The sequence below is a fragment of the Sinohyriopsis cumingii genome, chromosome 18 (genome assembly GCF_028554795.1).
Source record: "Sinohyriopsis cumingii isolate HCF-2022 chromosome 18, ASM2855479v2, whole genome shotgun sequence".
NCBI classification, from domain to species: Eukaryota; Metazoa; Mollusca; class Bivalvia; order Unionida; family Unionidae; genus Sinohyriopsis; species Sinohyriopsis cumingii.
In genome coordinates, this window is record NC_142978.1 from 33,202,200 (window position 1) to 33,274,288 (window position 72,089).

The 72,089-nt window shown below is 34.8% G+C and overlaps 1 protein-coding gene across 1 annotated transcript; it reads left to right on the forward strand.

The window, feature by feature from the left end:
* The first annotated feature begins 36,044 nt into the window (after positions 1-36,044).
* Positions 36,045-56,472, forward strand: LOC149776344 (cGMP-dependent protein kinase 1-like). Its single transcript, XM_089942337.1, has 10 exons — positions 36,045-36,232; positions 37,192-37,274; positions 40,108-40,195; positions 42,070-42,209; positions 43,715-43,804; positions 50,805-50,946; positions 52,825-52,988; positions 53,685-53,813; positions 55,050-55,164; positions 55,702-56,472. Exons 1-10 carry the CDS (start codon positions 36,101-36,103, stop codon positions 55,804-55,806), a joined length of 1,188 nt encoding a protein of 395 aa, XP_089798463.1. The 5' UTR covers positions 36,045-36,100; the 3' UTR covers positions 55,807-56,472.
* The last annotated feature ends 15,617 nt before the right edge of the window (positions 56,473-72,089 follow it).

Consider the following 72,089-nt stretch of genomic DNA (forward strand, 5'->3'; position numbering starts at 1 on the left):
TACACCTCTTACATGTTGTACTTTAAATAAGTCAACAGTAGCTACACAGGAATATAGAGTACACTTCTTACATGTTGTACTTTAAATAAGTCAACAGTAGCTACACAGGAATATAGAGTACACATATTACATGTTGTACTTTAAATAAGTCAACAGTAGCTACACATGAATTTATAGTACGCTTCTTACATGTTGTATTTTATATAAATCAACAGTAGCTACACAGGAATATAGAGTACACATATTACATGTTGTACTTTAAATAAGTCAACAGTAGCTACACAGGAATAGTGAGTACACTTCTTACATGTTGTACTTTAAATAAGTCAACAGTAGCTACACAGGAATATAGAGTACACCTCTTACATGTTGTAATTTAAATAAGTCAACAGTAGCTACACAGGAATATAGAGTACACCTCTTACATGTTGTACTTTAAATAAGTCAACAGAAGCTACACAGGAATATAGAGTACACCTCTTACATGTTGTATTTTAAATAAGTCAACAGTAGCTACACAGGAATAGTGAGTACACTTCTTACATGTTGTACTTTAAATAAGTCAACAGTAGCTACACAGGAATATAGAGTACACCTCTTACATGTTGTACTTTAAATAAGTCAACAGTAGCTACACAGGAATATAGAGTACACCTCTTACATGTTGTACTTTAAATAAGTCAACAGTAGCTACACAGGAATATAGAGTACACTTCTTACATGTTGTACTTTAAATAAGTCAACAGTAGCTACACAGGAATATAGAGTACACAAAATACATGTTGTACTTTAAATAAGTCAACAGTAGCTACACATGAATTTATAGCACACTTCTTACATGTTGTATTTTAAATAAGTCAACAGTAGCTACACAGGAATATAGAGTACACATATTACATGTTGTACTTTAAATAAGTCAACAGTAGCTACACAGGAATATAGAGTACACTTCTTACATGTTGTATTTTAAATAAGTCAACAGTAGCTACACAGGAATATAGAGTACACAAAATACATGTTGTACTTTAAATAAGTCAACAGTAGCTACACATGAATTTATACTACACTTCTTACATGTTGTATTTTAAATAAGTCAACAGTAGCTACACAGGAATATAGAGTACACATATTACATGTTGTACTTTAAATAAGTCAACAGTAGCTACACAGGAATATAGAGTACACTTCTTACATGTTGTATTTTAAATAAGTCAACAGTAGCTACACAGGAATATAGAGTACACAAAATACATGTTGTACTTTAAATAAGTCAACAGTAGCTTCACATGAATTTATAGTACACTTCTTACATGTTGTATTTTAAATAAGTCAACAGTAGCTACACAGGAATATAGAGTACACATATTACATGTTGTACCTTAAATAAGTCAACAGTAGCTACACAGGAATAGTGAGTACACTTCTTACATGTTCTACTTTAAATAAGTCAACAGTAGCTACACAGGAATATAGAGTACACCTCTTACATGTTGTACTTTAAATAAGTCAACAGTAGCTACACAGGAATATAGAGTACACCTCCTACATGTTGTACTTTAAATAAGTCAACAGTAGCTACACAGGAATATAGAGTACACTTCTTACATGTTGTACTTTAAATAAGTCAACAGTAGCTACACAGGAATATAGAGTACACAAAACACATGTTGTACTTTAAATAAGTCAACAGTAGCTACACATTAATTTATAGTACACTTCTTACATGTTGTATTTTAAATAAGTCAACAGTAGCTACACAGGAATATAGAGTACACAGATTACATGTTGTACTTTAAATAAGTCAACAGTAGCTACACAGGAATAGTGAGTACACTTCTTACATGTTGTATTTTAAATAAGTCAACAGTAGCTACACAGGAATATAGAGTACACATATTACATGTTGTACTTTAAATAAGTCAACAGTAGCTAGACAGGAATATAGAGTACACTTCTTACATGTTGTATTTTAAACAAGTCAACAGTAGCTACACAGGAATATAGAGTACACAAAATACATGTTGTACTTTAAATAAGTCAACAGTAGCTACACATGAATTTATAGTACACTTCTTACATGTTGTATTTTAAATAAGTCAACAGTAGCTACACAGGAATATAGAGTACACATATTACATGTTGTACTTTAAATAAGTCAACAGTAGCTACACAGGAATAGTGAGTACACTTCTTACATGTTGTATTTTAAATAAGTCAACAGTAGCTACACAGGAATATAGAGTACACATATTACATGTTGTACTTTAAATAAGTCAACAGTAGCTACACAGGAATATAGAGTACACGTGTTACATGTTGTACTTTAAATAAGTCAACAGTAGCTACACAGGAATAGTGAGTACACTTCTTACATGTTGTATTTTAAATAAGTCAACAGTAGCTACACAGGAATAGTGAGTACACTTCCTACATGTTGTACTTTAAATAAGTCAACAGTAGCTACACAGGAATATAGAGTACACCTCTTAAATGTCGTACTTTAAATAAGTCAACAGTAGCTACACAGGAATAGTGAGTACACTTCTTACATGTTGTACTTTCAATAAGTCAACAGTAGCTACACAGGAATATAGAGTACACCTCTTAAATGTCGTACTTTAAATAAGTCAACAGTAGCTACACAGGAATATAGAGTACACCTCTTAAATGTCGTACTTTAAATAAGTCAACAGTAGCTACACAGGAATATAGAGTACACCTCTTAAATGTCGTACTTTAAATAAGTCAACAGTAGCTACACATGAATTTATAGTACACTTCTTACATGTTGTACTTTAAATAAGTCAACAGTAACTACACAGGAATAAAGAGTACACATATTACATGTTGTACTTTAAATGAGTCAACAGTAGCTACACAGGAATATAGAGTACACCTCTTAAATGTCGTACTTTAAATAAGTCAACAGTAGCTACACAGGATTATAGAGTACACCTCTTAAATGTCGTACTTTAAATAAGTCAACAGTAGCTACACAGGAATATAGAATACACTTCTTACATGTTGTACTTTAAATAAGTCAACAGTAGCTACACAGGAATATAGAGTACACCTCTCAAATGTCGTACTTTAAATAAGTCAACAGTAGCTACACAGGAATAGTGAGTACACTTCTTACATGTTGTACTTTAAATAAGTCAACAGTAGCTACACAGGAATAGTGAGTACACTTCTTACATGTTGTACTTTAAATAAGTCAACAGTAGCTACACAGGAATATAGAGTACACCTCTTAAATGTCGTTCTTTAAATAAGTCAACAGTAGCTACACAGGAATATAGAGTACACCTCTTAAATGTCGTACTTTAAATAAGTCAACAGTAGCTACACAGGAATATAGAGTACACCTCTTAAATGTCGTACTTTAAATAAGTCAACAGTAGCTACACATGAATTTATAGTAGACTTCTTACATGTTGTACTTTAAATAAGTCAACAGTAGCTACACAGGAATAGTGAGTACACTTCTTACATGTTGTACTTTAAATAAGTCAACAGTAGCTACACAGGAATATAGAGTACACCTCTTAAATGTCGTACTTTAAATAAGTCAACAGTAGCTACACAGGAATAGTGAGTACACTTCTTACATGTTGTACTTTAAATAAGTCAACAGTAGCTACACAGGAATATAGAGTACACCTCTTAAATGTCGTACTTTAAATAAGTCAACAGTAGCTACACAGGAATATAGAGTACACCTCTTAAATGTCGTACTTTAAATAAGTCAACAGTAGCTACACAGGAATATAGAGTACACCTCTTACATGTTGTACTTTAAATAAGTCAACAGTAGCTACACAGGAATATAGAGTACACTTCTTACATGTTGTACTTTAAATAAGTCAACAGTAGCTACACAGGAATATAGAGCACACATATTACATGTTGTACTTTAAATAAGTCAACAGTAGCTACACATGAATTTATAGTACACTTCTTACATGTTGTATTTTAAATAAGTCAACAGTAGCTACACAGGAATATAGAGTACACAAAATACATGTTGTACTTTAAATAAGGCAACAGTAGCTACACATGAATTTATAGCACACTTCTTACATGTTGTATTTTAAATAAGTCAACAGTAGCTACACAGGAATGTAGAGTACACATATTACATGTTGTACTTTAAATAAGTCAACAGTAGCTACACAGGAATAGTGAGTACACTTCTTACATGTTGTATTTTAAATAAGTCAACAGGAGCTACACAGGAATATAGAGTACACCTCTTACATGTTGTACTTTAAATAAGTCAACAGTAGCTACACAGGAATATAGAGTACACCTCTTACATGTTGTACTTTAAATAAGTCAACAGTAGCTACACAGGAATATAGAGTACACGTCTTACATGTTGTACTTTAAATAAGTCAACAGTAGCTACACAGGAATAGTGAGCACACTTCTTACATGTTGTACTTTAAATAAGTCAACAGTAGCTACACAGGAATATAGAGTACACCTCTTACATGTTGTACTTTAAAGAAGTCAACCATAGCTACACAGGAATATAGAGTACACCTCTTACATGTTGTACTTTAAATAAGTCAACAGTAGCTACACAGGAATATAGAGTACACTTCTTACATGTTGTACTTTAAATAAGTCAACAGTAGCTACACAGGAATAGTGAGTACACTTCTTACATGTTGTATTTTAAATAAGTCAACAGTAGCTACACAGGAATATAGAGTACACATATTACATGTTGTACTTTAAATAAGTCAACAGTAGCGACACAGGAATATAGAGTACACTTCTTACATGTTGTATTTTAAATAAGTCAACAGTAGCTACACAGGAATATAGAGTACACAAAATACATGTTATACTTTAAATAAGGCAACAGTAGCTACACATGAATTTATAGCACACTTCTTACATGTTGTATTTTAAATAAGTCAACAGTAGCTACACAGGAATATAGAGTACACATATTACATGTTGTACTTTAAATAAGTCAACAGTAGCTACACATGAATTTATAGTACACTTCTTACATGTTGTATTTTAAATAAGTCAACAGTAGCTACACAGGAATATAGAGTACACATATTACATGTTGTACTTTAAATAAGTCAACAGTAGCTACAGAGGAATATAGAGTACACTTCTTACATGTTGTATTTTAAATAAGTCAACAGTAGCTACACAGGAATATAGAGTACACAAAATACATGTTGTACTTTAAATAAGTCAACAGTAGCTACACATGAATTTATAGTACACTTCTTACATGTTGTATTTTAAATAAGTCAACAGTAGCTACACAGGAATATAGAGTACACATATTACATGTTGTACCTTAAATAAGTCAACAGTAGCTACACAGGAATAGTGAGTACACTTCTTACATGTTGTACTTTAAATAAGTCAACAGTAGCTACACAGGAATATAGAGTACACCTCTTACATGTTGTACTTTAAATAAGTCAACAGTAGCTACACAGGAATATAGAGTACACCTCTTACATGTTGTACTTTAAATAAGTCAACAGTAGCTACACAGGAATATAGAGTACACTTCTTACATGTTGTAGTTTAAATAAGTCAACAGTAGCTACACAGGAATATAGAGTACACAAAATACATGTTGTACTTTAAATAAGTCAACAGTAGCTACACATGAATTTATAGTACACTTCTTACATGTTGTATTTTAAATAAGTCAACAGTAGCTACACAGGAATATAGAGTACACATATTACATGTTGTACTTTAAATAAGTCAACATTAGCTACACAGGAATAGTGAGTACACTTCTTACATGTTGTATTTTAAATAAGTCAACAGTAGCTACACAGGAATATAGAGTGCACATATTACATGTTGTACTTTAAATAAGTCAACAGTAGCTACACAGGAATATAGAGTACACATCTTACATGTTGTATTTTAAATAAGTCAACAGTAGCTACACAGGAATATAGAGTACACAAAATACATGTTGTACTTTAAATAAGTCAACAGTAGCTACACATGAATTTATAGTACACTTCTTACATGTTGTATTTTAAATAAGTCAACAGTAGCTACACAGGAATATAGAGTACACATATTACATGTTGTACTTTAAATAAGTCAACAGTAGCTACACAGGAATAGTGAGTACACTTCTTACATGTTGTATTTTAAATAAGTCAACAGTAGCTACACAGGAATATAGAGTACACATATTACATGTTGTACTTTAAATAAGTCAACAGTAGCTACACAGGAATATAGAGTACACTTCTTACATGTTGTATTTTGAATAAGTCAACAGTAGCTACACAGGAATATAGTGTACACAAAATACATGTTGTACTTTAAATAAGTCAACAGTAGCTACACATGAATTTATAGTACACTTCTTACATGTTGTATTTTAAATAAGTCAACAGTAGCTACACAGGAATAGTGAGTACACTTCTTACATGTTGTACTTTAAATAAGTCAACAGTAGCTACACAGGAATAGTGAGTACACTTCTTACATGTTGTATTTTAAATAAGTCAACAGTAGCTACACAGGAATATAGAGTACACATATTACATGTTGTACTTTAAATAAGTCAACAGTAGCTACACAGGAATATAGAGTACACTTCTTACATGTTGTATTTTAAATAAGTCAACAGTAGCTACACAGGAATATAGAGTACACATATTACATGTTGTACTTTAAATAAGTCAACAGTAGCTACACAGGAATAGTGAGTACACTTCTTACATGTTGTATTTTAAATAAGTCAACAGTAGCTACACAGGAATATAGAGTACACATATTACATGTTGTATTTTAAATAAGTCAACATTAGCTACACAGGAATAGTGAGTACACTTCTTACATGTTGTATTTTAAATAAGTCAACAGTAGCTACACAGGAATAGTGAGTACACTTCTTACATGTTGTACTTTAAATAAGTCAACAGTAGCTACACAGGAATATAGAGTACACCTCTTACATGTTGTACTTTAAATAAGTCAACAGTAGCTACACAGGAATAGTGAGTACACTTCTTACATGTTGTACTTTAAATAAGTCAACAGTAGCTACACAGGAATATAGAGTACACCTCTTAAATGTCGTACTTTAAATAAGTCAACAGTAGCTTCGTACTTTAAATAAGTCAACAGTAGCTACACAGGAATATAGGGTACACCTCTTAAATGTCGTACTTTAAATAAGTCAACAGTAGCTACACAGGAATATAGAGTACACCTCTTACATGTTGTACTTTAAATAAGTCAACAGTAGCTACACAGGAATATAGAGTACACCTCTTACATGTTGTACTTTAAATAAGTCAACAGTAGCTACACAGGAATATAGAGTACACTTCTTACATGTTGTACTTTAAATAAATCAACAGTAGCTACACAGGAATATAGAGTACACAAAATACATGTTGTACTTTAAATAAGTCAACAGTAGCTACACATGAATTTATAGTACACTTCTTACATGTTGTATTTTAAATAAGTCAACAGTAGCTACACAGGAATATAGAGTACACATATTACATGTTGTACTTTAAATAAGTCAACAGTAGCTACACAGGAATAGTGAGTACACTTCTTACATGTTGTATTTTAAATAAGTCAACAGTAGCTACACAAGAATATAGAGTACACCTCTTAAATGTCGTACTTTAAATAAGTCAACAGTAGCTACACAGGAATATAGAGTACACCTCTTAAATGTCGTACTTCAAATAAGTCAACAGTAGCTACACAGGAATATAGAGTACACCTCTTAAATGTCGTACTTTAAATAAGTCAACAGTAGCTACACAGGAATATAGAGTACACCTCTTACATGTTGTACTTTAAATAAGTCAACAGTAGCTATACAGGAATATAGAGTACACATATTACATGTTGTACTTTAAATAAGTCAACAGTAGCTACACATGAATTTATAGTACACTTCTTACATGTTGTATTTTAAATAAGTCAACAGTAGCTACACAGGAATGTAGAGTACACATATTACATGTTGTACTTTAAATAAGTCAACAGTAGCTACACAGGAATAGTGAGTACACTTCTTACATGTTGTACTTTAAATAAGTCAACAGGAGCTACACAGGAATATAGAGTACACCTCTTACATGTTGTACTTTAAATAAGTCAACAGTAGCTACACAGGAATATAGAGTACACAAAATACATGTTGTACTTTAAATAAGTCAACAGTAGCTACACAGGAATATAGAGTACACCTCTTACATGTTGTACTTTAAATAAGTCAACAGTAGCTACACAGGAATATAGAGTACACCTCTTACATGTTGTACTTTAAATAAGTCAACCGTAGCTACACAGGAATATAGAGTACACCTCTTACATGTTGTACCTTAAATAAGTCAACAGTAGCTACACAGGAATATAGAGTACACTTCTTACATGTTGTACTTTAAATAAGTCAACAGTAGCTACACAGGAATATAGAGTACACAAAATACATGTTGTACTTTAAATAAGTCAACAGTAGCTACACATGAATTTATAGCACACTTCTTACATGTTGTATTTTAAATAAGTCAACAGTAGCTACACAGGAATATAGAGTACACATATTACATGTTGTACTTTAAATAAGTCAACAGTAGCTACACAGGAATAGTGAGTACACTTCTTACATGTTGTATTTTAAATAAGTCAACAGGAGCTACACAGGAATATAGAGTACACATATTACATGTTGTACTTTAAATAAGTCAATAGTAGCGACACAGGAACATAGAGTACACTTCTTACGTGTTGTATTTTAAATAAGTCAACAGTAGCTACACAGGAATATAGAGTACACAAAATACACGTTGTACTTTAAACAAGGCAACAGTAGCTACACAGGAATTTATAGTACACTTCTTACATGTTGTATTTTAAATAAGTCAACAGTAGCTACACAGGAATATAGAGTACACATATTACATGTTGTACTTTAAATAAGTCAACAGTAGCTACACATGAATTTATAGTACACTTCTTACATGTTGTATTTTAAATAAGTCAACAGTAGCTACACAGGAATATAGAGTACACATATTACATGTTGTACCTTAAATAAGTCAACAGTAGCTACACAGGAATAGTGAGTACACTTCTTACATGTTGTACTTTAAATAAGTCAACAGTAGCTACACAGGAATATAGAGTACACCTCTTACATGTTGTACTTTAAATAAGTCAACAGTAGCTACACAGGAATATAGAGTACACCTCTTACATGTTGTACTTTAAATAAGTCAACAGTAGCTACACAGGAATATAGAGTACACTTCTTACATGTTGTACTTTAAATAAGTCAACAGTAGCTACACAGGAATATAGAGTACACAAAATACATGTTGTACTTTAAATAAGTCAACAGTAGCTACACATGAATTTATAGTACACTTCTTACATGTTGTATTTTAAATAAGTCAACAGGAGCTACACAGGAATATAGAGTACACATATTACATGTTGTACTTTAAATAAGTCAACAGTAGCTACACAGGAATAGTGAGTACACTTCTTACATGTTGTATTTTAAATAAGTCAACAGTAGCTACACAGGAATATAGAGTACACATATTACATGTTGTACTTTAAATAAGTCAACAGTAGCTACACAGGAATATAGAGTACACTTCTTACATGTTGTATTTTAAATAAGTCAACAGTAGCTACACAGGAATATAGAGTACACAAAATACATGTTGTACTTTAAATAAGTCAACAGCAGCTACACATGAATTTATAGTACACTTCTTACATGTTGTGTTTTAAATAAGTCAACAGTAGCTACACAGGAATATAGAGTACACATATTACATGTTGTACTTTAAATAAGTCAACAGTAGCTACACAGGAATATAGAGTACACATCTTACATATTGTATTTTAAATAAGTCAACAGTAGCTACACAGGAATATAGAGTACACTTCTTACATGTTGTACTTTAAATAAGTCAACAGTAGCTACACAGGAATATAGAGTACACAAAATACATGTTGTAATTTAAATAAGTCAACAGTAGCTACTCATGAATTTATAGCACACTTCTTACATGTTGTATTTTAAATAAGTCAACAGTAGCTACACAGGAATATAGAGTACACATATTACATGTTGTACTTTAAATAAGTCAACAGTAGCTACACAGGAATAGTTTGTACACTTCTTACATGTTGTATTTTAAATAAGTCAACGGGAGCTACACAGGAATATAGAGTACACATATTACATGTTGTACTTTAAATAAGTCAACAGTAGCGACACAGGAACATAGAGTACACTTCTTACATGTTGTATTTTAAATAAGTCAACAGTAGCTACACAGGAATATAGAGTACACATATTACATGTTGTACTTTAAATAAGTCAACAGTAGCTACACATGAATTTATAGTACACTTCTTACATGTTGTATTTTAAATAAGTCAACAGTAGCTACACAGGAATATAGAGTACACATATTACATGTTGTACCTTAAATAAGTCAACAGTAGCTACACAGGAATAGTGAGTACACTTTTTACATGTTGTACTTTAAATAAGTCAACAGTAGCTACACAGGAATATAGAGTACACCTCTTACATGTTGTACTTTAAATAAGTCAACAGTAGCTACACAGGAATATAGAGTACACTTCTTACATGTTGTACTTTAAATAAGTCAACAGTAGCTACACAGGAATATAGAGTACACTTCTTACATGTTGTACTTTAAATAAGTCAACAGTAGCTACACAGGAATATAGAGTACACAAAATACATGTTGTACTTTAAATAAGTCAACAGTAGCTACACATGAATTTATAGTACACTTCTTACATGTTGTATTTTAAATAAGTCAACAGTAGCTACACAGGAATATAGAGTACACATATTACATGTTGTACTTTAAATAAGTCAACAGTAGCTACACAGGAATAGTGAGTACACTTCTTACATGTTGTATTTTAAAGAAGTCAACAGTAGCTACACAGGAATATAGAGTACACATATTACATGTTGTACTTTAAATAAGTCAACAGTAGCTACACAGGAATATAGAGTACACTTCTTACATGTTGTATTTTAAATAAGTCAACAGTAGCTACACAGGAATATAGAGTACACAAAATACATGTTGTACTTTAAATAAGTCAACAATAGCTACACATGAATATATAGTACACTTCTTACATGTTGTATTTTAAATAAGTCAACAGTAGCTACACAGGAATATAGAGTACACATATTACATGTTGTACTTTAAATAAGTCAACAGTAGCTACACAGGAATAGTGAGTACACTTCTTACATGTTGTATTTTAAATAAGTCAACAGTAGCTACACAGGAATATAGAGTACACATATTACATGTTGTACTTTAAATAAGTCAACAGTAGCTACACAGGAATATAGAGTACACATCTTACATGTTGTATTTTAAATAAGTCAACAGTAGCTACACAGGAATGTAGAGTACACAAAATACATGTTGTACTTTAAATAAGTCAACAGTAGCTACACATGAATTTATAGTACACTTCTTACATGTTGTATTTTAAATAAGTCAACAGTAGCTACATAGGAATAGTGAGTACACTTCTTACATGTTGTATTTTACATAAGTCAACAGTAGCTACACAGGAATAGTGAGTACACTTCTTACATGTTGTATTTTAAATAAGTCAACAGTAGCTACACAGGAATATAGAGTACACATATTACATGTTGTACTTTAAATAAGTCAACAGTAGCTACACAGGAATAGTGAGTACACTTCTTACATGTTGTATTTTAAATAAGTCAACAGTAGCTACACAGGAATATAGAGTACACATATTACATGTTGTACTTTAAATAAGTCAACAGTAGCTACACAGGAATATAGAGTACACATCTTACATGTTGTATTTTAAATAAGTCAACAGTAGCTACACAGGAATGTAGAGTACACAAAATACATGTTGTACTTTAAATAAGTCAACAGTAGCTACACATGAATTTATAGTACACTTCTTACATGTTGTATTTTAAATAAGTCAACAGTAGCTACATAGGAATAGTGAGTACACTTCTTACATGTTGTACTTTAAATAAGTCAACAGTAGCTACACAGGAATAGTGAGTACACTTCTTACATGTTGTATTTTAAATAAGTCAACAGTAGCTACACAGGAATATAGAGTACACATATTACATGTTGTACTTTAAATAAGTCAACAGTAGCTACACAGGAATATAGAGTACACTTCTTACATGTTGTATTTTAAATAAGTCAACAGTAGCTACACAGGAATATAGAGTACACAAAATACATGTTGTACTTTAAATAAGTCAACAGTAGCTACACATGAATTTATAGTACACTTCTTACATGTTGTATTTTAAATAAGTCAACAGTAGCTACACAGGAATATAGAGTACACATATTACATGTTGTACTTTAAATCAGTCAACAGTAGCTACACAGGAATAGTGAGTACACTTCTTACATGTTGTATTTTAAATAAGTCAACAGTAGCTACACAGGAATAGTGAGTACACTTCTTACATGTTGTACTTTAAATAAGTTAACAGTAGCTACACTGGAATAGTGAGTACACTTCTTACATGTTGTATTTTAAATAAGTCAACAGTAGCTACACAGGAATATAGAGTACACCTCTTACATGTACTTTAAATAAGTCAACAGTAGCTACACAGGAATAGTGAGTACACTTCTTACATGTTGTATTTTAAATAAGTCAACAGTAGCTACACAGGAATATAGAGTACACATATTACATGTTGTACTTTAAATATGTCAACAGTAGCGACACAGGAATATAGAGTACACTTCTTACATGTTGTATTTTAAATAAGTCAACAGTAGCTACACAGGAATATAGAGTACACAAAATACATGTTGTACTTTAAATAAGGCAACAGTAGCTACACATGAATTTATAGCACACTTCTTACATGTTGTATTTTAAATAAGTCAACAGTAGCTACACAGGAATATAGAGTACACATATTACATGTTGTACTTTAAATAAGTCAACAGTAGCTACATATGAATTTATAGTACACTTCTTACATGTTGTATTTTAAATAAGTCAACAGTAGCTACACAGGAATATAGAGTACACATATTACATGTTGTACTTTAAATAAGTCAACAGTAGCTACAGAGGAATATAGAGTACACTTCTTACATGTTGTATTTTAAATAAGTCAACAGTAGCTACACAGGAATATAGAGTACACAAAATACATGTTGTACTTTAAATAAGTCAACAGTAGCTACACCTGAATTTATAGTACACTTCTTACATGTTGTATTTTAAATAAGTCAACAGTAGCTACACAGGAATATAGAGTACACATATTACATGTTGTACCTTAAATAAGTCAACAGTAGCTACACAGGAATAGTGAGTACACTTCTTACATGTTGTACTTTAAATAAGTCAACAGTAGCTACACAGGAATATAGAATACACCTCTTACATGTTGTACTTTAAATAAGTCAACAGTAGCTACACAGGAATATAGAGTACACCTCTTACATGTTGTACTTTAAATAAGTCAACAGTAGCTACACAGGAATATAGAGTACACTTCTTACATGTTGTACTTTAAATAAGTCAACAGTAGCTACACAGGAATATAGAGTACACAAAATACATGTTGTACTTTAAATAAGTCAACAGTAGCTACACATGAATTTATAGTACACTTCTTACATGTTGTATTTTAAATAAGTCAACAGTAGCTACACAGGAATATAGAGTACACATATTACATGTTGTACTTTAAATAAGTCAACATTAGCTACACAGGAATAGTGAGTACACTTCTTACATGTTGTATTTTAAATAAGTCAACAGTAGCTACACAGGAATATAGAGTACACATATTACATGTTGTACTTTAAATAAGTCAACAGTCTCTACACAGGAATATAGAGTACACTTCTTACATGTTGTATTTTAAATAAGTCAACAGTAGCTACACAGGAATATAGAGTACACAAAATACATGTTGTACTTTAAATAAGTCAACAGTAGCTACACATGAATTTATAGTACACTTCTTACATGTTGTATTTTAAATAAGTCAACAGTAGCTACACAGGAATATAGAGTACACATATTACATGTTGTACTTTAAATAAGTCAACAGTAGCTACACAGGAATAGTGAGTACACTTCTTACATGTTGTATTTTAAATAAGTCAACAGTAGCTACACAGGAATATAGAGTACACATATTACATGTTGTACTTTAAATAAGTCAACAGTAGCTACACAGGAATATAGAGTACACTTCTTACATGTTGTATTTTGAATAAGTCAACAGTAGCTACACAGGAATATAGAGTACACAAAATACATGTTGTACTTTAAATAAGTCAACAGTAGCTACACATGAATTTATAGTACACTTCTTACATGTTGTATTTTAAATAAGTCAACAGTAGCTACACAGGCATAGTGAGTACACTTCTTACATGTTGTACTTTAAATAAGTCAACAGTAGCTACACAGGAATAGTGAGTACACTTCTTACATGTTGTATTTTAAATAAGTCAACAGTAGCTACACAGGAATATAGAGTACACATATTACATGTTGTACTTTAAATAAGTCAACAGTAGCTACACAGGAATATAGAGTACACTTCTTACATGTTGTATTTTAAATAAGTCAACAGTAGCTACACAGGAATATAGAGTACACAAAATACATGTTGTACTTTAAATAAGTCAACAGTAGCTACACATGAATTTATAGTACACTTCTTACATGTTGTATTTTAAATAAGTCAACAGTAGCTACACAGGAATATAGAGTACACATATTACATGTTGTATTTTAAATAAGTCAACATTAGCTACACAGGAATAGTGAGTACACTTCTTACATGTTGCATTTTAAATAAGTCAACAGTAGCTACACAGGAATAGTGAGTACACTTCTTACATGTTGTACTTTAAATAAGTCAACAGTAGCTACACAGGAATATAGAGTACACCTCTTAAATGTCGTACTTTAAATAAGTCAACAGTAGCTACACAGGAATAGTGAGTACACTTCTTACATGTTGTACTTTAAATAAGTCAACAGTAGCTACACAGGAATATAGAGTACACCTCTTAAATGTCGTACTTTAAATAAGTCAACAGTAGCTACACAGGAATATAGAGTACACCTCTTAAATGTCGTACTTTAAATAAGTCAACAGTAGCTACACAGGAATATAGAGTACACCTCTTAAATGTCGTACTTTAAATAAGTCAACAGTAGCTACACAGGAATATAGAGTACACCTCTTACATGTTGTACTTTAAATAAGTCAACAGTAGCTACACAGGAATATAGAGTACACCTCTTACATGTTGTACTTTAAATAAGTCAACAGTAGCTACACAGGAATATAGAGTACACTTCTTACATGTTGTACTTTAAATAAGTCAACAGTAGCTACACAGGAATATAGAGTACACAAAATACATGTTGTACTTTAAATAAGTCAACAGTAGCTACACATGAATTTATAGTACACTTCTTACATGTTGTATTTTAAATAAGTCAACAGTAGCTACACAGGAATATAGAGTACACATATTACATGTTGTACTTTAAATAAGTCAACAGTAGCTACACAGGAATAGTGAGTACACTTCTTACATGTTGTATTTTAAATAAGTCAACAGTAGCTACACAAGAATATAGAGTACACCTCTTAAATGTCGTACTTTATATAAGTCAACAGTAGCTACACAGGAATATAGAGTACACCTCTTAAATGTCGTACTTTAAATAATTCAACAGTAGCTACACAGGAATATAGAGTACACCTCTTAAATGTCGTACTTTAAATAAGTCAACAGTAGCTACACAGGAATATAGAGTACACCTCTTAAATGTCGTACTTTAAATAAGTCAACAGTAGCTACACAGGAATATAGAGTACACCTCTTACATGTTGTACTTTAAATAAGTCAACAGTAGCTATACAGGAATATAGAGTACACATATTACATGTTGTACTTTAAATAAGTCAACAGTAGCTACACATGAATTTATAGTACACTTCTTACATGTTGTATTTTAAATAAGTCAACAGTAGCTACACAGGAATGTAGAGTACACATATTACATGTTGTACTTTAAATAAGTCAACAGTAGCTACACAGGAATAGTGAGTACACTTCTTACATGTTGTACTTTAAATAAGTCAACAGGAGCTACACAGGAATATAGAGTACACCTCTTACATGTTGTACTTTAAATAAGTCAACAGTAGCTACACAGGAATATAGAGTACACAAAATACATGTTGTACTTTAAATAAGTCAACAGTAGCTACACAGGAATATAGAGTACACCTCTTACATGTTGTACTTTAAATAAGTCAACAGTAGCTACACAGGAATATAGAGTACACCTCTTACATGTTGTACTTTAAATAAGTCAACCGTAGCTACACAGGAATATAGAGTACACCTCTTACATGTTGTACTTTAAATAAGTCAACAGTAGCTACACAGGAATATAGAGTACACTTCTTACATGTTGTACTTTAAATAAGTCAACAGTAGCTACACAGGAATATAGAGTACACAAAATACATGTTGTACTTTAAATAAGTCAACAGTAGCTACACATGAATTTATAGCACACTTCTTACATGTTGTATTTTAAATAAGTCAACAGTAGCTACACAGGAATATAGAGTACACATATTACATGTTGTACTTTAAATAAGTCAACAGTAGCTACACAGGAATAGTGAGTACACTTCTTACATGTTGTATTTTAAATAAGTCAACAGGATCTACACAGGAATATAGAGTACACATATTACATGTTGTACTTTAAATAAGTCAATAGTAGCGACACAGGAACATAGAGTACACTTCTTACGTGTTGTATTTTAAATAAGTCAACAGTAGCTACACAGGAATACAGAGTACACAAAATACATGTTGTACTTTAAACAAGGCAACAGTAGCTACACAGGAATTTATAGTACACTTCTTACATGTTGTATTTTAAATAAGTCAACAGTAGCTACACAGGAATATAGAGTACACATATTACATGTTGTACTTTAAATAAGTCAACAGTAGCTACACATGAATTTATAGTACACTTCTTACATGTTGTATTTTAAATAAGTCAACAGTAGCTACACAGGAATATAGAGTACACATATTACATGTTGTACCTTAAATAAGTCAACAGTAGCTACACAGGAATAGTGAGTACACTTCTTACATGTTGTACTTTAAATAAGTCAACAGTAGCTACACAGGAATATAGAGTACACCTCTTACATGTTGTACTTTAAATAAGTCAACAGTAGCTACACAGGAATATAGAGTACACCTCTTACATGTTGTACTTTAAATAAGTCAACAGTAGCTACACAGGAATATAGAGTACACTTCTTACATGTTGTACTTTAAATAAGTCAACAGTAGCTACACAGGAATATAGAGTACACAAAATACATGTTGTACTTTAAATAAGTCAACAGTAGCTACACATGAATTTATAGTACACTTCTTACATGTTGTATTTTAAATAAGTCAACAGGAGCTACACAGGAATATAGAGTACACATATTACATGTTGTACTTTAAATAAGTCAACAGTAGCTACACAGGAATAGTGAGTACATTTCTTACATGTTGTATTTTAAATAAGTCAACAGTAGCTACACAGGAATATAGAGTACACATATTACATGTTGTACTTTAAATAAGTCAACAGTAGCTACACAGGAATATAGAGTACACTTCTTACATGTTGTATTTTAAATAAGTCAACAGTAGCTACACAGGAATATAGAGTACACAAAATACATGTTGTACTTTAAATAAGTCAACAGCAGCTACACATGAATTTATAGTACACTTCTTACATGTTGTATTTTAAATAAGTCAACAGTAGCTACACAGGAATATAGAGTACACATATTACATGTTGTACTTTAAATAAGTCAACAGTAGCTACACAGGAATATAGAGTACACATCTTACATGTTGTATTTTAAATAAGTCAACAGTAGCTACACAGGAATATAGAGTACACTTCTTACATGTTGTACTTTAAATAAGTCAACAGTAGCTACACAGGAATATAGAGTACACAAAATACATGTTGTAATTTAAATAAGTCAACAGTAGCTACACATGAATTTATAGCACACTTCTTACATGTTGTATTTTAAATAAGTCAACAGTAGCTACACAGGAATATAGAGTACACATATTACATGTTGTACTTTAAATAAGTCAACAGTAGCTACACAGGAATAGTGAGTACACTTCTTACATGTTGTATTTTAAATAAGTCAACAGGAGCTACACAGGAATATAGAGTACACATATTACATGTTGTACTTTAAATAAGTCAACAGTAGCGACACAGGAACATAGAGTACACTTCTTACATGTTGTATTTTAAATAAGTCAACAGTAGCTACACAGGAATATAGAGTACACAAAATGTATGTTGTACTTTAAATAAGTCAACAGTAGCTACACATGAATTTATAGTACACTTCTTACATGTTGTATTTTAAATAAGTCAACAGTAGCTACACAGGAATATAGAGTACACATATTACATGTTGTACTTTAAATAAGTCAACAGTAGCTACACATGAATTTATAGTACACTTCTTACATGTTGTATTTTAAACAAGTCAACAGTAGCTACACAGGAATATAGAGTACACATATTACATGTTGTACCTTGAATAAGTCAACAGTAGCTACACAGGAATAGTGAGTACACTTTTTACATGTTGTACTTTAAATAAGTCAACAGTAGCTACACAGGAATATAGAGTACACCTCTTACATGTTGTACTTTAAATAAGTCAACAGTAGCTACACAGGAATATAGAGTACACTTCTTACATGTTGTACTTTAAATAAGTCAACAGTAGCTACACAGGAATATAGAGTACACAAAATACATGTTGTACTTTAAATTAGTCAACAGTAGCTACACATGAATTTATAGTACACTTCTTACATGTTGTATTTTAAATAAGTCAACAGTAGCTACACAGGAATATAGAGTACACATATTACATGTTGTACTTTAAATAAGTCAACAGTAGCTACACAGGAATAGTGAGTACACTTCTTACATGTTGTATTTTAAAGAAGTCAACAGTAGCTACACAGGAATATAGAGTACACATATTACATGTTGTACTTTAAATAAGTCAACAGTAGCTACACAGGAATATAGAGTACACTTCTTACATGTTGTATTTTAAATAAGTCAACAGTAGCTACACAGGAATATAGAGTACACAAAATACATGTTGTACTTTAAATAAGTCAACAATAGCTACACATGAATTTATAGTACACTTCTTACATGTTGTATTTTAAATAAGTCAACAGTAGCTACACAGGAATATAGAGTACACATATTACATGTTGTACTTTAAATAAGTCAACAGTAGCTACACAGGAATAGTGAGTACACTTCTTACATGTTGTATTTTAAATAAGTCAACAGTAGCTACACAGGAATATAGAGTACACATATTACATGTTGTACTTTAAATAAGTCAACAGTAGCTACACAGGAATATAGAGTACACATCTTACATGTTGTATTTTAAATAAGTCAACAGTAGCTACACAGGAATGTAGAGTACACAAAATACATGTTGTACTTTAAATAAGTCAACAGTAGCTACACATGAATTTATAGTACACTTCTTACATGTTGTATTTTAAATAAGTCAACAGTAGCTACATAGGAATAGTGAGTACACTTCTTACATGTTGTACTTTAAATAAGTCAACAGTAGCTACACAGGAATAGTGAGTACACTTCTTACATGTTGTATTTTAAATAAGTCAACAGTAGCTACACAGGAATATAGAGTACACATATTACATGTTGTACTTTAAATAAGTCAACAGTAGCTACACAGGAATAGTGAGTACACTTCTTACATGTTGTATTTTAAATAAGTCAACAGTAGCTACACAGGAATATAGAGTACACATATTACATGTTGTACTTTAAATAAGTCAACAGTAGCTACACAGGAATATAGAGTACACATCTTACATGTTGTATTTGAAATAAGTCAACAGTAGCTACACAGGAATGTAGAGTACACAAAATACATGTTGTACTTTAAATAAGTCAACAGTAGCTACACATGAATTTATAGTACACTTCTTACATGTTGTATTTTAAATAAGTCAACAGTAGCTACATAGGAATAGTGAGTACACTTCTTACATGTTGTACTTTAAATAAGTCAACAGTAGCTACACAGGAATAGTGAGTACACTTCTTACATGTTGTATTTTAAATAAGTCAACAGTAGCTACACAGGAATATAGAGTACACATATTACATGTTGTACTTTAAATAAGTCAACAGTAGCTACACAGGAATATAGAGTACACTTCTTACATGTTGTATTTTAAATAAGTCAACAGTAGCTACACAGGAATATAGAGTACACAAAATACATGTTGTACTTTAAATAAGTCAACAGTAGCTACACATGAATTTATAGTACACTTCTTACATGTTGTATTTTAAATAAGTCAACAGTAGCTACACAGGAATATAGAGTACACATATTACATGTTGTACTTTAAATAAGTCAACAGTAGCTACACAGGAATAGTGAGTACACTTCTTACATGTTGTATTTTAAATAAGTCAACAGTAGCTACACAGGAATAGTGAGTACACTTCTTACATGTTGTACTTTAAATAAGTTAACAGTAGCTACACTGGAATAGTGAGTACACTTCTTACATGTTGTATTTTAAATAAGTCAACAGTAGCTACACAGGAATATAGAGTACACCTCTTAAATGTCGTACTTTAAATAAGTCAACAGTAGCTACACAGGAATATAGAGTACACCTCTTAAATGTTGTATTTTAAATAAGTCAACAGTAGCTACACAGGAATATAGAGTACACCTCTTACATGTACTTTAAATAAGTCAACAGTAGCTACACAGGAATATAGAGTACACCTCTTACATGTTGTACTTTAAATAAGTCAACAGTAGCTACACAGGAATATAGAGTACACCTCTTACATGTTGTACTTTAAATAAGTCAACAGTAGCTACACAGGAATATAGAGTACACCTCTTACATGTTGTACTTTAAATAAGTCAACAGTAGCTACACAGGAATATGGAGTACACTTCTTACATGTTGTACTTTAAATAAGTCAACAGTAGCTACACAGGAATATAGAGTACACCTCTTAAATGTCGTACTTTAAATAAGTCAACAGTAGCTACACAGGAATAGTGAGTACACTTCTTACATGTTGTACTTTAAATAAGTCAACAGTAGCTACACAGGAATAGTGAGTACACTTCTTACATGTTGTACTTTAAATAAGTCTAGAGTAACTACACAGGAAGATAGACGGAGACATACATTTAAAGAATAACCAACATGCAAACTTGACTTTTATGAATAATCAAACACCCAAAATTCTGAAAATGCACAGGAGTGTACATGATGACCAGGTGGTAAAGTAAGATATCAGGATTAGCCAAGTTTCTATACCAGGTTCCATAAGTAAGTATCTCCAACGGTTTATAAGTTGTCTTGCTGTGCATATTTTCCCCCGTTCCAGTCAGTCGATTATTTTCAGGTAGTCTACTGATGGAAGATGGTAGAACTACTGTAATAGGATCGGTAGAAAGTGACTATCAAAATGTAAGCACCAAACAAGTTTTATACTTGGTCCCAGTTAGTGGAAATTAGGCGCAATAATGGAGGCAGATCCATTGCTAAAGAAAAAAAGCATTATTCAGATATAGTGAGACATGATTTCCAGTCTGTAAGATTCATCTTAGATCACTCAACACAACCAAGCGGTTCTGCCACATGCACGTCATTGTCACCGACAGAATTAATGGAACAGAGAACATATTCTGATAGTATAATTAATATGGTGATCTATGGGCATTTACTCAAATTCCGTTATAAAATGTAATACTAAAATAGCTTAACAATAGCCTGTTCAGTCTCGAATATTGATTGAATACTCAACACCTTTTTTTGTCATTAAAAAATTCCAGACAAAATTTATTGACTTTGAAATGGTAACCTGGTACTAAACTGGGTCAAGACAAGGTACGTTTGGTCTAGGGGCCCCGAGTGGCCGAATGGTCTAAAGCGCTCACCGTTACGGATCACTGCCATCTCACCTCTGTCTGCGTGAGTTTGAGTCTCAGCCTCGGCTAACGTTGGTACGTGAGAAAGCCTGCCAGCAGCTTCTCGTGGGTCGGTGGTTCTTCCCGGGGTTTTCCAGGGTTCTTCCTCCACCAATTATGCTGGCCGCCATGTATAGCCTATATTGTACTGAAAAATGGCGTTAAACCCTACAACAACAACAACAACGTTCGGTCTATCATATCAGATGACAGGATAGTACGAATTAGTTTTCAACGCGTTCTGCTTTCACTGTATCATCACGGTGCGAGATGTCGAATCTGGTTTGTCCTGGTTCACCTCTTTAGGCCGACTACGTCCGAACATTACCACGTAATTTAACCCAGATTTTGATGTAATTGTTTCTCGTGGCGTGCAATAATGACCTTTCAAAGGATTATGGATGTAGGAGGATCCAAATAAAGTGAATAATCACCGTTTAAACGCATGTGCAATCATATGTCAATACTGACAATCATTGCTGAAATAGTCAGATCTGAAATCCTATACGACCTGTATAACGTTTACTATAGAGATATACCGAGAAATTGGACCAATGTATTCAGTAAAACGAAACTTATTACATTTACTACGTTCATGAAAACGTAATGAATGACTCTACCTTATTCCATAATTAGGTTAGTCATTTTCCCCATGTCAGCAAGGTGTTATGTATATTTAACTTGCATTGTTTGTTAGTTTTTTGTATTTATTATATGCGATGAGAAATGTAAAATAGTATTTTGTTTTTGACATTAACCAAAATCAAGTTCATTGTCTACTTGAACGGAATCATTGCTTGTTTTATAACCAATACATAATTTATATACCCTCGATGTGTCTAGGTTAAATATTAGGATCATTATTAGAGTCAATACATTGCCATGTTTACCATGTTCTTTATTATAATATTAGGAACAGATCTTGTCTAATTATAATGCTCTCCAGTAATCGTTACCATCCCGTGTATGTTTTCTCTGAATTAACTTGATTGACCACTATCGAGCGTTATAAACGCATTTGATCGTGATCTTTCTTAACGTTCTCGATGATTCTCTTGGTAGTCCAAAGTTGATCCACCAATAGAACTTTGCGCTTTCTGATATCCATTTTCATACCGAAGATAAGCTTAAGTCGCTGAAGGAGAGCTTTGCCATCGAGTATGTTAAATTGATCATGGATTGTTCGACGTGTTGAATTTTGTCCAAGATTTTAATCAGCTGCAATTTGCAAATGTACTAAAATTTGATTCATAAAGATTTCAACCTATGAAGACGGTTGATAGAAGAAAACGATCTCGATCATTAACTTGACGCCACCGTTCAACTCCTCTAAGATAGACTTAGAATGGAGTTTGTTCTATAGGGCACATAGACTTGAACTCTTAACACCATACTGCTATAGTATAACTTTAATCAACATTTTCTGCTGCTATTTCAATTTGAAAACAATTAAGGGCCACCAAACAACTTTCTTTATAGGCCAGTTTTAGCTCTCTTGGTGTTGGAGTTGATCGTTGCTTTTTTACGACTCAAATTCTAAAATTACGTAGCCCAGTTTGAGCTCTCTTGGTGTTGGAGTTGATCGTTGCTTTATTACGACGCAAATTCTAAAATTACGTAGCAGAAACAAAGTTAAACCAACAATTTAAGTTGAATCAATAAGCAATTTATTTCTCTACAATACAAAGCATGAAAATTTAAGAGACACTGACAATGTTATGAATTAAATGCCAAATAATCCTAAATATCCTAAAATGATTTAAAAATTTGGAATGTTCCGAATTCGTATATTCATGACTGCCCTGACACAACACATCTGTAAAGGATTTGCACATACTGATCATTAAACAAGAATGAATTATTTTGAATCAAATTTGTATTATACACATATTCACTTGACAAGTAACGTAATACAACATTAATATTTCCAACGGGAAAACAAAGTCTAGTATCAAACAAGAATAAACGTGAATTCTTGTTATGTAAGCATATCTGTTTCTGGAATGTTCTTAACTAAAATGTTACGTTAACATATTATTGTCAACTTACAATTAAGTTGTTGTTGTTGTTGTTGTTGTGGGGTTTAACGCCATTTTTCAGCACACGATAGGCTATACATGGCGGCCAGTATTAATGGTGGAGGAAGAACCCGGGAAGACCCGGAAAGAACCACCGACCCACGAGAAGCTACTGGCAAGCTTTCTCACATACCCACATTGGCTGAATCCGAGACTCGAACCGGCGCAGACAGAGGTGAGATGGCAGTGATCCGTAACGGAGAGCGCTTTAGACCACTCGGCCACTACAATTATGTACAAATTTTAGACATGTACACATCACGTTCACAAATGACCATTATCTTACATTTAAATCTACAATCATGGAAATAGTCAGGCGTAAAATATAATTATGCTTAATAGTGGGTACACTAAGTCCTCTTCAAAATGACTAAAGTGAACCCCTCTCTCTATCTCTGTATGTATGTATGCATATATATATGTATGTATGTATGTATGTATATATATATATATATATATATATATATATATATATATATATATATATATATATATATATATATATATACATATACATATATATAAATATACACCAAAATAGAACAGAAAGTACTATCCATTGATTCTACATTAGAATACTTGATACTACTAACTTCATGCATTTATCACCAAACTCAATAACATCATTTTTATGATGTATGCCTGGTAGTGATAGTACTGGGGTTAATGCTTACAGGCAAAGCGACAGGTGCTGTATTTCCGCGATCCAGAGATCGAATCTCCATAGAGCACAAATTAAAATTATATTCTGACAATGCTGTTTACATTCATATACAGGTCAGATAATTTTTAATTCGTACTATACGGAGATTCGAAGCCAGGTACGCGGATATACGGCTTTATCGCCTGATCCGGTCGTTAAATAAATAATCAGTGGAATTAAAGGACTAGGAGGAATTTATTTTAAAAACAAAACTTAAAGGAATCTAAACTCTAAAGTGTTCACAAAAGTATAGTACCGCAATTTAAATTCAGCAAACTATAAATGAGAAAATATAATTAAAGTAAACATTTGTGAGCACGATCACATTACATTTCTCTTCTCATAGGACACTCTAGAAGTGCTATTGATTATGCATTTACAGAAACATTGAGTATTTCAGAGATATGAGGTAGTCACGGAGCAACAAATCTTGCACGTGAGGTACAAATGCACATAGAGTTTAAAAACAATAATCTTATTACATTTAATATATGGGGGCACCGAGTGGCCGAGTGGTCTAAAGCGCTCACCGTTTCGCACCACTGTGGTCTCACCTCTGTCTGCATGGGTTCGAGTCTCAGTTTCCGAAAATGTGGGTATGTGAGAAAGTTCGCCAGCAGTTTCTCTTGGGTCGATGGTTCTTTCCAGGGTTTTCCCAGTGTTCTTCCTCCACCATTAATAAGGCCGCCGTGTACAGCCTATCTTGTGCTGCAAAATGGCGTTAAATTCATTTTTATTAAATCCACTAATTTATCCAATCTGTTAAATTAGTCTCTTTACCGAGCGAATCCAACCCTGGCATGAATTCTGCTAAAAGTCACTTCCAACGTGGTCTCAACATCAACCGTTGTCTACTGGAAATTCTAACATACATATTTTTCCTCTAATCACAGAATGACCACAAATATCACAAATTCACAATTGCATGCCATCCTCACAACTACATGGTTTCTCATGAGCTTTCCGTACCTTAGCACCATTACTTCACACCGTGAAAATATAAATACAACGCAAACACCAAATACAGGGAACTATGTTCCTACTCCATCCCAAGGTCAGTCAAATCAGGATTGCAAGCCTCAATTCGCATGTAACACCATATTTACTATCATATCAACAAGTAAAGTCGTCCTCAGATAATGGAACAATCCGTTCTCAATTATTCCATTATACAAAACATCAGTCCCTATCACAAATAATTCACGTGGAGATGCACAATCAATCAACACAATTATATTTTAATAGTAACTACTTGGCTACATGCCCACTTATGCGGCTCTGACATGAACTCTCGACGAAACTAAACCATGCCACCATGAAATCTCAATATTTCCCCCAAACCGACTTCCTATAATCAAACAATCACAAAAGTCTAATAAATCTAAAAAAATGCAAAAATTGTTATGTGTTCAGGCTCGAATAAACAGTAACACATGAAAGATTGAAAACAACAAGCTTTGAAAAAATATAAATAATTTCCGTGGAAAAATACTGTAAAAAATGAAAAAATATGAGAATTTATGGCTTCCAGAATCAAATCTAAAAATACAAGAATAATCCACGAATACATTTTTAAAGTGCTAATATTGAAATGTTCTAATGATTCCAAATTCGAGTCCCCACGAAGAAAAAATCCAAGATGGAAGGCGATAACGTATGATGTAGCCTGTACGGAGTCGACATCTACAGTTCCTTGTACAAACAATTTTTTATCCTCCGGTGTTGGAAATCCAAACAGAATTTTCAATAAATGTCCTTGTTAAAGAATTTTGTATGAATACAATAATATTTCCAGAGAAACTAATTAATCTTTAAGAGTCCAAATAACGTAAAGAAAAATTAACTAATAACTCAAAAACTCTAAAGTTCATTTCTGGTTACAACGGAAGAAAACAACTTGACATCATGTGTTTAAAACCCTGGACTCAGATCTCGATATCTCTCTCTCTCTCTAAACATCACTATTAATACTAAGTACTTCGCAATTTAGGAAACGCCCAATTGCGAAATATATTGCGAAATAGAGGATGAAGTGATTATGTTTATACGTAAAAGTCACATAGCTCCTGTATGTCCATGATAAGAACCAATCATTTTACTCCTAGAAAGAGTTGTTTACTTGACCCTCAATGGAGGCCAGGAACTAAGCCAAAAATAGAAACAAGTGTTTCTATTATTAGGTATCTAAGGAAAAGCTCAGGTCAAACTGAATCGTCTGGAAAATATCAGATTCCTAGTAAACAAAATTACATTACATTGACATGTAAAGAAAATAAAAAGATCCCAAAACCCCAAACCAATCAAATCATATCAAACACAAATTAAATCAAATATAAATTAAATGTATGTAACAAAATACAAATGGCAATGCTCTAGATTTATTACAATACTATTATGATCAATCCATTTAGCATGAGAGGATAATGACAATACAAAGTATCTAAGAATTTTAAAAGGAAGCAAATATATAGACGCTTACTAAAATATTATAGGACATAATTATCATGGTTGGGTATTTGTCAAGTGCTCATGTTTACCTAATCACTCACAAAGTAAATAAAATCCAAAGGATGCAGTAAAAAAATTTTAATGGAGAGTGAGTAGTAAAGACTGCCAGATTCTTTCTTTAGCAATAAAAAAGAATTAAAAGTGCACGAAGGAATGTGCGATTGCAATGTTTGAACTTATGATCAATGATCTTATCTTTTGTTGCCAATTTTTATGTCACGGAGTTTGAAAACATGCTTATGTTGTTAGCACTATGATGTCAGGAGTAGGTAGAGACTACGTTTCACGTAAAACTCACTGGAAGATAGTTCTCAGAACGTACCTATTTTGTAAAATATTTCCAGATAAGTACCACATGGCTATACATATCAAATCACAAAACTCCAAAAAGTCATAACAGTTGGAATTATAAATTAGTAAATTGTTCCTTACAGAGTGCGTTGTTTTTGTGTGTACACTTATGTACGGGAAGTAATACAATGTATAAATTGCTAGTCAGAAACGTAAACATAGTCAAATGTGTCGAGTCCAGGTATCGATCAAGGTACCTCTTACATGAGCGAGTCTTCTATCATGTGAGCTAATTCCCGAATTCTTTTTTATGGCGGCATCAATGTGATATCTTTGAGACAGCAAATATGAATGTTAATTTTATCACAAAAACATTTGGAGACGTACTTTATTATAAGGCAGAGGTGGACAAAATACGATAATTGGGCGGGATACTGCCACTGACCTGGTTTTATCAGTTAATTTACATCATAGGGTTTGGACTTTAAAAGTCATTTATCAGGCCCGCACAATGGAAGAATTTGTCTATGACTGGAATAAGGTTATTGGTCCATATACGAGATAATACAATAAAGACAATGAATAATTAATATAATGTAAACAAGTTTGGATTTACCGAAAATATCTTTGACGAAAACGAACATGTATTATGTCACCTCGCAAATATCAAAATATAATTTAAAATATGATGATCTCTCTAATAATGTCAGTGTTCAAAGACAGCAAGGATGAACAAAAGTAAAATTTAGTAGACTAAAGCCAATAAAAACAATATGTAGTAGTAGATACCAAATAAAAACAATATGTAATTGATTAGATCCAATTAAAACAAAATGTAGTTGATTAGATCAAAGTAAAACAAAATGTAGTTCATTAGATCAAATTAAAAAACTAATCAAATTAAAAAAAGATGTTCATTAGATCAAATTAAAAAAAATGTGTAGTTCATTAGATCGAATTAAAACAATATATAGTTGATTGAATCCAATATAAACGCACTCGCCCTTTTTTCAAAGAAACCACCGCCTCAGATGCTGAATGCAGTTTCATCTGGAATCGTTTGCGAGAACTTCTTTCAACGAAACCTGTAACTCTAACTCCATGTGAAATTATAGTTCATGGTACTAGTTACACTGATGAGCACTATTTACAAATCATCTGAACCTCTTTCCTGCTAATATATACCAAGCACCTGATAGGTCTAATTTGACAGAGTCAAATATAAAGCAACTTACTGCCGTCGTGAATGAAAAGGTACGAAAACCTAGTTTTAACATCTCCACAATTACTAGAACTAATAATACTGATATTACCAATAAAATATACATTACTATGTCAGTGGGTCTAGATGGAATTTATCCCCAAACTTCTCAAAATGTTGGCTGCAACAATTTATTAGTCCCTGAAAGAAGTAATTAACTATATTATCACTCCAGGTAAATTTCTGCAGTCATTGAAATAAGCAGAAGTAGATGGTATTCAGAAAGACAATGAAAATATCTACCCATCGACACATCAGCCCTTGCTGTACTTTCAAAACGTACTAAAAAAATGTCAGAAAGCATGTTTTGGAATATATTAACGAGTACAACTCCCTAGAAATCACAATCTGTTCTTCGACAGAAACATTCGTGTCAAACTGCAGTGACAAAACATAGACCAGTGACTACTAGCGATCAAATAAGTGAACTTACTGGCACCACATTTGCTTGGTTCACTTCTTATCTCATTTGCAGACCCAGTTTGATTGCATGGGTAAATATACTTCCGAAATAGGTCATATTTGAAGAGGTGTTCCTTAAGGATTTATATTAGGATCTCTTCTTTCTCTGCAATACATCAATGACATGGCCTCGTATTCAGTTGACTCTAAGACATTTTTTCGCTGACGAGTCTACATTGCTTTCAGTTCCGGGGAAACTGGTGTCCTATAATCTACTTAATGTTGTATACAAATTAGCATCCAGATGTATTGCCAACATAATTAAGTCACTACTAAATGAAATATATGGCGATCACATTGTTTTATACAAACAAGATGCATTGTTGAAAATACAAGAATCGTATATAATAGGTTTTTTTTTACAGAAGAGTTACACATTTTGGGTGTAATATAATTAATTGATTATGAAAGAGCATTTGATTTTATTTCATGTAAATTTATTTCTTAATGTTCCAACCTTTCGTTCAATTTCAGACCTAGTATAAGGCACCAGACCAAAACATTTTATTGTAACATCTCACTGGCAGTTTTACAAATGACTTTTTAAACGAGTTTTTCAAAATTTGCAGAAGTTATCGACAAGGTGGTCCAATATCCCCATATCTCTTATTATATGTAGAAATATGGTCCACACTATTCAAGAGTAATACAAATAAGAAAGGTATCAAACTAATTGAAACATAAATTTTAATTTAACTGTTTGCAAATGATACTACTTTAAATCTTAATGGCTCTTTTGCATCCTTTGAATCCTGTATTAAACTTCTTTGCAAGAATTTATCTCCTGAAAGAGAACATTCGCCATCACAAGAGGTTTGGATAGGAAACAAGAAGTACAATGTACCTATAGTTTATTACAGGCTCAAATTACAGTGGGTGACTGAATTTACATAATTGGGCATAATGTCTTCAGTGAATTTGGATACAATTTTAAAGATGCATTTTCAAAATAAATTAAAAAATGATTTTAAATTGTATAAACATTGGGAAACTATCCCTAACACAACAAACTGGTAAAACAACAGTTCTGCAGACCGTAATCATTTAAAAGCTTAATTATTTGTTCATCTCGTTACCCGGGGACCCCGAGTGGCCGTGTGGTCTAAAAAGCGCTCACCGTTACGTATCACTGCCATCTCACTCCTGTCTGCGTGGGTTCGAGTCTCTGGTTCGGCCAATTTGGGGTATGTGAGACAGCTTGTCAGAAGCTTCTCGTGGGTCTGTACTTTCCGAGGTTTTCCCGGATTCTTCAACCACCAATAATACTGGCTGCCATGTATAGCATATCTTGTGCTGAAAAATGGCGTTAAACCCTACAACAACATTTCGTTACCAATTCTTCAGCAAAATTTATCAGAGAATTAAATGATTTTTTAAACCTTTATAAGGATGTCAGATGTGGATAAAGATAACAGGTTACGATTAAAACATTTCTGAAGGTAACTCAGCGATGATAGATACTGATTGTAACAAGATAACCGGGTGGGATTTCCGGATTCACAACAGAACACTTTTGACGATGATATAAATACAATGCTTAATAAATGATTTGGATGAGCAATTAATTATGAATAATGTGTGCGTATATATAATCCAAACATTGGATTAATGAAAATAAGAACGCACAGACTTAACGAAAAATATAAATAATGCAAAGTCAAGGGGTGGATGGTTCACAATTTCACAATGAAAAGATGGATATAGTTTACTCAGCTTGTAAACAAATGTAGAACTTTACTCGTGTAGAAAAATGAATTCACTCATGGTAAAATTATGCAAACAAAAAGGGACAGCTATACAAACTATCTTTACAGTCCCGAAATATACAATGGGTTTTACGAACCCCAAAATTTGCCTACGGCTAAAAGATTATATGTAAGGAGATACACTCAGTCATCAGCACACTTGAGCTCCACGGCTGCTACAATTCAGCTTCACAGCTGCTACGGTTAATTCCCGTGGTTGGCTTTACAGCTTCCTCCACGTCCACCTCAATCACTCCGATAACTTTGAACGCTCAGGTCACCCTAGCCACTCTGGAAACTCTACACACTCCGGACAGCTGAAAATATATCCAATACCGTGTGCTATACAGGACACATGCATGTAAGGTGAAATCTAATGACATCACGGTAAGTTATACAGATTACATTATCGGCACAATAATTACAAAGCAACAGGTTCAGAAGTAAACCTAACCCTGCTCGATAAGAATCCTACTGTACTAAACATTTCTTAAAAACGTATCCTTATATTACTAATATAAATCCCTTGCTAAGTCGAAAACAAGAACATAAATATGTACATTATACTGCCTAAACCAAAGCTACATAGCAAACTTAAAAAAATAAACGTGGTAGTACAATAATTATAATTTACAGGCAAGAAATAATTAAACTTACATACCACTACAGCTGAAGATGTGCAAGTCCTTAAAGTAGACCGCTCACTAACAAGACTATCCGTAGTGTAAAGAGTTTTACCTACGGTGAGGTATTTATACTCAGATATAGCCGGTGCACTGAAGGCATTCGGTTCTTCCCATCGAGAGCACTTCGCACGTTGGGCATAGGATGAACCGAACTCACTATTTCGAAAAGCAAAACACCCTCGGGTATCGTTGTACACAAAAAACGAAACCCGAGTACATGTATTTAATAAGTAAAAGAATTTATACAATTCCGTGACACTGATATATGTATATTAGCTTTAAAATTAACATAAATTCAAAGAGCAATTCCAGCACCAAAACAAATCGGTCAATTTGATTGGATATAAAATATAAAAGATTAAGCATCTGCTCGTTTAAGAAATGAAAATGTGATGACATTATCCATGATTTTTTCTACTGGCTTAGAAACTGTTAACCGATATAAAATATACCCGGAACAGGAGACGATCCATTGAAAACAAGTTAATGAATGAACTCCCTCTAAAATGGGAAAACAAGGTACTAATTTTATATAGTAAATGGTTTGAACATAATATATTCTATATCGATGATGTGCTTTTAGAACAAGGACCTATTATTGATTTTGATAGATTTAAAGTTAAACATGTTCTCAACATGAATATCCTCGACTTTCAAGGTATAATTCAATGTGAAAATTCCTGATGTAAAAATATACAGTTATGTGTAAAAGCACCGGTCTGACCATTTATTCCTTTCTATTTAGAAATTGTAATTTATAACAATAAATATGTTAAGAATTTTTGAGAATCATGTTTGAAAAAAATGAATGTTAAACCAACTAGTTAAAATATATAAAAAGACATTTTGAATTTGAATAGGGATATATGACCTAATATATATTTTAAAATTATAAGAAACTCAAAATTACATGGGTTTAAATTTCGTGCTACTCGTGTAATTTTACCAATAAATTCCTTTCTGTATAAATTAAAATTGTTTGATCCCCATAAATGTACCTTTTGTAAAATTTGCCGTGCATTTAATATTTTTTGGGTCTGGTTTGATGATATACAGGAACAAAAGACAACAATATCACAAAATCTATGTCGCCTAGACGCTGTATATCTCTATTTGTCTACCTAAGGAGGCGCTCACCAGTTATTATGCACTATTGAGAGGTAAAGTTGTTCGCAATTAAAACATGCACAGTGGAGAGAAGTGTGTGTGTGTGTGTTTGTGTGTGTGTGTGTGTGTGTGTGTGTGTGATTTGGATTTTTAACAAAGCTTCAACAATTGTTCAGCCATATAGCTACGCTGTCAGCAGTGTGATAGTTTATAGTGATGTCTAGCACTGGGGCATCATGCCGCAGACAAATAGTATGATGTCCCACCAGTCACATTATCCTGACACAAGGCCGACCAGTCCTAACACTAACCTCTTGATGCTGAGCGCCAAGCGAGGCAGCTGTTCGTACCATTTTTATAAGTCTTTGGTATGACTCGGCCGGGGATCTAACCCACGACCTAACACATTCTAGGCGCACGCTCTAACCACTAGGCCACCGGAGCGGTCGAGAGAATGTTAGCATGCCTCTATGTTACTTTGATGTAATGTGGCCGACATTTCTTTGGATAATATACTTGTGAAATTTGTACATGATCTAAGCACACTACTAACTTAAATGACTGATTCCTTGTGCTTAAAAATTCAGCCTGAATTAATTTAAGGTACACTATCTTTAGCAGCTATTAAAATAGGGAAAATGAATTTTCCCAGACTAGGCAATGCCAGAATCTGAAAGTGCAATGAATGAATTACCAAATATTTAAAATGTAAAAAAAAAAAATTACTTATTAACTCTTTTTTCTACAATTCACCTCTGAAATTCAGGAAGTGAAAATGACCAAGTGGAGCTAGCAATTTTTTTTAATGTGCACATCGGAACTAACTCCAAGTTGTATAATCTATAATTCATATAACACCCATCAATCATACATCAAAACAGGAGAATTAAATGTTCTTTGAACAGTACCTAAGATATACAATGTCTTTTTAAGTAGGTGTTATTACAAGTGAGAAAACCCAGGGAAATGATGATCAATCTATGACGGTGAAAATTTATAGAAACAAAACATAAAACAAAATTAAAGCGGTGGTGGAAGAAAAAAATTGCTGTATTTGATTTTGTTTTGAGGGAAATATCTACTAATTTTTGCCTTTAGTTTTATCCTAAATATTGCATTTTTGAAACAGTAAATAAAACAACTTTATCTGCATATAACAGGCAAAGTCTCCGTCAACAAGGGTTCTGAACACATGTGTATATAAGGAGCCAAGTCTACGGAAGTAAAGGTTGGCCACACATGTGTATATAAGGAGCCAAGTCTACGGAAGTAAAGGTTGGCCACACATGTGTATATAAGGGGCCACAGAGTACACAGTCGATGCATCAAATCTGAGTAAAGTGTACTAAAAATGACATTGTATATGTTTATGAGTAACCAGAATAAAGACAATGAAATGTGTGTGTGTGTGTATGTGCGTGTGTGTGTGTGTGTGTGTGTGTGTGTGATTGCGTGTGTGTGTGTGGGGGGGGGTGGGGTGAGTGTTTTCGTGTGTGTTTGTGTGTGTGTGAGAGAGAGAGAGAGAGAGAGAGAGAGAGAGAGAGAGAGTGAAAAAAAAACAGTGTTGTGTTTTCGATTAGGTTTGGAGATTAATAGGTTACACTTTATTTGGCCCATAGATAACTTCTTGTTTTAATGTATTCATGTCCACATCACTAGCTGATGTACTTGACTGAAGAAAAAGTAGGTGTTTTAGAGGCATTGGTTCCCCATTCAAATCTAAATAACAAAGGTCAAGTTTATCAAAAAGGTAGCAATCGCTTATAAAATAGAATTATGATAGGACAGTTATACTGATTAATTATAAGTGGAATTGTTTACATTTTGGGATAATGCTCACAATAACGATTACATATTGTATAAAAAAAATTCCGAAACGATTTTTTAAAAATTTAACTCAAAAAGCACCATACTGCAACGAATTAACATTAAGGCTAAACATAAATTTATATTTGTTTCCTCATAAATAATAATAATAATAATAATAATAATAACAGAAATAATATTGCTATTATTATTATTAATTTTATTATTATTATTAATTTGATTATTATTATTATTATTATTATTATTATTTGGAGAATATAATAACACAAATCATGTACTTCCACATATAGATGAACATGAAAATCTTTTCCAACTAATATTACTAATACTACTGCTGATGCTGTTAATACTACTACTGCTACTAATACTACTACTAAATATAATAATAATAAGAAGAAGAATCAATAAGCTCTGTTTTACTTGCTTAGTTCAAAGTGTTTTATATGAAGTGTGCCTTGTTTCTGTTTTCGAAATACACACATTTTCTTCAAGACTAAAGTTTCAAACAATTTTAAATTGCTGTTGTAAAAATCAATTTGAAATGAAGTATAAAAAATCCTTTATATATTAATACTGGGCTTTTAGTACAGGATACAAATTAGTATCGTATAATCTCGTACTTCCTAAAGGTGGCAACAAGTTGTTCATCTCCGTTTATTTTAAGATATCGCGCCTTTTCTGTTAAAGATCAGAGACCCCTATTTGAATGCATGAAAACAAACACGTCCTTTAAGACTTGCTGTTGTAACTATGGTCATTGCTGTATCCTAGTATACTAGGAAATGAAACTACCTACACAATAATTACTTTATTTTTCATTACATAAATTACACCAATCAAATATAGATTTTTTTTCGTACTTGCCTCAATAAAATACAACAAACATGGCTATCAAGGAATTTATCGTTAATTTCATATTTTAATTTATCACATAGTAGGTATAGCAAAAGCTGGACATTATTCAACTCGTTTCAATATTAAATCGTTACACATTTGAGATCCTCTATATATTCACGCATAACGTCAAACAATCATCCGAATATATACAGTTTCTTGTAGCAACGTGACGTCAACAATATATGCGCCACGAGATGACGTAACGTAGAAGCAGGATAGTAACCAAAAGAGTTCGTGAAGTTGCTTTAATGTAACTCTGGATTATATTTCATCGTTTGAAAGAAATAATTTATTTGTAGTCATGAAATCGAAATCGATGAGATTCCGATGGATGTCGAATTTAAAAAAGTGGGTCGTAAATAACCTGTGCTGTGTTGTAAGGAAGAAGAACAGAAAAAAGCAGAGATGTGAGGAGTTGGAAAGTGACACTAGGGTAAATATGAAAAAACGTATAGAGTCGCGTTCGCTCGTGGAGAGAGAGAGAGAGAGAGAGAGAGAGAGAGAGAGAGAGGGAGAGAGAGAGAGAGAGGAAAGAAGAAGTAGAATAGTACATATGAAAAAAAAATCATTGTCGTTGGTGTCCGTTTCTATACAATTCACCACTTGTATCGCAAAGGCAGACGTTAAGCATGTACTTTATTTTAATTAATGTTCCTATTTATTTATTCAACTGTTTATTTACATCGGCAGTTTTTGATTGATTGATTGATTGATTGATTGATCGATTGATTGCAGCATAGTCATATTCAACTAGGCAAACATAGTGGGTTGCGAGATCTGGCTTTAGATATATATATATATATATATATATATATATATATATATATATATATATATATATATATATATATATATATGTGTGTGTGTGTGTGTGTGTGTGTGTGTCTGTGTCTGTGTGTTTGCATTGATCAAAACTGTATATTTGTATTGAGACAAATATGACATATGTATGTGTCACAGTCATTGAAATACGATTCTGTCTCAGAAAGAAAGTTTGGTGAGGGAGAGCAGAAAATTTGTAATAGAAAGAACGGTAGATAGAGATCTATAGATTCGTTGGTTGAATGGTGCTAAACGCCACATCAGCACATCAAGGATTATCATAGTCAAATACAGTGCAAATATATGTATATGAGCACGAGAACACCACCATGGTCTAAGCAGTTTTCAGGCCCTCAGCTCAATGAAATTTCAAAACATTTGTATGATGTTTCCACCAAAATTGAAATACCACATATTTTACTTGAAAATTTGAAAACCAAAAGGAAGATTGTACATATTTATAACTTACAGTTAATATAAGTGAAAGTATTAAAAATGTCTTAGTTTCAACGAAGTGCACACGTTCCCAGCATTACATGTAAGTTCCATTAATTGCGATTGTTATTTCAGGATACATGTGAAACCAAGACATCAGCCTTGGCGAACCTGGATGTAGTTACCCATGCAGGTCCTCAGTCTCCCCGTCTTTCTGGGTAAGTTAGGGAATGCTGGGTTGGATCTCGGTGGTAGTGGCGGTGGGGTCCGGGGTTTCCGAAAACTCACGCCCAGGCAAAAACAGTAATGTACACACACACACACACACACACGTAAAGTCATTTGTCACCTGAAATTTGACCATCACTTTATACAACAAAAGCATTTAGTAATATCGTTCAACAGATATATTAATGGTATAGATCAAATGCGTGTAATAAAAGGAGATGCGTATATTTACAACACTAATAATTAAAAATTACATACCCAAATACTGATGTTTGGCAGGGCCGGATTGGGGGTGTGGGGGTTATGTCCGGGTCCTGGAGTCATACCTTCTTTTGCCCTTTTGAGAAAAGTCAGGAACCTTTTGAAATTGTAAAACCCATCCCACCCCACCCCACCCAAACAGAAGCCATGACCTGATCCAGCCTTGGAATGCCAATAACAATATTTATGTCTGATGAACTCCCCAACCAAAAGCGTATCCCTTAAATGTATCAGTAAACTGCTGTATATTCGAAATTCGTGTTATTTTGTCAACTGCTGTATATTCGAAATTCGTGTTATTTTGGCGAGTAATTAGAGTTAGGCTGCGTTCTAGCTAAAATAAATCTTACTCCTTGGGGTCATCTTGCGAGCTTACGTTTCATGTGACTGCAGAGAAAAAAAGGATTGAATTTATAACCACCCCAGTTAGAAATATATCTTTTGAAGTTGTGGACAAAATAGTTTTCCTGACCGAAATCTTTAGGGACTGATCTCACCTATTCTTTAAAGCATGCGGCGAATATTGGCAGACACTCTCGTTTGCACACATGTTTGTACATTTTATACACTTACCGGTAGTTCTTTTCGTGATATGGTACATAATATTCTCAGATCAAATAGTTTGTTTGACGACTTGTAAATCCAAAATATATAGCACAACCCAATGTCCATTTGCCATTTTAAATTACGCGCTAGATAAGGTTCTTTCAAAATACCTGCAAGTGTCTAAACTGTTCGCATGTTTATTCCGGAAAGATTTGCATGCAGCCAAAACAGCACATTTTAATGATCAGTTGTCAGTATCATTATTAACACAGATTTAGGGGTTTGACTTATCGGACTAGTTGCTAAAGTGTTAATTTTCTTTTTTAAAACCAATCGGAATTCTAAATGAGGTTTTGTCCAAGGTCAAGTATTATATATATATATATATATATATATATATATATATATATATATATATATATATATATATATACAACACCTGTTTTGCCATAGATTTTGATGACAAGCAGTTGAAACGTTATTGCCAATACCAAGTTAATATTTTCTGGTAAACTTGTAATTTTTTTTAAAATCACGGGTCTAGTGTCAGTTGCTCTCTTTATTTCACATCGGATATATTTGCTTTGCCAAGCTAAATATAGAGTCTAACATGTAACATTTTGCGTCACTTAATGATATATTATTTCACGAGAAGGGGATGGGGGTGGCTTAACATGGAGTGGGTAATTTTATGAGAAACATCGACAGATAGAGAGAGTGACATAGGTAGGAGTATGGTCAATAGATAAGCAGATAAGTCACGCTTCATATATGAGAGAGAGAGAGAGATAGAGAGAGAGACTGATTTGGCTCTTAATGTAGCTTTAGCAACTGTTCAGGCATATCACTACGATGTCTGCAGTGTGGCAGTTTATAGTGATGTCTAGAACAGGGGCATCATGCCGCAGACATGTAGCATGATGTCCCACTCAGTCATATTATCCTGAAACCAGGCCGATCAGTCCCAACACTGATCTCTTAATCCCGAGAACCTAACGAGGCAGCTGTTAGTACCATTTTAGTTTGAATCGGCCGGGGTTCGAATCCGCGACCGAGGAAGACGCTATAACCACTAGGCCATCTGATCGGTTGGTCGGTCGGTCGGTCGATCAATCGATCGATCGATCGATCGATCGAGAGATTATAAAATTTGTGCTTGTGCATATCATATTCATATGGGGGGGGGGGTAAATAACAAAGAAAACCAGTCAGTACAGAGATATTGACCTATATGCGATATGTCTAAGTAAATAAGAAATATACAGAAATTTCAAAGTGTAACATGGTATTTCCTGGACTTAAATATCATTTTATATTTATTGGATTTAGTTATTGTTTTATATATATTTAGTTATTATTTTATGTATATTTAGTTATTATTTTATATTTATTGAATTAAAATATCAATTTAAATATCGTATGTGAAATTTTCATTTGATTAACAGCATACGAATTTAAACATTTGCAAATTTTGTTCACAATGAATTACTGTTTTAATTAAACTGGTGTCACCTTGCGGTCTGATTTATTAATGTATTATAAACTGTATTCTCATACAAATATAGTTGCCACTAACTATCAATACATTTGCCAGTTACTTTTCTGTTATCATCATTTGCCATTTCAATGTATCGATTGCTTTATTTTCCACATTTGTATTCGTTATATCAAGACAAGCAAGGAATTCATTAAGGAATTCAATAAGGTCTCCGAAACTATTAAAGCAAAATGGTAATTCGTTCGAAGTAAATTAAATTTAGAATATATATATATATATATATATATATATATATATATATATATATATATATATATATATATATATATAAGACAAATTGCTATTATTTAGACGTAGACACGCAAAATAAAGAGTGAGAATGAAATGAAACAAGAAAAGTAAATCATTTTTCATGTTTCATTGTGGTCAGTAACTCTTAGGCCTAATTTCACATTGCGAAATCAACATTCCTCGTGTCTCTCGTTCGATTAATGAACGTTCTCTATTTGTTCCTCTAGTTCGGAAACAGAAATGGCCAAATTGAAGCTAGAAGATCTTCACAGAGTAACCCCGCTTGGATCTGGAGGTTTCGGAAGGGTAATATTGGTACGTACTATAATCTCCAATGTTTGTCCCTTGTCTTTTTTCTCCCGATGCACTCACTCTCAGCGTGTTGTAAGAAACGACTAATGAAGGCTGGAGACACTCTAATCTATTGGTCAGTGTTGACTCATACCATATTACCAAACTTGGTCAGGTATCGTGGTGTATCTTTGGGCACAGCCATTTAATCCAGTTCCTTCGTCACTTAAAAACTTACTTGCCTCCATTGACATGTTCTCCTAATCTCTATCTTGAAAGGCGTTGACACTTGTAGAAGCTGGTACTCTTGTATTTCATTGTTAAGTGATGTGTTGTTACACTTGGGTCCGAACTTCTCTGTGAAGTTAACCAATAGTTTTGTCATTACACCTTCCTGTTTACCTAGGAGTTTCTAGACTCGTACTAATAAAATACATTTATAAGACTTTGTACATAATTGTAGCATTATTATTTACAACACCACAATGTCGCGCCTTCAACACCCTGCGAAATTCTTTATTTCGTAACCACAGAGAGGGTTCGTGTTTGGGAAGGATTTGTTATTTCAATGCTTGAACTTCTAATCTAAAGCTAAAGCGGCAAACACAGCTTTAGATTAGAAGTTCAAGCTTTGAAATAAAAATCCTTCCCAGACACGAACCTTCTCTGGCTACCAAAATAAAGAACTTCACAGGCTTTTAAAAGCAAACGTGCCTTCACCCATTATTGCTTTGTTTTCCTTCCACATTACTTTTCAATAAGCCGTTTTTTTTAGAATTATGATCATATAACGTGATAGCAGCGGATCCCACTAAAAATGAATGTAGCCCATTAGGAGAAATATTGAACAGCATATAAAGCAGGAATAACGAGTGTCAAACACATGAAGTGTTTTTCTCGATAAACAAAATATGGTGACTCTCATTAACTATTGTCTTTTGATTTAATAAGAGGTATGTCATATCCGTGTGCAAAGAGTAGTTGTTACAATTAGTTCCGCATTATTTGTCAAAGACTTGGATCAACGACCTTTAACTAGTAAGGATGGGCTAGGTATTTTGGCACACTGTGAAGACACTTAGGTTTTGACGATATTACATGCTACTTAAAATCAAATGTTTTGTTAATGCAATCCGTTAATTCTTGACAGAAAGGGCGAAAACTGCAATTATAACAATTGAGTGATAATTTTAGCATTTATCGAAGTGTACATTGTACCTAATAAAACACAATTTAAACATAGATCCTTCAAAACTTCATAGATTCTGTAAATACTTAGGTACAATTTGCACTTTGATAATTGCAAAACGGATATCGTTTAATCCAATGCTTATTCTTGAGATAATGAGCTTGGTCACCAAGTACAATGAATATGAGTGACAAGAATGTTGTAAATGTCATCATATATAGGTGAGAAAAGATAATACAATATCTTGAACTTGTAAAATACAGCTATAAGTCTTTAAGAAAGAAGGAAACAAAAAGCCTTAAATTTGTACGATAAAAGTACAAGCCTTGAGCAAAGACAATACCTTGAAATTGCAGGACACAAATACAAGTTTGGAGAAATGCAATACCTTCAAAGTGTACGACTGATATAAAATCATAATAAAATATAGATTGAAAGTGTACATCTAAGATAAAAGTCATGATAAAAAGCAATGCATTGAAATTGTATGACTGAGGTAAAAGTCATGAAAAATACATCGAAGTTATACGATACAAATACAAATGTTGGGGAAAGAAAATGCCTTGATATTGTACGAAGCAAATGCATGTATAGATCAAAGAAAAAAGTTTAAACTGTACGACACAAATTGAAAACATCACGAAGGACAACATTTGGCACCATACGATACAAATGCACGTATTGACGAAAACATTTGAATAATTTTCAGGTACAAGATAAGAATAACAGCAGTGAAACTTATGCCCTAAAGATCCTCAGCAAGCAGCGCATTGTAGCCATTGGTTACGAAGAACGGGTCCTAAATGAGAAGAACATTATGGCGGAATTAAAATCAGATTTTATTGTAAGGTAGGATTGTGATTTTTACTTTTATAATCCATCTGTTTGCAGCCAGAGTCCGGAGGACAAAAAGGGGTGATGTCCTTCTGCCCTTTAATATATCCATCTCGATTTATGTTCTCTTTACCACGAATGCGTGGAGAGAGCACAAAACAATTGCAGGAGAGACATACAATATATCAGGCATACTTATATTTATGTTCAGATTGATATACCAATATGTCCATATTTTACGGCATTCTGAGCCTTTCCTTGACCAAGCCATCATAGTACATTAGGGAAACACCTCTTGGGGCAGACAAAAAATGGGTAGCACGTTAGCTCGATTAAGAAAAATCCACCTGAGGTAGAAACTTTAAACCTTGGTATCTCTCTACCTTGTTAGCACAATTAGTTGAAAACAACTTGAGGTAGACCAATGAATTTTGACTGTTATGTTAATAACAGGTATTGTGATTAATCAAACATCTCCTGAATTAGAGAAATGAAATTGTATTGACGTGATAGCTTGTTCGAACAATTAAACACAATCCACTTACAATAAACAAATTAATTGTGGTGTGCGTGTTACCATGTTAGCACGATTAATCGAAATACATTTGAGGTAGGAAAATGGATTTTCAAAGGCTTGATTTGTTGACAGCACGATTAGGCAGAAACCACACGAGGCAGAAACATTAATGCATTTGTATGTTCCCATGTATAATTACTGGCCTGCCTAATGTTATGGTTCATTATATCATTTTTTAAATTATTAAACTTTGTAGATTTTTATTTGTTTGGGACTGTGGTTGAGGCATAAATAGGGAGAGTGAGTGAATGTTTGAACTTGCCAATTATTTCATTTTCCTTTTTCTTTTTTTGACAAGAGTACACAGATACAAGTATATATTTATTAACTTAGAACGGACACGAACTTACTTTTAAGTGTATCTTTTTGGCATGTTTTTCTTATAGAAATGTCAGTTTATTTAGGATACAAGCTCGACGTAGATTTCTTTTGATGACATGGTGCATATGGGAAAAGGCCCTACTAACCACAATCCCGACACGAAAATAAATGCAGTTAAATAAATTACACACTTGCATGTCAAAAAATATTCATCTCTCAAAATGACTTTTCCAAATGAACCTCATGTTATTTTCCACGCAAATTAATTATTTTCATTAATAGAAACTTCGTGTCAGGCAAACAAAATAAGAGGAAAGCAATCATTTGTAAAAAGTAAATAAATAAATCTCTTTCAAAAGATATCGATTTTGAGGTGGAGATTACTTGCGAATTATATATGAATAACATACAAGAAACCTTCATGAAGATATTAAAGAAGCTGCATGACTTTAGACCTATGAAAATTAGTAGCTAACTCCGCTGTTCCTTCCGTCCAAACGTATCTGTAATTCAGACATCTTTGTCTGAATTATCTGTAACAACTATAGTACAATCCCACATGAAAATTGTTAGGTAGGCAGGTTATAATAACAGATATTAATGTCATTTTCTATTTTTCCAGGTTGTATAAAACGTTTAAGGACGATGAATATCTGTATTTATTAATGGAGCCATGTCTTGGGGGTGAGCTGTCCACGCTGATATTTGAAGTGTAAGTTAAACGAATTGTATGTACTACTGATTTTGTTTGGTTTTTGTTTCTTTCTTTGTAAACAAGCAGGCACTTGAAGCAAAAGAATAATGTCATAGTTTTCTTAGAACGTATCAGATGAATGACTATAATGTTCTGAGAATACTGGATGGCTGCCATTGCTGGATTTCAATGCATTACCCTTCATAAAAGACGTAGGCCCTTGTGGATGAAATAATTTTAAATGATTTATCATCATCATTGGCGACTCGGTCTCGAAAGACCATGCGAATAGCGCCCTTGGGGTGTTGTCTGTCTCTGTTGGCAACGTCTGCTGTGGCTGTGCAGGCCTATACGTGAGTGACAGTCCCTACTGCAGTTGGTGCAGACATACTGGGAAGTCTGCGTTACTGTGGTTGTTGTTGCGTTCTTCTTTCTCTTACGTTTCTCTGCCGCCAACTGGCCTCTCCTCGCATCAGCGACTGATATGCCATTGTTTACCATCAGTCTCCAGGTGCCTCGGTCCTCAGCCAGCTCTTCCCAGCCATCGGGTGAAATGTTGCATGCCTTCATGTCCCTCTTGCACACATCTTTGAAACGGAGTGAGGGGCGTCCGACTCTTCTCATGCCAGTGGCCAGCTGTCCATATAAGATGTCCTTTGGCAGCCTTCCATCCTCCATGCGTCGGACGTGACCCAGCCATCGAAGGCGGCGTTTAATTAGCAGGGAGTACATGCTGGGGGTACTTGCACGCTGCAGGATCTCGCTGTGTGGAACACGGTCTTGCCAGCTGATTTTCAGGATGCGTTTTAGGCACCGTATATGGAAGGAGTTGAGCCGGCGTTCTTGCCTCATGTAGGTACTCCACGTCTCACTTCCATATAGAAGGGTGCTGAGAACGCAGGCCTGGTAGACTCGGACCTTGGTGTGCTCTGTCAGCGCGTTGTTTTCCCAAACCCTCTTTGTTAATCGAGCCATGATGGTGTTTGCCTTTCCAAGCCTTCTGTCCAGCTCCATATCAATCGAGAGAGTGTTGCTGATGGTTGACCCTAGGTAGGTAAAGTTGTTGACTGCTTCCAGGGTGACACCGCTGATTTTGATTGAAGGGGCAATGGTGGTATCTTGCACGCTGACATTTGTTTTTTCCAAGCTGATTGTGAGACCAAACTGCGTCCAGGCAACAGCAAAACGGTCTCCCAGTCTCTGGAGGGCTTCCTCGGTGTGGGCCACAAGAGCTGCGTCATCTGCAAAAAGCATCTCCCTGATGAGCACAGCTCTCACTTTGGTCTTTGAGCGCAGTCGTGCCAGGTTGAACAGCCTCCCATCAGACCTGGTGTGTAGATATATGCCATCCGTGGACGTGTCGAAGGCGTAGGACAGGAGCAGGGAGAAGAAGATCCCAAAAAGTGTTGGTGCCAGCACACAGCCCTGCTTCACACCACTGTTAATTGGGAAGGAAGTTGAGGATGATCCATCATACAGGACTGTTCCCTTCATATCTGCATGGAAAGAGATTATCATGCTGAGGAGTTTTGGGGGGCAACCGATCTTACTCAGAAGTTCAAAAAGGCCCTTCCTGCTGACCAAGTCAAAGGCCTTGGTGAGGTCGATGAACATCATGTAGAGTGGTTGACCTTGCTCTCTGCTCTTCTCTTGGAGTTGTCGTAAGGAGAAGATCATGTCTGTCGTCGACCTGCCTGCTCTGAAGCCGCACTGTGATTCCGGGTACACACGGTCTGCCAGCAACTGCAGCCTGTTGAGTATGATGCGGGCATACACTTTACCAACAATACTCAAAAGCGAGATCCCTCTGTAATTATTACAGTCACTGCGGTCGCCCTTGTTTTTGTAAAGGGTCACAATTGTGGCATCACGCATGTCTTGGGGGACTACTCCTTCCTCCCAGCAGCGGCAAAGTAGGTCGTGCAGTGGTTTAATCAATGCTGGTTTTCCACGTTTGATAGCTTCGGGCGGGATGCTGTCACTACCTGGTGCTTTGTCGTTTGGAAGGCAGTCGATTGCTTTGCTGAGCTCCTCTAAGGTTGGCACTTTGTCGAGCTCTTCCATGGTGGGCAGATTCTTTATGCTGCTGAGGGCTGCATCAGTGACTGACGTTTCTCGGGAGTATAGTTCCGAGTAGTGCTCCACCCATCTGGCCATCTGTTGCCCATGGTCTGTGATCGTCTCTCCCGTCAGGGATTTCAGGGGAGCGACCCCTTTCACTGTAGGGCCTAGAGCCTTCTTGATGCCACTGTACATGCCTTGGACGTGTCCGGACTCGGCACTGCGTTGGATTCCTTCACACAGTTGTTGCCAGTACTCGTTCGCACACTGTCTAGCAATGCGTTGGGTGTTACTTCGGGCACTTCTGAGAGCAGCAAGCGTCCGTTCATTAGGGCATTTTTTGTAAGCTATGAAGGCTTTTCGTTTCTCCTCGATTTGTGGTTCCATCCTTGATAGGTGTGCATTGAACCAGTCCTGGCTGGGTCGTTCCTTCTTGCCAAACGTTGACATAGCTGTACTGTAGATGGCACCCTTCATGGCGTTCCACTTGGCTGTAGCGTCATACTCAGGCAGGTCCTGGAGAGCCTTGTTCAGGGCAGACACATACTCCTCCACCTTGGCAGGGACTGACATCTGTGCAGTGTTTATGCGAGGACGTCCTTTTGGTTTTGAGCGGTGTAGCGCGTGTGGCTGTAGTCGCACTCTGCTGCTCACAAGGGCATGGTCGGAGTCACAGTCTGCACTGTGGTAGGTTCTGGTGGAGAGGACGCTGTTAAGGGCAGAGCGCCTGGTGATGACCAAGTCGAGTTGGTGCCAGTGATGAGATCTGGGGTGTTTCCATGACACTTTGTGTTGTGGCTTACACTTGAAGAAGGTGTTTGTGATGCACAGGCCATGGTAGGTGCATAGCTCCAGCAGTCTCTGGCCGTTTTCGTTGGTCTTTCCAGTGCCATGATATCCGAGGCAGGTAGGCCAGGACTCCTGGTCCGCACCTACTCTGGCATTAAAGTCGCCGAGGAGGAATAGTGGTTCATTTTTGGGGCATCCTTTGATCTGTTCGTCCAGCTGCCCATAGAACTGATCCTTCACGTCTTCTGATGACGTGAGGGTTGGGGCGTAGACACTGATGATGTTGACAGGACCTGAAGTAGTGGTGAGGCGGATGGACAAGAGACGCTCAGTGCCCCCTGTGGGAGGTTCAACCGAGGCCAGGAGATTGTTTTTGATGGCAAAGCCCACTCCGTGCTGACGGGGCTCCTCAGGTTCTCGACCCTTCCAGAAGAAGGTGTAGTTTTCCTCTCTGAGGGAGCCACTAGAGGCGAGCCTGGTTTCCTGGAGGGCAGCTATGCTGATATTTAGTCTGGTGAGTTCTCTATCGATGATGGCCGTCTTTCTGGTGTCGTCCACTTCTCTGAGGTCGTCGGAGATGCCTGTACACATGGTGCGCACATTCCAGCTTGCAAATCGAAGAGCTGGAGTCTTCTTTATTGGTTTCTTGTTTCTTTTGTCTGGTGTGGAATTACCGTCTGCTTGTCATGCTGAACAACACACTGAGCTCCAGACACCCACTGGAGCAGGCAGACGATGGCGGGTCAACACCTTATTGACCGGGGGCTGCCCGGCTTGAGGCGGGCGATAGTTGGCCAGTGGGACACGATGATCCCTCCCACCGTCAAAGCTGACCCGTGGCACCCCTTCCCTACGCCAATCGGGTGGGACTTATAACCCGTAAACTGTCAGCTTCCGTGTTGTTTCCTCACTCAGTAGCGAGACTGGAGTGTCCTCTCCAGGGCGCAAGCCTGGGCGTGGAGTATGGAGATCCTGGGCTGCCCAGACGTCAGGATCCCCCTCTCGTCCTTGCTGGTGGGGTCCAAAGGAATGCTGAGCATGACATTTGGCACCAGTTTGGATGCAGGAGCTGCCGGAAGGAGGTCGTAGTCGACCCCCAGCCGCCTTAGGGGCTCCACTCCTGATTTTCTGTCTGGGTTTACTCCCATAGCCTTTCCTTCTCCCGAAGATATCCACAAGGCAGTGGAGCCATAATCCAATGGATGGGACTTGGTTGGTTTTGAATCAGAGTTTCCTTCTCCTAGATGAACTGCCTGACAAGGCTAACGAGCTTCATCTGCCCGGGTTTGGGGTCAGAGTTTCCCTTCTCTTAGACTGGTTGCCTGCCAAGGCTAATGAGCCCAGTCTGCCCACCCAGTTATACCGCCGGGTACTCGGTCGCGCCACACAGCAGGCTCTGTTAAAAACAGGGGGCACCGCGTGAAGGTGCTGCTGTGGACACATTAGTGTAGGAGAGGCCATATGCAAGTAACCTCCTGCCCCGCAGAGCGAGACAGTGGTCCTGCGGCGATCACTACACCTGGGAAGGAGAGACTATGAGAGACGCTTCACTTTCCTTAGGCAAGCGGGACGTCAGGCCCAGGCCACGCACCCCCTAAATGATTTATATTTGGGGGCAAATTTAGGCATTTCATAAGTAACATCTCAATTTCATTAGATACCCTTATTAAGTTTGCAGGAAATCTATGATCGAGTTTCCTCTTTTTCACACATTCGAGGGAGAAATTTAACTGATTTGCTAACCTTACTTGTCATATCCCGGTGAGGTTGTTTATGCACCGTTGTTTTAATCATGGTTTCACGCACACGTCACAGCACTTGTAAGAATCGCTTTCTCAAAACAAGTTACAAATTATTATAAACTAATTCCTCAGATATTTACGAGCTGACTTTATAAGCAACATTAATTATTTGTTGTTATATGCATCTGACATCCAATGATTAAATGTGATACTATTATTTGCTATCAACTTCACGTTGTTTGTTTATCCCGCGGGTAACTTATATGCATCGTATCGAAGTGCCATGCCACTACATTAATTAATGTCTTCGTATTAGTGGGCATTGCTTAGAAAACAAAGGACATGATTATGGAAGCTCTATGTGCAACACAGACAACACATAGAATAACCATAGGGTATTTTCTTTGGGTTGACGTGTATTGCGTGTTTATGCTTAAATAATGATTAGGAGTTAAAATGAGTTGACACCGAGTGACCTTTAAAAAAGGTGAGGGAGTATCAGTACTTGTTAAATATTTATTTGCAAATGCTATGTTGAACAGTGTAAGAAACTGATTCAAAATCTAAATCTTATGTATCGTCGAGTACTAATACTTTGTTATTGGTATAATCTGTCTTTTCAGCGAACATTAATAAAAATTTATTTGACTTTTTCCAAATACATATTAAAACAAGAAACGCTTTATATAGTTCAGGATTATTCGCAAAATGTAATTTGCAAACTCAGTCAATTACAGCTAATTTAATCAGCGAAGACACGATTTTCTTAATTCTTAGCAAGTGAATTCATTTTGGCGTCGGTACTAATGCCCAACTTCTGCCACGGTTATTAAATTGATTGATTTATTAACCTCTCTCTCTCTCTCAACCATCTTGCCTGAATCATCTATCTTTTCTTATTCTAGCATGAAATCAAAGTAATTTACTTTATCCATGTAAATTTCATATCGATTGTAGTAGAAGGGATTATTCTAAGCTGTGAGTACTTGTAGCACGATGCCATTTGTAACCATTTATGGCAATAAAATACATTTTAACCAGAGAGGATGGCTTTGTTAGGAAGTAGAATCACAAAAAGATTTATCACAGTGGAAGCTGAGGCCAATACGTATTGTATATAGACCCTGATCATCCATCGTCACATGCGGACAGCTTCCAATCTCGTATGAATTTGTCGTCAAATCGTTATTTTTTTTCTTCATCTGCCCAATCTGACATCAATAAATTTCATTCCGACCAGGAACGTAAGCCTAATTTGGGAATTTACATTATAACCCTATTTTCATATACGGTACTTTTAGATATATTTGCTTATATCTACCTGGTTTGGGAATAAAGCTACGAGGAAACTAACATAATGTATTACATTATTTGTTATTTCAACAACTTTCCCCGAAATGAAATGTTTCTACACATTGTGTTCCACAAATGAGACAGGCATCAAGCCATATCACATATCGTGTTTACTAAGATTCTCAGTAAACGTGTCTATTAGTTTCAATTTGACATGCATCAAGCTATTCGTCATGAACAAACTCGCTGCAAATCTGAAGCATCACAATACTTCGCAGTTCCACAGCAATATTGGATGCCTGAGCGGAACCGCTATAACATAAGACTATCACAGGAACCTTCTGAGTGAAAATTCAATGTCGTTATGACAGTCCGCTGAGAAGGAATCACTATAATATGATTTTCGAAGATAGTCCATGTCCGGTGCTCTCGAAGTTTAGAACCATGTATGCTTCATATATTATTATGAAAGGAAACTAAACCATGTATCTATACAACCATCCGTTACGTATATATATATATATATATATATATATATATATATATATATATATATATATATATATATATATATATATATATATATATATATATATATATATTGATTGCAAGATTTCTCCGGCTGGCCTCCTTTATGGCCATATTGGATATCATATCGACACCATTTGCACTTTGAATTAATTCAACATATTAAGAAAGTCTTTTCGCGATGTCGATACTTCCGACCATTAAAGAGAAAGATCATATCAATATTTTAAGATGGCCGATATATTGGTCATATTGGATTTTAAAGGAACCCATTTACATTGGGGAAAATATTCTCTGAGATGGAAGCTAACGTGTCAGCCAGAAACACAGTTAACTCATGCTTTCTTTAGAGCCATCAGCAAATAAACTAATCTACATGCATGGATTACGATGCATTTTGTACACAAAAGTCCTTTGTTATCTCTTACAAGAGTAAACGCCTATTCCCTACAACAATTGTTGTTAATCTTCGGAGACGAAGATGTTTCTAAATTTGTTTGACAGCTTTAATGTATATCCCTACACAGTTTAATGTGTGTTGAATTTGAACAAAGTCGAATATTATTTTAGATTACGGTTCTAAATTTGCCGATTTCCTGTTATAGAGACAACCTAAATCATACAGCTGCGAAGTTCTACACTGCCTGTATTGCAGAGGCACTCATCTTCATGCACTCAAAAGGAATAGTGCACACAGATCTAACGACCTCAAACGCACTCCTTGATTCCAAAGGATATGTAAAACTGGTATGTATATTTATACATCTCTACTTATAAATAATCCTACCGAACGGTACCTTGGTTTGAAACGTTATTTTAAATTTAATTGGTTCATGTTTAAACATGCATTTATACATTGGTTTAATCACATAAGTGGCACATAAAACTCATAAACATTACTACAGAACGCCATAAAATAAACTACTTGAGTCTTTGCTCGTCAGATTTTACTCTATGCTCTGAGAATTTGTTAACAATGACAATGGTTACATTATATGATTCTGTAATTTATTTATTAAGAATGGCAATTTTCTATAACTGTTTGCAAATTTAAGAACTGGACATTTTGTGCAAAAATTCGGCAACTCATGAAACTTTAAAATCTATTACACTCTGTGCACGAGAAGACCTTCTCTTCTCTACAACCGTGCTTTACGCAGCGAGTAATTGATTTGCAAGCTTGATGACCTTCTGAATTCAGTAAAACATGAACTTCAATTCTTCATTAAAGTCAATGCAAAGAATTGCTCACGAACACAAGCTTTTGTTGCCTTATTAATTCCCTTTCTATCCATTCATTAATTGTCCATACATACTTTTAATTATTTTGTCTGTTTATTTATTGATCATTCATCTACCGTTAACATTTTCATTATTGAAGCAATACACAAGATACCAATAACTTTTATGTATAGTTTGTACACACGATGAATGAATTGTTTGACTATTCATTTTGTTTTAAATCAGACATTTTGACAAGGCAGGCGATGTAGATCACTCCTACGTTTCGGTTGTTCTAGCCACTTTCCACCCCAGATGTGATATGGGGGGGGGGGGAGATGTAGCTATTGCTTCTTCCTTCTTTCTGCACCATAACTTGTTCTTTTCAAGAGCACAAGTTTAAAACCGTTCGGGATAGTTTAACCAAACATGGTACACATGTGGAGCACGTTGCCAGTGGATACTTAGACTTTTCGATGTTAAATATTTGTCTTTTGCCGCAGAAACAATGTGTAACATATAGTATATACATTCAGAGTGCTATATCCAAGGGTATTAATAATACTCAGGTACTAATGTAGATAGTATCATGATTGAGAGTCACGAACCATAAATTAGTATCTGTTGGAGTCTTTTCTTAAGACGGAGACTCGTGATAATATCATTGCATGTCTTGTTTATTCATTTAAATTGGTCGTTGGTACTTTAGACACTGATATTCATTTAGTTCGGTAGTTGGGGTTTTAGACAATGATATTAATTTGCTAATTTCAAGTCAACAACAATTAACACCTTACATATTTGAACTGTAAATGAATCGGACAGTTTAGTTTTTCTTTTAATTGTATCGATACTACTCAATCTTGCATTAGTGGGGAGAGCTAGTAAATTCAAACAGACTACAATATTAACCGTAACATGGCATAATAGGTGTAGAAAACTGCTTGAGTAATAATGTACAACAATAATGTACAACAATAATGTACAACACATTTCGTATTGATGTAAGCTGCTCTCAGTGAATAATGATAGTTCATCGCATTACCACTCGTATGGTTGTCAGTCAAATTATATGATACATTTCCCTATGATATAATTCAGTGCTGTCCAACCTTTCTGACATCATGGGCCACTGAAAAATGTTTTTTCTTGAAGTCGATGGCCGCAGCAGAAAACTGAATAGCAACGACTATATAGCTTCTCGAGCTCTGGCGGGCCATTTGAAACCAGTCCGCGGGCCGCATGCGGTCCGTGTGCCGCGGGTTGGATATCACTGATATAATTTAAGCTGGGTAAAGTGCATATTAGTATTAATATCTACTTCACGAGCACACCCTACCTTTCAGCTACATATAGCTACATATTACACCTATCATTGTATGCTGCGCTACATTATCTTTTTAGATTGACTTTGGGATGGCCAGCAAGGTGAGACCAGAGGAAAATACCACGACGATGGGCGGAACGCCAGATTATATGGCCCCAGAGATCATTTTGAACAAAGGGCACAACACAGCCGCCGATCTTTGGTCTTTGGGCGTTATCATATTTATTATGCTAGCTGGCTGGTAAGGATGACAATCACTCTGTGTGTAAATTATATTCAGTTTGAAGAGTACTAACGCATCGCGCACGTACGTTTATACAGCGTATATGTATATAAAACATATCTTCAAGCAGCACGAAACTTGTGATATTTGAGTACAGCTAAATTAACTAACACGCACACGTCAAAATATTCACAACTGCCGGATATGTCGGAAACATTAATAACATCTCATCATACAATGACTGAAATGTACTTAGCATCTGAAAGGGAATACAATTCTCGACATACGTCTTTCTTGTACTACACTATTATTTAAAGTTTCACTATGCATTCCATCAAGTTATTTGATTGTCAATTGCCATTTTCAATTACCGTTTACGGATGTATGAGTTATAAATGTGTTTTTGCCAGTGACACAATCATTTCATCCTTTATGGTTGAATATAATTTGACATATTTTCTGTTTCTTTTCCTGGTATGCGCTGAATTTTATTCCATGATGTTTGATGAAACAGTGATGAAGTAGACGTCAAATAATTAAGACATTTCAGCTTGGTTAAAAAAATGTCAAGATCTATTTTGTTTCCTTTATCGTCAAAAGAACATTGAAAATTGCTTGTAGGTCGGTCTATTAGAATTTATATACGTTTTCACCAGTAAATTGTCAGCACAAGGAGTTCATTATGTTTTAATAATGACGTTTTCTTTCATCCAGGGCCCCGTTTGAAGACGAGGATGAGAATGACATACAGACATATCACAATGTCTTGAAGGGAATCGATAATGTTGTTTTCCCAGACGATATAGGAAATATCGCTGAAGATATCATACGCAAGCTCTGCAGGTAAAAAGTGAATCGCTGTTGTCTTTCCAAGAAATACAAAGACAATCACTGAAGATATAATTTAAAAAATAGGCAGGAAAGAAGGGTCAAGTCTATTGTATTCTGAAGTGGTCTAAGGTCACTGAAGATTTCCTATGGATACCATGCCGCAAAGAAGGATTTGTAATTTCAAGTGACACAAAATCAGAACTTACTCATATTTAAATCAAAAGAGCAGAGATTCACAGAGTGTCATCTGATTATGATCAAATGCAATCAATAATAGAAAGAAATTCACATTAATTAATAATTCGATAACGCCAAGAACATAAGAGATCCCGTAATGAGGAAATCCTTTATCTCGCATCAGTATGCATACCGTTTGCCGCATAGAATCAGTTGTATGATACGTAATACTGTTTTTCAATATTTCTAACTGTTTTCCAGAAAATGTTAAGAACAATGTGACCAATACAAAAAATATGTGGTATCTAGAGTTCCTATTTTCTAAACTGTAAGCCATTCCGTCGTGTTGGTTTACATGCGTATAGAAAATGTATGGTATTTTTTCCACTTGAGTTTGCTCTGATCAACAGCTAGGTTGAAAGTGTGCAACTAAACCCGTTCGTACGACGGCATAATGAACGCACATCTTTTTAACCTTAATAACTTTGTAATTCTTATTATCCTGTTGCCTATCTCTCTCCCCTCTCACTATATATATATATATATATATATATATATATATATATATATATATATATATATATATATATATATATATATATATATATATCCATTTATGAGTTAGAGCAATATTATATTGGTGTAAAGATTATATACTTTATTTTCTTAATCCACTGAGACTCGAACTCAGATCAATGGGTTATTGCATCGATTGATTTGTATGCAAGCACCAACCTTATACTTCCTAAGACAAGTATACATCCCCAAAAATAATGCTTCAAAGTCTGTTGATGTAGGCATTCATATAACCATATATATATATATATATATATATATATATATATATATATATATATATATATATATATATATATATATATATCTGACGAACAATTACAGGAATCCAATATTTGTTTCCGTTATATGACACTAAAATGATGTACGGGATTTATTGATTGGACAAAATGCCTTAAATTGAAAACCAAGAGAGACATGTGTATTGTACCCATGAGCCGTCTGCATAATTTGATGTTGAAGTTTTTATAAATTTTATCCATCTATATTTTCAAGGGACGACCCTGCCGAACGCCTCTCAGCACTGGAAATACCAACACATGGATGGTTTAATGACTTTCACTGGGAGGACTTAAGAAACAGAACAATGAAACCACCTTTCATTCCAAAGGTTAGAATCTCTCTCTCTCTCTCTCTCTCTCTCTCATAATAATAACTTTTTCCACATTAATTCCCAACACACCCACCAAAATATATCCCCACAATGCCCTAATCCCCTCCCCCCCAAAAAAGAACAGTAAACAAGCTAAAAGAAATATAATATAATTCCGCTTCTGAGTTAATATCTTCTACGTGCTTGCATTGAACGACTGGTTCAAGGACCCAGTTAACAAAGACCCATCTAGAAAGACAGAAGAACCCTCATCGTCATATATCATGTACAGATCATTTTATTATCGTCTAATAAAAAGCACATAACTTGGTACCAGTAAAATGATCGAGTTAGCAATACTTTTTCTTTCTGTCTCCCATTAAATGAATTAAAATACGGAATTAGGACACTAACTGTATATGAAACATGTTACCAGCTATAGTCGTAAGATTTTCTACTTATACTGAAATAGCTGCCTTTGCATTTTAATTCTTTTACCTTTGTTATTTTGTTAATTATTTATTTACCCAAGGCATATGTGCTTGGTTTATTCAGATCACATCACCAGTTGATACCAGGAACTTCGATGTTGAAGACGTCTCAGAAGAGGCAAATCACCCAGGCACGGATGCCGGTTCAAGCTGGGATCCAGATTTTTAGCTCAATCCCACCATTTTCACCATCCAGCTTTCACCTTTGATTTTGTTCCCAGTCAACATGATTTTACAAGTGACACACTAATGTCGATAATTCAGCGAGAGTTATTCCTGATCAGGATGGCTGCCAAGAACACTTATCAAGCACAAACCAACGTCAGCATTGAAAATCAAGTGCAGAGTGATGGGATGATAATTTTAACAATTTATAGAAATTTATGTGAACAAATATCTGTTTGACATCCAAGGTCGTTAGTATATGTGAGTTTGAAACATTTAAATTTTTATATCGACGATATGCGTATTTTAGGTCTGGTACTTTTAATTATCAGGTGATACTCATATTAGTATATAATTAACGTACGGAAATTAATTGCTTGCCACTGGTGGAACCAAATTAGCATCTAATGAACAACTACAACGAAAAATAGGATGGGAAAGTTTTTAATCAATAACGACAATCAGCCGTACCTATCTCAGATCTCTGATTTCAGCAGCTGTTAGTCTATTACTCACCTTGACTAATGTAATGTAAAAACGATTTCCAGTCTCTAGAGGCTGGAGCAGGTCTTTATTGCGATTCGTTTCTTCCTTCAACCATTCGAGAATGCAAAACATTATACGTTCCTAATCGTCCAATAGACTCCATTAACAACTTGTAAAGAACATTACATATTCACGACACTTGTGTTTCCAGAATCTTTTGCGGTAGGAGGAAATTTCAAATTCTTCACAACCGACTTAAAATGAATTGATGTTCTTGTAATGAACATTTATCTACAAATAATATAATGGCGTCACCACTTTGTATACGTGGATTGGTATAAAGTGCACAACGCTACTTCTTATCTTGCGTTTATTACCAAGAACACAAGTCGAACTGCTTCAGACACTCATTCTATATTATAATTTAAATTTAAACAACTAGCTCATGAAGAAAACACTGTACACGTCAAATCCGTTTGCTTTTCTGTTCATTTTCACTTATCAAGTTTTTGTTTTCCAACTGTGTCACTCCCCTTTCTGTAATACCTATAATTTCCACTTTATAAAACAAATTGACACATTTTACTTGGACATTTCTCTTTTAAACTTCCTTCTTTCTTTATATTCGTCCTTCACCTACTCCCTAGTATTTTTATTCGTCTGCTTGATATACTTTGGCTGAATGATAATGACTCTTTTTTAGTTTTGGTCATAGCAACTTATTATAATCTACCATATGTTCATCTTCATATTAATTTGAACTCTTCACATCGTAAATTGGAAGTACATTACAAGCCACTAGCTTTTGATCTAATCCATTAACGTTTATATTTTACCTCTTGTAATCTTAAATTACAAATTTATTCAACAAAACATGTCTAAATTTAACTAAAAATAATCATTTTGTAATGTTACAAAAATCATTTTTTAAAAATAAAAAAACGAGACGACTTAGCGTTTTATTGAATATTTTATGTATCGATGGTCTTGCTAAAGAAACCTGATCACCGCGCAGTAATACACGATACTTTCCTACTCTGCACGCGCGTAAGCACGATGATGCTTTTACAACAGTGAACAAAACTACGTTTATTAATGAGGATATTATGAAGAAAAGGAGTGCCTTCGGCAAATTATACAATACAAGACTTATTATACAATAATGAAAATATGTTCCATAGAAGATCACTCGGCCGGATGTTCGTTGTGAGACGCTTGGTCATTGTTGGATTTTGTTGTCTTGCTAGAAGCACTTAATGAGGCGGGTATATCTAGAACAACTTGAGGATTTAATAAGATGAATTATTTTCCTTTTCACTTAGTTATGATTCGCCCGCTGTAATTCATGAGATAGTTACTTACATTGTGACCTGGGCGACTCGGGCTTTAAAGAGTTTCGTAATTGTTTTATTCAGGTTGGTCAATTACGTTATTTTATGTCGCATTATTCATCAGCGAACACTGGGCATTGATGCTCTTAGTCTTTTGTTTAGAAAGATACTTGATTAAACGGACTATAATATCTCTGAGTCTGTCAGCTAATTTTCTTTTATTCAGCATAATAAAACAAGTATAGACCTTGTTCTAGGTCTGTATGATTTGTGCATGCACGGGATATGTTATGTTACCTTCAGGCAAAATGACATATTCTTTGGGGAGAGGGACAATGAGTCAAATAACCACAACATAAGGTCACTAATTATGTGAATGACATATCCTGACTCTTCAACCTACCTCGATGAAGCAGATGAGATCTATTATACTTCCAATACGATTAGGCGTTAGTAAAAACGTCCATATACACAAAAATAAGATATTAATTTTATATTGTCCAGGTTGGCACAAAACACCAATTCAATATAACCTCCAATGATCTTTTTACCAGCATTAAAGCATCCAATGATGTACAACCTTCTCTCTATCTCTAGTTCTCTGTCTCTGTCCCTCTGGCTTTATTTCTGTCTGTCTGTCTGTCTGTCTGTCTGTCTCTCTCTCTCTCTCTCTCTCTCTCTCTCTCTCTCTCTCTATATATATATATATATATATATATATATATATATATATATATATATATATATATATATATATATATATATATATATAACTTAATTCTTTCTCCCCAGGTCATAGCCAGGGAAGTGAAGTTGGTTCCATTACTCATACAACTTGGGGGGGGGGACTAAGAGAGCCACATAAGTAGAACACCGTGTGTCTTACTTCACTTTGTACTCAATTTGGTTCAATTTCTGTGGTTTTACCTTATTTCGCAATCGATGTTCATGGTCAGAATCATCAAGCTAGATGCCGCAAATCGCACAAATCTCTGTTAGTTCTACATGTTTCTAGAAAAGGAGGACACTGTAATTTATGTTTTACATTTTCCTGCCTTTGATTTAGATTCCGCTATAAATCATTACCACATAGGTTTCTTGCACCTTTATTCGTTGTGTTATACCTCAAATCATAATAGTGGTTGAAGTTTTGCATATTTATCAGTACTAACATCCTCATAACAAACGTAGCACACTGTAGCCCATATTTCGCATTCATTGACTTTAGTTTCGAACATAGGAAGGAAATATATAACTACAATTATGCGGCTTAACCCACAGTTATAACATTGGGTTAAAATGATTAGTGTCAATAAACCAAAAGTCTGCTAAAAGAAAATTAATATGACGTGAAGTACTAACGTATTGAAAAACTAATGTACACATTGTCCATTCGATACCATTTCCAGATTTTTATAGTTACAGTCACAAAGGTATTGACTGTGATGTGTGGAATACAAACGGACAGATTAGTGGAGAAAATGTTTACGAAACAGTACGTGGAATATTGCACTGAAAGGATGTTTTAATATTGCTTGCGAGTGTGATGATAAATCCGCTGGGAATGTGACTTAAAATGTTTGCCTAGACTATTATCCAAGCAATTTGTAACAGAATTTTCATATATAGCTTTAACTCAGACTATGTCCTAGACAACGCCTTATATACCTGTATCATCAAAATTATCTGAAAAGGTTAAATGTATGCACTGTGAGAAAGACAAATTGGTAACAAATAATAGACTACATTAAAAAATGTCCGGCATTTGTACTAGTGTTAATAATGGAAATTTTAAGCCAATTAGTGCCCTGACTCTAATGCTGCTGAATCCAGTTATGCCAACCATAGTAATCCTGACTCTAATGATACTGAATCCAGTTATGCCAACTATATTAATCCTGACTTTAATGATGCTGAATGCAGTGATGTCGACTCTCATTATCCTAACTCTAATGATGCCGACTCGAATGGTCCTGACTCTAATAATGCTGACTCGTATAATCCTGAATCTGATGATCTTGAATGCATTGATTTCGACTCTAATGACCCTGACTCAAACAATTCTGGTTCTGATAACATGGATTCGATCCTATGATGCTGACTCGTATGATCTTCACTCTAGGATTCTGACACTGATGATGCTAAATGCAGTGATGCCGACTCTAAAGATGGTGAAATGGAATTGATCTTTAATCTAGTGATTCTGACTCTTATAACGCTGAAAGCAGCGATGTAGACTCTAGATCCTGACACTGACAACGATGTTGATACGATGTTTTCCCCTCAGGATGAACTAGAGTAATTAAACAAAGGACAATTCACATCTACTGGTACTGAGGAATAAATTTATTGAATAATTTACAGGGTATGTCATCAACATACGCATTTACATATATATATTTCAGAGTTGTTTCCCTTTCCGCTTCACAGGAATGTCGATGAAATCATTTAAGTCACTTACTTTCTTTTTAACTGTACAGGGACCATAATACCATGCCCAAAGAGAATATTGCGGTATGGATAAGATATCTAGAACCTTATCACAAGGCGTAATAGGTCTTTTCATTTTTTTGATTTGTCATATCTTACTTTCGTTTTTGATTGGATAAACATAAGATTTTTTCGACTTCGACCATTTGTTGTTAAACTCTGAGAAATTACCAATTAAATTAATCTATGATGCATCAGTTTTAAGTGTCTATTTCAACATCTTTAATGGTCTACCAGCCGTGTGTCCAAAACAAATTCAAATGGGCTAAATCCTAGGGACTCTTGAATGGACTCCGTAACAGGATATAACACTAAATGAACACCATCGCATCAATCTTTTCTGGTATCAAAAGTAATATTACCGTATTATGTTTTTAAAGTCCAACGCCCCCTTTCTTTCTGTGTGATATGCAGAGGACCTACATTGTTGGATTCCTAGTTCATACATAACTTGCTTTTTAAAAAAACCAACACCAGCATTTAATTGCATAATTAAGAGTTATATGTTTTTATTCATCAGAGTAGAACTTGAATGACTTAATATAGAATTGTCTAACATATAAATAATGAAACGATTTTGACACAAGAATTGATCTCACAGTAAATGGAATCTTGATGAGACTTTTCTAATCTTATGATTTAGCTAATTTTTAAATTTTCAAAACGAAATATATTTTAAACGTCAAATTGCTTAACGTTTCAAAGTATTAATTAAGACAGTTAACGGTAATATTAGTCTCTGGTTTATTCTAAACTATATGAAAACAAAACGAATTTTCAGATACACTGTATATAGTTATATTAGATGATGCAGGTTTAAAATACAGTTATTTTTTCTTTTATGATATTATCAATTCTAACCTCCACAAGATACAGAGGATCTGAGATCACTTCAGGCTTCATCTACTTTGCCTCGGTCTGCAAATAAACGTATTGACCTGGTACCAATGTCCTAAACAGGATGAAATATTGGGCATTAACTAAACTTATTTTACTGTTTTATGCTTGGTAATCTTAAGGTCTTCTACTAACGTTAATCATCGACAGACTGCATACATAGAGTGAAGGGAGTCACTCCTTATTAGCAATAAGCTGGATGCTCTGGTATTCCAATGCTCAAACGCTCATCCACATTTTCAATACCGTGACAGATTCCAATCAAATCGTCCTTTGGGTTAAAGTGGAACAAAATAAAAAATTATATTCTTATGAAAATATATTTTTGTTTTGCTTTTCCTTGCTCTTTATTTTTCAATTAAATGTTTGTACCAGTAATGTGGCATGCTTTATTAATATGTGTTCTTATATTCTTCGTGCGACGTAATACAGGAAACACTAGATTATACCTGAAGCAGTCACAATCACTGTATGAAGAGTTTGTGTTTTCATTACCTAAGGTCACCTGTACAAATGAAGGGACACAGGTTGAATTTTCTTTGTCAACAGTTTACAAAGATCGGAAAAGAAAATGATGCGGTAACCAAACATTGAGCGTAATTCTTTAAAATGACATTTCAGTGACACAGATGTTGGTTTCTTATTCGAATCCAGTTTGACAAAACGGAGCATTGTAATCTAATTCATGCGAATAGATGTAAAAGGTATTTTGAATAATTTTTTTTTTTTTTTTTTGGGGGGGGTCAAAATGGACTTACGATATATATTCAAGCGCACAGGCTATGCATAGCAGTGTTTGGAACATTGTTACATTCAGATATGTATTGTGCCAGATTACTGCACTCCAAAATGTTTGTTGAATGGTTTATTCTTGTTCTTTACAAAACCTGCACAAATCATCTTGGATTACAACTGTCATGTTTAAATAGTCGATTACAGGGAATATTCTGTGAGTATTTCTATATTGGAATAATTACATTTGAGTATTGTCGGTGCTTTTGAATACAGTTTTGTAAATCAATCTCCCATTGCTGTCTTCATTTTGGAATATTCTTATATAAGATAAGAGCTTAATTTACCCATGTATACTCCATTTGTACTAAAATATTTTCAGGTAAGGTGGATACAGTCAACAACAAATGATTAAGTTCGGAGAGAGAACTAACGTCATTAGTTTTATTACTGCTGTTAGAGAGGTGCATTTCTGATGTGAAATCATGGATGACATGTAACAAGCTGCAGATGAATGATAATAAAATTGAGGCCATTCTGATCACAACACAAAGACTTTCTCATTCACATCCTTTACCTCAAACAATAAATATCAGCAACACCAACATTAAATTCACACAATCAGTACAAATCCTAGTTGTTACTCTTGACAGTACTCTCACGTTGCGCCAGCATGTCATGAACATATGCAAGGCTGCATATCTTGAGCTGAGACGCATCAGCTCAATTCGCAAATATCTTTCAGTTGATGCCACTAAAACACTGGTGTGTTCATTAGTACTTTTCAAGACTGGACTATTGTAACTCAATTCTGTCTGATTCATCTAAATATCTACTCCAGAAACTTCAAAACGTTCCAAACACAGCTGCTCGAATCATACTTAGAGTACCATGATCAGAGCACACCTCCCCGTTGCTCTGTACCCTACAGTAGCTATCCATTCGATCCAGAATCAAACACAAAATGTATTCTCTGTGCTACGTTTCACTGTCGGAATCTAGTCAGACATACCACCGTGATCACTTAAATAGCACCAAGGGTGCCAGAACCCCTACGTCGATTACATTCAAGACAGGTCAGCATCACATTTTCTCGTGTATGACAGCGACTGTTATCTTTTCTATCCACGGTAAATTGTCTTGGATCATTTGTCAGATACCGCCATAACATTAAGCAATTGCAACTCGCGCAGTGATTATTCTGCTGCTGTTTCAGCGTGTTAATAAATTCAGCATCGATATCAAATTCCTGATTATTATTTTGGTCACTTTATTTTTTTTTTCTTATTATATCGTTGTCAATATCATCATTACTGGTTTCTGACGCGTCCATCACAATTCTCCGCAACTGAGAAATTCTTCTGACTCGAGACACTGCGAGTTAAACTAAGTTTGACCATTCAATATAATCATCAAAGATCCAAACAATTGTATCAGAGATAGTTAATCCTTGAGATGAGTGAATTGTCATCGCGTATCCTAGCGTTCACGGAGATTCGTCAGCGCGCATTGCATCCTCAACAATATTGACAGGAACCAAAACAATATCATTTAATACAAAATTCTGTTTCTCGGGTTTTCATGGTATATCAACGTCGATATTCTGTAGTCGTGTATTAGTTGGTCTATAGCACAATGACACACGTAACGCTGAGAATTTTCTTTATGTGTTTCAAACAACTCTCGTTGAAGTGTGTCTCTATCTTTCCACTTGCCACTATCAAATCGTTTGGTCTCCACATTTCCCAAAAGTCGTTCAAAGAAGTTTCTGGCATTATTTTACGCGCTTTTTCACACTGAATTTTATTCGGTTGTAGCCTGATTAATTTTTTAAACTCTTTTAATTCTTCATCAAGAGATCTGTGATCATCAGTTAAAAAGAGTAATAATCTACAAAATCCTTTAGCCAATAATGTGGAGATGGTCCAACAAAAGGAGGTGGTTGACAGTGATCGCCGTACATTATCACATCTGTATTTTTTGTTAATAACCAATCAAGAAATGTTTTTAATATTTCCAAAGACACCGTGCATATCTCATCCCAAATAATGATGCCAGGAATATATTTCTCTCCCATTCAGTCAGGAGTCTATATACCACTGCTATATTTGAAAAAGCTGTGATAAGTACAAGAATTAACTCATCGTTGTTTCATCTCTCTGGTGAGCCTATGTGTTGGTGTTAACACAATCATGTCATCGTGTTTCTGCCGAAATAATTCGATCACTCGAGTCGTCTTACCAGAACCTTTCGGTCCGTTCAAATAGACTGTCTTGTGCAAGGATACTGGATCGTACACGGATGGCGCCAAGGACAATTCTGATATCTGATCGCTGCGATAACTATCTTGAATCGTAACATCTGCGGATAAATCATAATCATATAACGTTTCTTCTTTTATTCTCCACGAACCCCATGATGCATCAGTACTCGTAAAACGATCCAGTAATTCTAAATATTTTTTATTCAAGTAAAATGAATCCGTGGCAACTCTGACCGCCGTGTCGGGGAATCTATTTATCATCGATAATAAATTTATAGAAACATAAGCAAGCATTGAAGATCTTAAATGAATATATTGCGGTGATTCTCCATCAGTGTAACTAACAATTGTGTCTTACTTTTTTCCATTAGACAAGTAAACATCTTGTCGATGACAAAGTATATCTTTCGCTGTTGCATCAGCGACCACGAATTTATATTCGGCGGGATCCATAATCAATCTTGCACAATGTCGTTGATGATCAAATTCAGCGCCTTAAGTAAACTTACCAATTATTCTTCTACCGAGATCTTCCGCGGTTTTTTTTCACTGTTACCAAGTTTAATCGTGAGAATATTAGGAGCATCATCAATGATGACATCAATAAGAGTATTTGGACATTCACGCTTATATTCTTCGATTACCTTACCGAGACTGATACGTTCCAGTGTTGGTAACCAAACGTGCGTTTGTTTCCGATATGATATAATTGCCTCACTAACCGTCAAAGATATTAACATTTTACTGTCAAGCATATATCGTAACAACACTATTGTCACTAGCGTCGCTCCAAGAAATGTCTGCCAAACCAAACATAACAGCATGGATGAAGACCTTTAGCGAATTCGAAAGACAACACATGAGCGAATCCAGTTATGTCAAAATCAGGTAACGATCCGTTTATGGCAACTCTGGTCATGGGATGTCCAAATCTTTTAAAATACCTAGTGCATTCTCCGTAACCAAGACAACTTCCAGGATAACACGCGATCATGTCAACGGATATCATACTGTCACGATCATACTTGGTATTCCAAAAACCGCCATACCCGTATTCGACACAACTAGCTTGAACACCCTCGAGAAATCGAATTCGTGTTGGTTTCCATGAATTTTTCTCTCTGGCAAAATGAGCAGCGACTGACGGAACTGTGAAACAATTTTGTAATAATTGCTCAGTGTTTTCTGTTGAATATTTCTGCGCGAGTTTGTTTCATTTCCCCGTGAAGAGATTCTTGACGATATAAATCGCCGTTGGGTCTTATAAATTGATCATACTCTCCATCGGAAAGACTTTTAAATAACCACACCGATACAGGATCGTTTTTACTTAACGCTTAAATAAAATCAAATCTGTTTTTTCGATATTTTACGACGGGCAAAATTTTACAGTTCGATCTTGTGGAAATATTGTTACTCCTCTAGTCCACGCGTGCGCATTATGATCAATAATTTAAATAGGAGCTCCTCTCGATTTATTCGGAGATTCATAAAAAATCGCTTCGGTTAACGTTTTTACTTTCATTGCAAATTTTAATTTACATCATAAATCGTCAACATCATTTATTGTAGCTCCGGTATCCTTGTCCGATTCAGCCCACTTCGTTATTTTTTGACGTTGCTGATCAGTCAGACCATTTCCAGGTTTCGCATTTGTAAAATGTTCCATTACTCGCTCGGTTACACAGTTCAACTTTGAAAATCTCATTGGTGCAAGATCATTAATGTTGGGTTCATCATTTAGCTGATAAATTCCATAAATAATCGCTGTTACAGGATATGCTCGCGAGTAATATGGTCTATCAATACCACTCAGCGTTCCTGGCTTGGAAATTTTACTTAACAGAACGGTTTATCCACCAGCAAGGACAGGGTCACGTTTGCCAGAAATAATCCACAAATCGGAATCTTCTGCTAGCACAATAAACTTTATTCAGAAAAAAATATTTCTGATTATCAAAGAGGTAATCAATAATAGTTTTCGCTCGAGTATCGTTCATTGTAGCATCAATGATGTCATCGTCGCGTATAATTTAAAATGTCGACCACGTGTGAGATGCACCATCATCACGAAATTCTTTTTCAGTATTCCTGATAATATTAATCATATTAATCAGAGCTCGCCTCCGCGAGTCATGGGTTAGTCTGTCAAGATCAAATATTGAAGCTTTCCAGGCTGGATCATGGAGAATCTCTCAAACTCATCCATGTTATAATTAAGACAAACATTTAAACATAAAATAGTATATATAATGAATTAGTGTAAATGGCTTATGTTAGGATCTTCAACTACTTGTAACAAATCATGTGTAAATGAATTTTGTAGACAACATACGCAAAGTGTAAAGAGAGGCAGTCTTTGTCCACAACCGTGTTTAAGATATGGTGCCGGTGTTAGAGGAAAACACAGTTGTGCGGAGTTTGTGGTGGTAAACGGTATAGGGAGTTAAAACGTTATTATAACAAGAAAAATAACACCATTGACTCTGTCAACGTCATCAGAACTCATGAAGACTATATAGCCAGATTTAAAAATAAGTTATAATTTAGACAAATTATATTATATATAAACAATGGAGCAAAAAGAATTTGTCAGACATCCTATCATTAAGAATTATGAAGCATCTCGTGAATGTACAATAAGACATTGTCGGCTGAAGAAACCAGTTAGTGCTGTTGATAGTTCCGGTTATCTTAGATTTACTGTTGGGGGAGAAGATGTATCTCTGTCATCGATTCGTATTTGAGGTTTATCACGGAGAGATCAAAGATGGTCTTGTGATTGATCATATTGACGGAAATAAACTTAATAATAATTTATTTAACCTTCAGTGAGAATTCTGCACGAGGGAATAGTGGCCGTTTTAAGAGCATTATAAAGAGAGCGATCAAATCTGTCAAAACTGAAACCGGCGAAGAGAAAATATTTTAGCCAATGAACGCGACTGGCAAATATATTGGTATTAACACACCTTTAGTCTAACGTGTTGCAGATAAAATGATCAAATTATCGTTTTCATACCGGTTTGGAAACTGGATTTCGCTTTCTCATGTCCCAGTAGTGTTAGATACAGATATCGGAGATAACTCCTACGCGATTGTGTAAAAGTTGATGATAGAGTTATATCCCTTGACTTCAGAAGATTGCGCAATACACACTATTATATATATATATTATCCAGAATTTTTCCAAAGAAGAACTATACTCAAGTTCTATTATTTTTTTTGCAATCTAAAAGTAATTGTATTATCTTTTTAAAATCCAAAAGTAATTGTATTATTTTTTAAATCCAAAAGTAGCTATATAATAGTTTCTGAATCAAATATTAATAACAAGGTTCTGTGGCGCAGTGGTAGCGTGGCTAATTCTCGTTCTCGACGCTTCGAGTTCGAATCCAGTGACCGGCATATTGTCGACGTAGGCGTTATTTCGTGATTTTATATATAATTGGGGGTTCACCCCAAGCACGGAACTCAAAAGAAAAAGGTCACACTCTCCCCACGTCGTCACTATGGCTTAGTGCTGTTTTGCATCCCAGGGGTTGATTTTTTTGGGGGAGTGTGCAAAAATCTATTGAAGGTAGAGAAGGCCTCCGTATGTTGTGCTGTCCTTGTAGTAAAAAGTGTAAATACCTGTAAGTAGTGTGTTGTGCCATCCCTGTTGCAAAAATTGTGAATACCTGTAAATAGTGTAAATACCTGTAAATAGTGTAAATGTGTAAATACCTGTAAATTGTGTAAATATGTAAATACAATGCTGAAAATATGCTGCTATATGTACTTAGAATTAAGTTAATTAAGGTTGTATGTTGTACCGTCCTTACAATTAGGTTAATTAAGGTTGTATGTTGTGCCGTCCTTAGAATTAAGTTTGTAAATACTGTAAATATGTAAATGTAAATGCTTCAAAACAAGAAGGGTCAGCAATGACCCTTCAACTTTTCTTTTAATATATGATATACTGTGTAATGAATTACGAAAATATCAATGATGTAATTTCTGCTATTAGAAAATTAGAACACGACGGTATAAATATATCCGATGAATTAAATCCTGTAAAAATTATTTCTGATTTTGAAGCACTGCAAGAGCGAAACCAGGGAGGAACATATACGCTACCATGTCATTATAGATTTATAAAGAAGAATCAGACGGCTATGTGTCCATCACTGGCTACAATAGAAGAAGAGCGGGTAAAGGAATTTGTTTCGTCGTCTCGTGTAATCAAAAAAGTTAGATCAGAATTATCTAGTGAATATGAAGCAAAGAAGACAATTAATTCTCGCGTGAGGCAAACTCAGAAAAATTATGTGTAATGAAAACGAAAGTTAGACACATACGTGGAAATAAAAGTGAAAGTTTGTCCCTGACTCTGTCGGGAGGATTTTTTTCCTTGTCCTTCACCAATGACATATTTTACAGTAAAATAGTACAATAAATTAATTTTTTACTGAACATCTGTCGAATTTTTCAATTTGGAAAGTAATGATGTAGTGAAAATCGTGTAAATCGACAGAATTCTCAATTGTGAATGGTAATAAGCTAGTCACAATCATGTAAATCTAGCAAATTTTAGTAAAATATAAATTTCTTTTAATATTTTACTGAAATCTGAAGAGCATTTGTCAATCCACCTCGCTGATTTATTGAGTACGGGGAATATATTTTTGTGTGCTGTTTCCTTTAAATCCTAGATTTTTCACGATTGGAATCGTAGATTTTTACAAGTAAATTTATATTTAAAAACTCATGCCTTAAATCCAGCAAGTGGCCGGACTGGTCAGTTAGTTTGAAATTTATTCTTGATAACAGACGATTATGACATCGTAGATAGACCGGATTGATCGGCTCTTGTACAATCAAAAATCAGGGTGGTTCTTTCTGTGTGAACGAATAAAGAATAAATCCTTGATGCGCATGATTTGACATTGTTGTATCTGTGCTGTAACTTACATAAGTTACACCACACTCAAGATTGACTGCGACCGTCGGAGTTATATTTACAATTTCCGGGGATACATGTCGTCCTTGCACTTGTAGATTATTGTTGAATCGGAGAATGTTGGTAACGGTAATGTTTCTTTGTACCTTGTAAGTATATCAGAAAAGTAATCATGGTTTACATCATTGACTGATTTTCTTAACTCGGCTGCGTTATAACATGGAAATTTAAAATTTGGCAGCGTAGCTTCTGTTAACGAGTATGCAGTTTAAAATTGCTGCTTATATCTATTTATATCGTCGGTGTGATCAATTGTTCCCTGAATTACTGGTTGGTTAATATATTCCATGTCAGATACAAGCTGATTTAATATTTCTATTTGTTGAATGATTTCTTAGCGTGAACTTGATAGATCAGAAAGGATGTTCTTTGAAACTTTGTCGTAGTCGCTCTAGTTGCGTTTTATGTTCTTGATTAATGATTTTAAAATATTCAATAATTTGATATGGGTCAACAATAACAGATTTAAATCCTCCTCTGGGAAGTTGTTCATAAATAAAAAGACACAGAATATGGTCCTTACTAAAAAAGCTAAACCTGCTACCCAACGCTACATTTTTTATATCAAGGAAATGTTGTTTGTTTGATGGGTTAACATCATGGTATGATTGTTTGTCCGTGACGAAATCAGACTTTTTTGGGTCAGGTGACGGCGGAGGCATCGGTGGTGGAATTTCAGGCCTTCCTAACACTGTTCTGATCGATGACTGATACATATCCACGGCGTAGTCGGGAGAGTTTATCTCGATTGCAGATGACAGCTTTGGTTCATGGGCTGTTATTGTTATCTTGGATTCCTTTCCAATGATATTTTTTATTCGACGTTGTACTTCCTCATTGATTTCTTCGATTTGATAGCGTCCGGCTGGTATTCCAACAACGTTACAGTCCGGAGTACCATCTGGTTGGTTTTTATTTGTAAACACAAACAAATTATTCACTGGCAATCCACCAAATGATTTTGATCTGATATTTCGCCAGCTGTGGTATACTCGCAACTGTGCCAGCGTGATCTCGCTTACCGGAGTCGCAGTTGGAAAATTAATACCGAATTCAGGCTTGGCTGAGCTTACTGTTATCATCGTGGTTTTTGGCTGAGTTGTATTTGCGGCTGTCTGCTGTAGTAGTTCCGTCATTATTTATTTCTTCTTTTTTTCAAATGGTGTTTTTCTCCATTGTTCAAGTATTTTAGGAAAGAACTCATCAATGATATTGTTGACTGATGTTCTTAGTTTGTCTGCTTTATACCATAGAAGTTTAAAATTTGGTATATCAGCTTCTGTTGCTGAATACGCATTTAAAAATCTTTGTTTGTGGTCCATCTTTCAGTATTAATTATTGCTTGAATTGCGCACTGGTTAATATATTCTATGTCCGATACGAGTTGATTTAATATTTCAATTTGTTTAATGATTTTGCTGCGATCAGAAATATATAGTCATTGTAGTTGTGTTTATGTTCTTGATTAATTCCTGGGAAGAAACCAATAATTTCACTTAGGATAGTGATAACAAGATAAGATTCATCGGATTGTTTATAAAAGCACCAAAAATACGATCATTGCTGTAGAACTAAAAATCACTTCAAGACGTTGCATTTTTTATATCGAGTAGTCATCGTTTTTAATACGGATTAACATCGTGGTAGGATTGATTGTCCGTGATGAATTCAGACCTTTTAGGTTCCGGTGTTTCAGACCCCTCCAACGATGACTGATCCTGGTCGGAAGAGTCTATCTCCATGACCAAGTTTGGAAAGTATTCAGGCTTGTTGAAGCTTATTGATATTGTTATTCTTGACTTCGTTCTGTCATTATTTACTTTTTCTTCTTTTAAAAGGTGGTTTATTACTTCATCGTATATCTTAACCATTAACGCCAATTCGAAATTTGATATTTTATCGTTGCTGTGGCTTGATGATAACAACGACGATACTTTCGAATATGCGCCCGTGGCTGTTTTTAAATTTACAACTGCGTCGTTGAGTTTTGTGCTCGTGCACGTGGATATCTTTTTTGCGAAAATATTAAAAACACCTACGATTGCAGCCGATGATGAAATGCATATTGTTACTGCTATTGCAGTTGTTACTGGTGTCAGCGTTGATAATACTATCCCGGTGGACGCAACTACCTCGGATACTTAATAAACTATAGCATCCACCGCAATTACACGCCGCTTGTATTTTTTAACTTTTGTTGTATACTGGTCAATGATGGTTTGTAAGTCTGACTGCCATTCGCGTACTTGACCGTATCTATATTGTTGAACATTCATTGACGCTGCCATTATTACTTTACGCAGTAACCAATTGAGGTATTTCAGCTACAAATTCTAACCACCACCAGTAAGATGTTGCGGTTAATTTCTTATCAGCTGCTTCCAGTATAAATGTTTCTTCGATTCCGCTATTTAATATGATAGACACAACCCCGGAAAACTTATCGGTTGAATGCCACCAGGGATATGTTTTCAAATGTTGCAGCACTGAACACATACAGCCTATGCACTCCAGTGACTGTTGCGGTATGTTTGATAGTATTATTTTGTTTTGATCATGTTGCGAATCCAGATGATACCGTGTATACTATGTTGGTAATATGCCCGGGAATTACTCCGGGTGGAATTTTAATCAGGCTAATTTTGTTAACAAATCCAGTAATTCCACTTACGATGTCTTCTTGTGTTTTCTTAATCGTATCCAATGTTATTTTGATATCAGAGAGTTTTGTATAAACGGTGAGCGGAATCCCAAAGAATTCCTCTGCGGTTTGGTTGTTGTGGTAACTGCACTCGCATAAAAGCACCTCTGAAATTGTTTATATTTAATTGTTTAGCAGCATCGAGTAAATAAAAATTTGACATCGGAGCGAGACGTGCTGCGTCTGTTAAAAACGTTTGGGGCACCATGATAGTGGAGTTCCTGGAAGTCTTCGACCGCTCCGTATTGTTCCACTGGTAGTCTTACACGATCCGGCTGAGGCATATTCGACTTTTGTGGGCGCCTTTCTGGTTTTTGTGTCCGTGATGATATTCTTTTTTTAAGCTTTCCATGTGTAAAAGTCCCATCCCATTTGCTTTTTTAAT

Bases quoted from the DNA above. Each gene is read 5' to 3' on its own strand.
- LOC149776344 (XM_089942337.1), top strand. From the start codon at position 36,101: ATGAAATCGAAATCGATGAGATTCCGATGGATGTCGAATTTAAAAAAG. The intron at 37,275-40,107 runs GTAAGTTAGGGA...TTGTTCCTCTAG, and splicing joins CAGTCTCCCCGTCTTTCTGG to TTCGGAAACAGAAATGGCCA. The intron at 55,165-55,701 runs GTTAGAATCTCT...TGGTTTATTCAG, and splicing joins AACCACCTTTCATTCCAAAG to ATCACATCACCAGTTGATAC.